Here is a 72,089-nt window from a genome sequence, read left to right on the forward strand (position 1 = left end):
AATGGAAATACTGGCTCCATTTGTTGTGCCTCAGCCAATTAATGTTAAAAAACGATGTACGAAACAAAAGACAATGTTCCATCCTTCTTCAAGTTAGGCTTCTGAACCATGAACAGTATGAATTATACAGAGTATTTAAACATTGTGAAGTATTATTCATAATTCCAAAGGACTTTTTCACACGTTTACATGAACAGATTGATAATTTAATAACTGCATTATATCTCTGTCTGTCTGTCCAACTCTCTTCTCAAGTAAGCATTCAGAGACTTGGTTCACATCTGCAAAAGCCACAGTAAACTAAAAACTACTCACCCCCCTCCAAAGTTATCTTTCAACTTTGGAGGTCTGGATCTGCAAGGCAGGAGTAGTTCTTCAACATAAAGATGCATGTCAAATTTGGTTGAAATGCAATAAAACTAGTAAAATTAAACAATGGAAATCAAAGTTAGGAGGATGGGGAGTCAGGGGTCACAACTCTGGTTGAAATCCAGAAATGTTTTAGTTATCTTATAGAAGTCATGATAACAAGTTATCTTGTAGAAACCAGATTCAAGATAACAAGTTATCTTGTAGAAACCAAAGTCATGATAACAAGTTATCTTGCTGAAACCAAAGTCAAGATAACAAGTTATCTTGTAGAAACCAAAGTCAAGATAACAAGTTATCTTGTGGAAACCAATGTTAAGATAGCAAGGAATAATGTGGAAACCATATCAAAATAACAAGTTATCTTGTAGAAACCAAATCAAGATAACAAGTTATCTTGCAGAAACTAAAGTCAAGATAACTGGATATCTTGTGAAAACCAAAGTCAATATAGAAGTTATCTTGCAGAAACCAAAGTCAACATAACAGGTAATGAGGAGGTCCATAACAATTATAAATGAGATAAAAAATGTAAAAATTCTTACCAGATAACACATGCTGAATTGCTCTTTAGCTGTTCCACTTACAAACAACATCCCACATGAAGATACAAAGTTAATTTTCAAGGGCCAAAATTCCATTTAAAATGTAGTCAGCAAGACAACCCCCCTAATGGGCACATCTAGGTCTACTGTCAGAGAATGCATGCAGCAAATTGTAGTTAAATATGCTGAAAAGTTCCTGAGCTTTGTTTTTTTGGCAATGACCTACTTAATGACAATTTAATATTGATGGAAAAGGGCATAAACTCCATCAAACTCAGACGTAAAAGATGAAATCTTTACAAGCAACATCCTGTGTGATGATATTAAGTTAATAGTAAAGGGCCATAACTCTATTCAGAATATTGACATAAAAAAACTGTAAAACACACAACTTTGAGACAATGTATGCAGCAAATTGCCACAGAAGGGCTTGTGCATCTTAATGAGTGTGTCTAATAAAGTTAGATAATAATAAAATGAGACAAACACTTCATCTAAGTCATATTTTTGTGATTCATATGACAGGCGAAACAAAACCAAGGAAACTGACTTTTATTTTTCTTTAATACAATAATGATGGAGGTTTTACACAGATTAATTGCACACATCCATCTTTGATTTCCTGCAAACAATCTAGATGCAGAGAAACATTTGAAGTCAGAATTTCGAATCATCTGAATGAACCATGTATGTGATTCTGCTGAAGACCGATTGGTATGAAGTAGCTCACATATAGATTTTACTTGGGGTTCTGATGCCTAAAATGTTTCTGTAGCATGTTTGCCTTGACTCCAAGCTGAGTGAAGTGTCTACTCTTCCATCTCTGCACAGTCGCTAGGTCCTTCACTCTTCTCTGAGCAATATCTCCTGGAAACAAAAAAACCATAAATATTTTAAAATCAATATTTTGGTTTAGTGGTAGGTCATAGCAATGAATTAAGATTAATAATACCAAGGCAATCAGAGTACAGTCCCTTGAGCTGGGACACCCCTCCCCAGTAGCATACCTGGGCTAATGTGATGGTAAGATTTGAACAAGCCTATTTTGGGACACATATCCAGCTCACTAACCACTTCTCCGTAATTTCAAAAAACAAAAACAAACTAAAGTAGCATTTGGTTTTAATGGCATCCTTAACACATTATTGGCTATATAAAGCTAAAGAACTAGAGAATTTGTGACAAGATTATCTACATTTTAATTGTGACAACCATATTGGACATCTGCAGACACCTTTTTTAAATTAGGACCAAGTACATATCATAAGAAGTCTTTTGTGAAAACTGATTTTTTTTGGGGGGGGTATCAACTACTCCAACAACTATGGAGGCGTAGTGGTTGGGCAATATGTACATCATCAAATGGTGTCCATAATATCAAGTACCAGGTATCACTAAAACCTATAAAATACAGCAAGATTAGTTGAATTCACAAAACTGTGCCATACATTTCATCATTGCAGTCGCACAACTGTGCCATTCATTTCATCATTGCAGTCACAAAACTGTGCCATAAATTTCATCATTGCAGTCACAAAACTGTGCCATACATTTCAGCACTGCAGTCACAAAACTGTGCCATACATTTCATCATTGCAGTCACAAAACTGTGCCATAAATTTCATCATTTGCAGTCACAAAATCTGTGCCATACATTTCATCATTGCAGTCACACAACTGAGCCATACATTTCATCATTGCAGACACACAACTGTGCCATACATTTCATCACTGCAGTCGAACAACTGTTCCATTCATTTTATCTTTGCAGTCACAAAAGTGTGCCATACATTTCATCATTGCAGTCACAAAACTGTGCCATATGTGTCATCACTTGCAGTCACAAAACTGAGTCATACATTTCATCACTGCAGTCAAACAACTGTGCCATACATTTCATCACTGCAGTCACAAAACTTGCCATACATTTCATCATTTGCAGTCAAACAATTGAGCCATACATTTCATCATTGCAGTCACAAAACTGTGCCATACATTTCATCATTGCAGTTACACAACTGTGCCATTCATTTCATCATTTAAAGTCACAAAACTGCCATACATTTCATCATTTGCAGTCACAAAAACTGTGTCATACATTTCATCATTGCAGTCACACATCTGTGTCATACATTTCATCATTGCAGACACACATCTGTGTCATACATTTAATCAACTGCATATTAAAAAAAGCCATAAACTCAAAGAAAAACCAGGGGAGAACAATGAACGACCAATATATGTGATTTTGGTTGATGACCATGTTATGTACCAGGTATGACAGAAATCCATCAAAATATGTCCATATTACAGCAATCCATCAAAATATGCCCATATTACAATAAAAGTATGCAATCCATCAAAATCTGTCTACATGTACCCAATATGACAGCAATCCATCAAAATCTACCCATATGTACCAAGTATGACAGTAATCCATCGAAATCTGCCCATATGTACCAAGTATGACAGTAATCCATGATAATCTGCCCATATGTACCAAGGATGACAATAAGCCATCAAAATCTGCTCATATGTACCAAGTATGACAGTAATCCATCAAAATCTGTCTATATGTAGCAAGTATGACAGTAATCCATCAAAATCTGTCTATATGTAGCAAGTATGACAGTAATCCATCAAAATCTGCCCATATGTACCAGGTATGACAGTAATCCATCAAAATCTGCCCATATGTACTAAGTATAACAGTAATCCATGATAATCTACCCATATGTACCAAGTATGGTAGCAATTCATCAAAAACTGCAACACTAGTTGTACTCACAATATGTCTGGCTTTGGTTTGGTATGACTTAACGCCATTTTTCAGCACATGATGGGCCATACCTGGTGGCCTATATTTGGTGAAGAAACAACCTGGGAAGGATCACTGATCCACGTGAAGCAACCAGCAAACTTTCTCACAATGCTTGAGCCAAGACTTGAAATCACATGGACAGAGAGGTTCGACGTGTTAGTGATCTGTAAAGGAAAGTGACTCAGACCATGCAGTCACCCAGGACAAGTTGCAAGATGGTGCAATATACTGCATACAACTGTAAGGGTATGGATTACCATGGTAAATGCTGAAAGGCAATTAATCAACATGACAATCATACTATGCATAGTTAATTTCATGGCAATCAATCCAAGAATGCTTTACTAATTGCAGTCACAAGATTGTAAACTATCCTGCACCCAACAGTTAGCTGAAAAAGGGGAAATAACTCTTAAACAATTGAAGAAATACAGAGATACCTTGCTTCCATAGTGGCAGAAAACACAACCAATCAGATGCAAGATAGATCTCTTAACATGTAAGGATCTTGTTGATATCTGAAGCTGCTCCAGAACTTAATAATCTGCAAGACAATTTCTGATTGGTTACAAGCTCAGCCAATCTGCTGCAAGATCAACTTGTGAACATGTGAAGTTTTCACTCCTAACTGAACCTGCCTAAGAGCCAGTATTCCGAGTCTGATCACAGAAACAGCTTATAATGTTGTAATAAGCTCAGCCAATCAGATGAAAGTTCCTCTAATTAATATGCATAGATCACACCCATATTCAAATTAGAGATAAATATGATAAAAAGATATATACCATCAAAATTAAATAATAAACACCTCCAGAGTAGTAAGAATGTTTTAAAATCATCCATCCAGAGCAGTTGGAAGTCTATGTTGATAGCAAGTCAATATAAAGGGCCATAACACACACTCACCAATCCATAAGCTAAAAATAGTTCACTATTTCTAATGCTTTTTGTTGAGATTCTATTGTTTTAACTTCAGAGCAAGGAGTTGAAGGGGCTGTGAAAAAAGTTGGAATCTGGGCTGTATAATTAATTTTTTTTCACTTGTTCTGAGTTTTAAAAAAATTAATAAAAAACCCCACAAAAATGAATTTTTCTATTCCGTATTAGATGGAAATTCACGGCCAAGTCAAACTATTTTAGCTACTAAACAAATGTTTCTCTTCCAGAGCAAACAGACATGGGATATTTTCAGCCTTGTGAATCCCAGCATCCAAGCCTTAAAATGATGTACCTGTTGCTCCTGTCCATCCAAGTGCTTTGTACTGAGCAAGCATTCTAGGAAGGATCGATCTCGTTTTTGGATACTCTCTCTGTGGAAGGTTTTGTCTGTAGTACCTCTGGAGAGATCTGTGTCCAATCACAGCCCCTGCAACAAACATGTTTTGGTTACAAGAAATGACCAAACTTTCAAAGTTTCGTAATGATTGTAAATCAGAATCTTGCTAACAGCTTGAGTACTGCAAATAGCTTGAATAATGCTAATAACTTGAATATTGCTAATAAACTGAGTGTTGATAATAGCTTGAATATTGCCAATAGACTGAGTATTGCTAATAGACTGAGTATTGCTAATAGACTGAGTATTGCAAATAGGTTGACTGTTGAAAATAGATTGACTGTTGATAATAACTTGAGTATAACTGCTTGAGTATTGCAAATAGCCTGAATATTGTTAATAGCTTGAATAATACTAGTAGCTTGAGTATTGAAAATAGACTGAGTATTTGTTAACAGCTTGAATAATGCTAACAGCTTGATTACTGCTAATAGATTGAATATTGCTAATAAACTGAGTGTTGATAATAGCTTTAATATTGCCAATAGACTGAGTATTGTTAATAGACTGACTGTTGATAACAGATTGACTGTTGATAATAACTTGAGTATAACTGCTTGAGTATTGCAAATAGCCTGAATATTGCTAATAGCTTGAATAATACTAGTAGCTTAAGTATTGCTAATAGGCTGAGTATTGATAAATTTAAATGGAAAATCATATACGATATCTGCTAGAATGATAAAGATGTAATTATCAAATTCAATAATGACTCTACTGCAGATGGACCAGACATCCTCTTGCTATTGACATGAATGAATATAATGTGTGGCAGTAATGTAAACAGTATACATTGTACATGGATGAATATACCGTGTGGCAGTAATGTAAACAGTATACATTCTACATGGATGAATATACTGTGTGGCAGTAATATAAACAGTATACATTCCACATGGATGAATATACTGTATGGCAGTAATGTAAACAGTATACATTCTACATGGATGAATATACCGTGTGGCAGTAATATAAACAGTATACATTCCACATGGATGAATATACTGTATGGCAGTAATGTAAACAGTATACATTCTACATGGATGAATATACCGTGTGGCAGTAATATAAACAGTATGCATTCCACATGGATGAATATACTGTATGGCAGTAATGTAAACAGTATACATTCCACATGGATGAATATACTGTGTGGCAGTAATATAAACAGTATACATTCTACATGGATGAATATACTGTGTGGCAGTAATATAAACAGTATACATTCTACATGGATGAATATACTGTGTGGCAGTAATATAAACAGTATACATTCCACATGGATGAATATACTGTGTGGCAGTAATATAAACAGTATACATTCCACATGGATGAATATACTGTGTGGTCAAAATGTAAACAGTATGCACTGGCAATGAATATAATATGCCATAGTAATGTAAACAGTATGAATTAGTAATGAGAGAGAATTGTGAGACAATTATAACTAATAGCTCTCACAGGATAAATATAAATACATAAAACAACTTAAAACAAAATTAAAACAAGAGTCCCCTGACAGGACTGATGGTCTACTGGCCAAGAGGTATGCCCATAATTCAAGATCAGATCATTTCCTCTTTTTAACTGCTGAGTACTGAAACCATCTCAGATAGTTTTGAGCAATAGGAAAGATTTTCAAGATGGATGCAAAATTGGCACCATTATCATTTAAGGACCAATCACACATCCTAAGAAGTCTTTATATGAAAATCTCATGTCAATATCGATCACGCATTCTAAAGGAATAGCAATTATAAGATGCTACTCAGTGGCCATACAAGATGTCAGATTTGTTTCACTTAGGAACATCCAGACATCATAAGTCAGTTGACAGCACAATAAGTCTTCTGGTGAATACCCAATGTTAATATGACTTTCCACTAAGGAGGAATAGCGATAACCAGAGTCTCAAGATGTCTGCCATGCCAGCCATACTGGCTGTCAAAATGGCACAGTTAGGGCCAAATCTATATCTTAAAAAGCCTTGTGTTGAAAATTCCATGTCCATTCAGAGGAGTAGCCATAACAAGATTTTCAAGATGGTCAACACGGTGGCTGTATTGGATATCTGATCATCACCATTTTGATTAAGGACCAACCAGACAATGTTTCCTTATTGTGAAAAGCCCAAGTCAGTAGGAGTAGCGATAACAAGAGTTACCTGATGGCTATACAGATTACCATTTTCATCTAACTAGACCATGTGATGAATGTGTGCAATGTTGGATGACAATCTCCATGAAAAAGTAGTGCTAATAAACTTGTCCTAATGGATGGACAGACAAAAAAAATACATACTGCTTCAATAATTCTAAAGAGCTAATAAATTAATTCCCATTTAAATAGTCTACCAACTTTATATCATGCAAATATTTTGGATATCATTAAAATAATTGATTTATGTCAAATACCTGAGGGAAGAACTAATTCATAGCCCTCAATGACCTCAGAGGTGACTTCTGAATCAACCTCCATATCCTCCTCCTGAGTGGCACCACCTGTAGCACCTTCACCTTGGTCCTCTGGATAACTACTCCTGAAAGGTCAAAGATAAAATGTTAGAGGGCATGACTTGTGTCAATTATTGCAACTATATGGCCTTAAAATAAGTAATAGAAAAGAATGAAAACCAACAAGCTCTTTAAAATTCAACAAATAATTTACTTCCCTAGAATACAAAGTGCAAATGTAAAAAAGAACTAACAGTATTGCAAATGAAATCCCAAGTAATCCTAGAATTTCTAACACAAGTCATAATGATTTAAGTTATGAAAAAACTTTAGTGGTATTCTGAAATAAATCAACACTGGAAATGTTGATGTACCTGTGGTGGCCTGTGTCATAGTGATGTGTCAACAGTCTTTTGTTAAATCACAATAATACAATCCAAGAATATATCTAATTTGAAATTTCACTACAAATCCAAGTCTCTGTTTCCAAGAATGTTATTTCTGAGCACTTTGTATTTTAATAAAAAAATTACTTGGATTAAATAATTTGAATAAATAAATTCCAGCAAAAATGAAATACTGGACACAACAATAATACAACTGATGATGTTCAGATCTTACAGCATGAATACATAATTTTCCAATAAATAAGATTTTATATTTATCTACCTGACCTATGTCAAAATTAACATTTTCTAAACAAAAATTTTACCTAAAGGAAAATTTCTTTCTAGAAGGTTCCACATTTTTATAGATAAAATCTTAGTTATAATTAAAAGGTCTGTTACTAAAATTATAATAAAGAACATAGTAAACACAATGTCCTTGACTAAGACCAGGATAAATATGTTTACTTCCATTAATAATGATCCTAATGTTTACATAATTTTAAAAAATCAACAATTTTGGTCAGGTACACAATGAACTTGATTTTGGACAAGGATGCTACAAAATACAACTTTACTAGACCCATAGCATATCAAGAAAATAAAATTTAAAAAAAAAATCTAACAAAAAATGCGAATTAAATATACATAACATTAATATACATAAAATAATGTATATGGGTATAAAATCCAGCAAAACTGCACACCGATGAGCACATCTCAATCTCCCAAAAATACTAATTATAAAACCACATCAAATTTAGCATGATACTTAAACATATGTATGACATTTTACCTAAGAATATCACTTGTTCAGTTTACATGTCTGAATCATATATTGAAAAGGTACATAGGAGTTGAAAGAGTTGAGAGAAAATGTCCATAATGTTTACATTATCAATATGCAAATTATCCAGATAGGTATATATATTTTATTAAAATATGACATATAAAATTATCATTCTTAATAACATTGCTAAATACATTTACTATGCATTCAAGAGATGCAAGATGTTGAATAATTAGCACCAGCTGTGTTGTTAATGGTGCTGTCAATGCATACACATTGTGAACTGTGTTGAATAATTAGTACCAGCTTTGTTGTTAACGGTGCTGTCAATGCATACACATTGTGAACTATGTTGGATAATTAGTACCAGCTTTGTTGTTAATGGTGCTGTCAATGCATACACATTGTGAACTGTGTTTGATAATTAGTACCAGCTTTGTTGTTAATGGTGCTGTCAATGCATACACATTGTGAACTATGTTGAATAATTAGTACCAGCTTTGTTGTTAATGGTGCTGTCAATGCATACACATTGTGAACTATGTTGAATAATTAGTACCAGCTGTGTTGTTAATGGTGCTGTCAATGCATACACATTGTGAACTGTGTTGAATAATTAGTACCAGCCATGTTGTTAATGGTGCTGTCAATGCATACACATTGTGAACTGTGTTGCAATATGGACTCGAGGCCTGAATTACAGAATAAAGTGTCAATCAATTGATCAATTGAAAAAAATCAGAGTAATGTATGGGGTATAATTCAGGGGAAGGAGGAATGGTAAAAGGATAAAGGGATTTACATGTAATTGACGATAAGCATGAAGTTAAAAATTGGATAAAGTGTTACTGAAATTTATGTAGTAAAAAAAAAACAAACACAAAATTAGACATTTCTTACTTAATGACTATATGACTCCCATCAAAGAATGTGACTAAAAAGTGGGTGTCATCCAAGGAATAGCTTAGTTTATGATTATGCAGACCAGGATGTATTTATCTAGGATAAAAATAATTTGTAGCAAGATCTGTGTGGTCACCTTGTATAAATGACAACCAAAGTCACTAGAATAGACTAATGCTATACATGAAATAGGCAAAAAAGTATTCAGGGAAATTCAAGATAAGACCATTTCTTCCTTTTAACTACTGAGTGCTGAACCCATTTCTGATATTCACCAGCAGTAACAAGATTTCCAAATTAGTTGGTGTGGTACACATATTGGATGTAAGTTTGGCACCATTTTCACTCAGGATAAAGTGGACATCATGGAAATCTTTTGGTGAAAAACTTGTCATAAAGATCATCCAATCAGGGGAGCAATGACAACACAATTTTTAAGACAATAGTCACTGCACCATTTTCAGTGAGGACCAACAAGGTATCATAAGAAGTCCACTGGTGTAAACTCCATGATGATATAGCCATTTATTTGGAAAGTAATTGTTGATGTTGTTGTGTTTAATGCCATTTTTCAGCACATGATAGGCTATACAAAGGCGGCCAGCATTAATAGTGGAGGAAGAACCCAGGAAATCCCCGGAAATAACCACCTACCCTAGAGAAGCTACTGGCAAGCTTTCTCACATACCTACATTGGCCGAATCTGAGAACTGAATCCACGCAGACAGAGGTGAGATGGCAGTGATCAGTAACAGAGAGTGCTTTAGTCCACTTGGCCACTCGGGGCCCCTGGAAAGTAGTAGGGATAATATTTTCAAGATATGACATTCCATTAAGATGGAATAGCATTCATAGGATTTTCAACATGGTTGCCATAAAGCTGTTATTAATACTTTAATATAGTAAACATCACCAATTTACTGATATATCCTTTAATCTTCATATAATAATATTCAGCTCATTTTTCCTTTGTTTGTAAAAGGCAACTCATGCTTGTTTCATTCCGACCTTTACCATCTTGACCTTCACCCACAATTCTCAGCTTTTTATCCTTGAGAGTCAACTGCCCCAGGTGCAAATGTCAGTTCATGACCTGCATTTATCTTTTCATGCAAGTATGTGCATGGTTACAGGGTTTGGCCTTGAGAGTTTCAAAGTCATGACCCATGGGTTAACTCCCTTGCGGTAGGAATGGTTTCCTGTATCAATGTAAGACGCTTGTGTAAATTTTTCTTTTCACAGCTACAGGAAAGGGTTGGAAACTTAATAGTTTTAAAGCTATGACCCTTGGGATAATTTACTATTCATAAATATATAAAAATATTTTAACCTACTTTCTGCAAAACTAAAGTGCCAAGCTGATAATTATAGGAATACAGGAATATGTTCTCCACAATATACCAAAAGTATACATAATGTAAACCAAATTATGTAAACTTTATAATAAAGACTGCATGTTCTTGCAACTTTTTATATCAGTTAATAATAAGAAAATGCATCAGCCATCAATATTCAATACAGCTTACATTACATTGTTCAATTTAAGAACTAAAAATACCACTACTCTGAATCATCAAAACCCTTCTTTACAGTAAAACCTGTCTTGAAAGACCACTGCTTTGAGATATCACTTGTCTCGAGACTAGATTCTCACAAATTTCAATTTACAGGTTTTAAATCAAGGTGATTGCTATGATCAGATCTTGCAAACTAGTTCAGATCTTTTAACTGCAAACTAGTTTAAATAATTATTTAAAAGTGATATTCCTCTCTTAAATTCAATTTCAGTTGTGTAAAAATTTAGAACTTCTAAAACTATTCAAGTTAAATTTCCATTAAACATTAAATTCGAATCTTTTTAAGTAATCTTCATGAAAAAAAATCCAAGACTACTGTATGCAGACATTACGTCAATTAATCCATTATAGAATGGATATTTCCTTGCTCTGAGTGAATAATATAATTTCATCGAGCGGGTGAAAATACTTAAGTTGTTCATGCACAAGATGAAATATGTCATTATTCACTCTCTTTTTTATTTATATTCAAATGTATTGGCTGGCAATATGTATAACAGACTGAAGTAGTTGTTGTTCTAGGGTTTAATGCCATTTTTCAGCACAAGATAGGCTATACATGGCGGCCAGTATAACTGGTGGAGGAAGAACCCTGGAAAACCCAGGGAAGAACCACCGACCCACGAGAAACTACTGGCAGGCTTTCCCATGTACCCATGCTAGCAGAGCCTTGGACTCGAACCCACGCAGAGGTGAGATGACAGTGATCCAGAACGGTGAGCACTTTAGACCACTTGGCCACCCAACTGAAGTAGTCAATTTCTTACTGTAATCCCGTACTATCATGTCAGTGCATTACCGTTTATAATCTGCTTATGTGTTTTGTGTACATTCACAGAAAATATGTGCAGTAACATAATTCTCCTTCCCAATCCAAGGTAAAATAGCATATACAAAGGTAGGAATTAATAAGTTTGAAGTAAACAACATTAACATAAAAATCTAAGACACGATAATAGTGCCAGGATACAAGTCAGTTTCCTATTTAAAACAGTCAAAAGTGAATTTCCAACTGGAAAACTAATCTTCTTGACTCAGATTTAAATAAACATGTTTACCTCCATTAATAATGATTTGAATATTAAATCTATAATCAAAGAGAAATATTAGCTATGTGTTATGCAGTTTACAAAAGAAATGTCACTAGTCAGGTAGACCATTAACCTGATATTGGATTAAGGTCAATTACAAAATACAGATACGCATAACATGTAATCATATACATAACATGTAATTATATACATAACATGTAATCATATACCAAAGTAAAAATACAGATATAAATAACATGTAATTATATACCAAAGTAAAAATACAGATATAAATAACATGTAATTATATACCAAAGAAAAATACAGATATGCATAACATGTAATCATATACCAAAGTAAAAATACAGATATAAATAACATGTAATTATATACCAAAGTAAAAATACAGATATACAAAACATGTAATCATATACCAAAGTAAAAATACAGATATATATAACATGTAATCATATACATAACATGTAATCATATACATAACATGTAATTATATACCAAAGTAAAAATACAGATACATATAACATGTAATCATATACATGAGATGTAATTATATACATAAGATGTAATTATATACCAAAGTAAAAATACAGATATACATAACATGTAATCATATGCAAAGCAAAACTCATCAACAATGATATCATGACTACTGTTTTATTTATGCCAACATACTGCATGCAATCACATACAAAGTAAAACTCATCAGCTATGATATTATGTTACTTTTTATTTATGCCATCATACTGAATGTAATCATATATAAAGTAAAACTCATCAACTATGATATCATGACTACTGTTTTATTTATATCATCATGCTGCATGTAAAACATATAACACCAAAATTGACATCATGATGTCAAAAAAAGTAAAGGCATAAATACTGAGGCATCCAAATATTTATCATTCATGTCACTACACTACTAAAAAAAAAAAAATGCACAACATTTGTCATGTGATAAATAGACTCTTTTATCTGTGTTAATTCCAAAAGAAATTTTTGGGAGTTGATGAATAATTTTAATCTTTTGCTGGACAAGTTATGCTAAATGATAAAAATTGACTTATTTCATAAATTAAGGTAGAAATAAACATCTAATAGGTACTTTATATTTTAAAATTAAAATTTGTATGTAATTCCTAAACAATATAAAAACATGGATCATATACTTTGTGCAGAATTTTTTGTTTCTTGCTTCACTGAATTAAAAAAAATAAACAGTCAAGCCTTAATACAAAAGTAAAACATTTCCAATTTGTACAATATCTAATGATAAGATTGCAAATTTTGTAATTTATATCTTCTTGAATGGTACTCGTGTATATGAAAAAGTACAAAGTGAATGTTTTTCAAGTGAATTTTCAAAATTTCAAGGAGAAAGCTTATGCAGCAATAGAAAACCAAAATATTCACATATGATAAAGACCAAACTACTGTATCATAATTCAGGTTAATAAACATTAATATGCCATTTTATATATCTGATATTACAGGACTGTAAAATAATAACCATTATATAACCATTTTAATGTAACATGTGACATCCAACACAAGGTAAAACATGACTGAAATGAACTTTTAAGTTTGAAAGAACAAATCATAAATGTAATTTGCAATGTGGTAAACATTGTTTGTGCTCAATATGTATAAAATGAATCTCACTAAAATATTTGGATTTTTCTGTACACAAAGATTTGCAAGAAGAGGTTACTGAGCTTTTTAATAAATATCTTATCAAATGATACAGGTAGTCTGAAATAACCCATACCCAATTTCTAAAGCTCACTTGTAATCATATCAATTAACCAACTCCCATTTCTAAAACACACCTGTAATTATTTCAATTAACCAACACCCAATTTCCAAAATTCATCTGTAATCATATCAATTAACCAACACCTAATTTCTAAAACCCACCTGTAATCATAGAAATCCGCATACTCTAAGACTGTGTCTCCCTCATGCAGCATCTTACAATGACCCTTGTCCAGCATGTGTTGCTGTGCAGATTTTGTACTGTGGAAGGCCTTCCCTCGTTCATTACACCATAAACACATGTTTCCCTCACCCACCTTTGCTCCTGAAATCGAAGAGACCATAAAAGTTTGAAATATTATTCTGGCTATTTGCAGATAACACATTTTTAATTAAATCGAAATGTGGGCAAAGCAAAGTGTACCATGTAAGATCCTGCTTTCCACTCTCACAAAAAAAAACTTTCTGCACAATTTTCATGTAAAGCAAAAAGAGTTAAACCTGGAAAAGTGTAATCAACTTCAACCAAATCAGTGTGGGCTATAAGCATCAACCATGCTTACAGTGTGGAAGGTAAATATCAACCATGCTTACAGTGTGGATGGTAAATATCATCCATGTTTACAGTGTGGATGGTAACTATCAACCATGCTTACAGTGTGGATGGTAACTATCAACTATACTTACAGTGTGGGTTATAAATATCAACCATGCTTACAGTGTGGATGGTAAATATCATCCATGTTTACAGTGTGGATGGTAACTATCAACCATGCTTACAGTGTGGATGGTAACTATCAACTATACTTACAGTGTGGGCTGTAAGTATCAACCATGCTTACAGTGTGGATGGTAAATATCAACCATTCTTACAGTGTGGGTTATAAATATCCACCATGCTTACAGTGTGGATGGTAAATATCAACCATTCTTACAGTGTGGGTTATAAATATCCACCATGCTTACAGTGTGGATGGTAAATATCATCCATGCTTACAGTGTGGATGGTAACTATCAACCATGCTTACAGTGTGGATGGTAACTATCAACTATACTTACAGTGTGGGCTGTAAGTATCAACCATGCTTACAGTGTGGATGGTAAATATCAACCATTCTTACAGTGTGGGTTATAAATATCCACCATGCTTACAGTGTGGATGGTAAATATCAACTGTGCTTACAGTGTGGATGGTAAATATCAACCATGCTTATAGTGTGGGCTACAAGTATCAACTATGCTTACAGTGTGGATGGTTGTTGTTGTTGTAGGGTTTAACGACATTTTTCAGCACACGATAGGCTATACATGGCAGCCAGTATTAAGGGTGGAGGAAGAACCAGGGAACACCCCGGAAAGAACAAACAACCCCCAAGAAGCTACTGGCAAGCTTTCTCACATACCCACATTGGCTGAATCCGAGACTCGAACCCATGCAGACAGAGGTGAGATGGCAGTGATCCATAACAGAGAGCACTTTAGACCACTCTGCCACTTGGGGCCCACAGTGTGGATGGTAAATATCAACCAAGCTTACAGTGTGGGCTATAAGTATCAACCGTGCTTACAGTGTGGATGGTAAATATCAACCATGTTTACAGTGTGGATGGTAAATATCATCCATGTTTACAGTGTGGATGGTAAATATCATCCATGTTTACAGTGTGGATGGTAAATATCAACCAAGCTTACAGTGTGGGCTATAAGTATCAACCATGCTTACAGTGTGGATGGTAAATATCAACCATGCTTACAGTGTGGATGGTAAATATCAACCAAGCTTACAGTGTGGGCTATAAGTATCAACTGTGCTTACAGTGTTGGATATTAAATAAAATGCTTGATGTTACAAGGTCAAATTTTTTCCATGCAAAGCATAATTCTACTTTAATTCTGAAAACATATTTACACATTAAGAATATTTAGTTAAAGCTATTAATGCATATTAATCTGCAAGACATTTAAACCATTGCTGCAATTACTTGCTTTTTAGGGAGTTACGTTTAAAACATTTGGTCTTTTCTATCAGCAAAGGTTTTCCAAAACTGGATATGGCAAGTACCTTCTTTGTTTATCAATGAAGCGAAAAAACTTAAATCAAAATTAGACATTACATTATTATCGTTAACTTAAAAAATATTCAGACCTTACAGACACTATCAAGAAAGACCATTAATTGGATCGATGCAAAAATAGTGATCTCTTGCTTAAAGGAACCTATTCTCATGAAAATTATATTTTACAATCAATTCCTCTGATGGTCCAAATAAAAGAAATACATCCATCCAATCAGTATCACTTTTCTGGTAGCAATGGCCTTTTTTTAAATAGGTGACTTAGTTCCCCAATTCACCTGATAGCATGACCCCTGGTTGACTTAGTTCCCCAATTCACCTGATAGCATGACCCCTGGTTGACTTAGTTCCCCAATTCACCTGATAGCATGACCCCTGGTTGATATGCATGGTAGTCATGCAGCATACACAGGTACCAATATTCACCTCCACTGAGTCTGGTAGGAGTACAAATAAAATGCTTTGTATCTGCCTGACCCAGATATGAGATACACCATTTCTGTATCTGACTGACCCAGATAAAATACTTTGTATCTCAATGACCCAAATTAAATCCATTGTATCTCACTTACCCAGATAGGACATAATAGTTTTTGTATCTTACTGACCCAGACAGGATATAAAATACTTTGTCTCACTGACTGACCTAGATAAAATACTTTGTCTCACTGACCCAGATTAAATACTTTGTATCTCACTGTACCAGATAAGAAATAAAATACATTGTATCTGACTGACCCAGATAAGAAATAAGTCCCTCAAGATCCACAATATACTCTGCATCGGGAAGAAAGAAGGAGTGTTTTGTTGTCATATGTTTGACATTGTCCTCTAGTGTCTTGCTGACATAGGAACAGAAGAGACATTCCTCTATCCCAAGAGCCTCCCCTTCCCAGCTTTCTGCAGAATCTGAACTACTCTCCCCTGCCACCTCAGCATCCTTGGCTTCAGTAACCCCTGTTGCTGGAATATACAAAAGAAGAACAGTAAAGCCTGTCCAGGAAAGATGTTTAAAGGAAACAACAAATGTGTTCTTTAGAAACAGGTGTTCCTTATACAGAAGAGTTTTCTAAATTAGCACCTGCATATAGTGACATCAAATGAAAATTCATCCAAACAAATGGAATCCATGACCATATCCATGTTATATGGCCATGTTACATGAAGGACCATATTCAAACATAATTAGGGCATCACCATATTCAGAAATAACTAGGTCATCAACATATGTACACATAATTAAATCACCATATTCAGATATAATTAGGTCATCAACATATTAAGGCCAATTAGGTTATCAACATATTCAGTTATAATTAGATCATCACCATATTCAGGTATAATTAGATCATCACCATATTCAGACATAATTAGGTCATCACCATATGCACACATAGTTAGACCATCACCATATTCAGACATAATTAGGTCATCAACATATTCAGGCACAATTAAGTTATCAGCATATGCATACATAATTAGGTCATCACCATATTCAGGCATAATCAGGTCATCAACATATTCAGGTATAATTAGATCATCACCATATTCGGACATAATTAGGTCATCATTATATACATACATAATTAGATCACCACCATATTTAGACATAATTGGGTAATTGACATATTCAGGCATAATTAGGTCGTCAACATGTTCAGGTAGAATTAGATCATCACCATATTCAGACATAATTAGGCCATCACCATATTCAGACATAACTGGGTCATCAACATATTCGATCATAATTAGGTTATCAACATTCAAGCAAAATTAGGTCATTGACAGATTCAGGCATAATTAGGTCATCAACATATTCAGGCACAATTAGGTCACTGACAGATTCAGGCATAATTAGGTCATCCATAGATTCATGCATAATTTAGGTCCTTGTCATATTCTTGCACAATTAGGTCATTGACATATTCATGCATAATTAGGTCATCAACATATATCAGGAATAATTAGTTCATCGACAAATTCAGACAAAATTAGGACATATTCAGACATAATTAGGTCATTTATATATTCAGGCATAACAAAATTTATTTTGTCTGCATCATGTGATTTTACTCAGTCCTGCCATCAAGGGTTTTATAAACAAGTCCCAAAATTTAAACACGGCGTAAAAATTTAACGATTTCCATAATGGCATGAATATATAATCTATATACACAGGCAAATATTCTGGACAAATTATATTTGTCTGGCTTAACTGGTGTTTGATTAATTGTGCTGACAATGTTCCAAAACAAACTTTTTTAGAAACATTTAAAAATGGGTAAAATGGCATAAATGTCATCAACATATTGTTACAAACATGCCTACTAAATTTAATTTGTCTACTACCTGTATATTTTCATATCAAGGTTGTTTTTTTAAGAAAAACATAATGTTCAAAAAAAAGTTCAAAAATGAGAAAATACAAAATAGGTCATCCACATATGAAAACAAATATGCCTTCCAATTTTCATTTGTCTATCTGAAATGGATTTGCTTACTCATGTCAAGATGGATTTTATCAAATGACTTCAAGTCCAAAAACATCATATATATGTTTTTAAAAGAAACCTGAAAACTAATCATGTGATCTACTTATAACCATCAAGCATGTAAAACTTTTAGGATTTTTTATATATGACCTTATATTGATTTTGACATACATACATACATACATACATACATACATATATATATACATACATACATACATACATACACATACATACATACATACATACATACATACATACATATATACATACATACATACATACATATATACATACATACATACATACATACATCCATGCATACATACATACATACATACATACATATATACATACATACATACATACATACATGCATGCATACATACATGCATACATGCATACATACATACATACATACATACATGCATACATACATAGATACATACATACATACATACGTACATAGATACATACATACATACATACATGTATACATACATACATACATACATACATATATACATACATACATAAAGCAGCTAAAAAAATATAATTGCTTTGTTCTACTACTACAGTTGGTGCATAACAAATCCATGTTTACAATGTTTTTTGGCTTGTACTCTGGATTGCTGCTGACCTGAGCCTTCTGCTTCAGCTGCTTTATCTGCTTCCTGCAACTGAGTCTTCAAGGAGGAATTGGCTACATCAATTACAGCCTTTTCTGTGTTCTTCTGATTCATTTCCTTCACTTCCTGTTGTGATTTTTCCAACTGTTTGCTCTCAGCATCTCGGTGTTTTTTGGAATTGATGTGGTTTTGGTAGGCATTCCGAGTGCTAAAGTGTTTTCCGCAGAGTGTGCATGATGTACTCTGATCTTCCTCTGCTTCAAGCTGTAAATAATAATAATAATGATGATAATAATGATGATGATAATAATAATAATGAAAAGAAGAAAAAGAAGAAGAAGAAGAAGATGAAGATGAAGATGAAGAAGATGATGATGATGATGATGATGATGATGATGATGATGATGATGATGCTATCAACAACCACTAGGCAAAAAAATCTTAAAGCAGACTCGGCCCATCCAAATCTGAAATGCTGTGCATCTTCCATGCACACTAATCATTTTATTACATCAGGAAAATACCCACTGCAAAACACATTAAATGTGAAAGAGCAGTTACAAATAAACTGATGTAATTAAAGTAAAATGATATCAATAAGGTGGCGCTATACAGTTTCGCATTTTGCATAGGGTTAGGATTTTAAAGAAAAAGAATTTCCCCGGCTTTCCTCACTGGTTATACTGGCTATTTAAAAAAGACCTTGTATATCTTAGGTATAATGCAAAGAACCTTTAATTCCCTTTATTTTGGTGTATGATTGATGGGTGTAATATGGGTTATAGAGTATACAGCTTGGCCTTACTTCAGATGTGCACCTTTCAAAAAAGTGCTAGCTCTACTTGGTCATTTTCACTTCCTGAACTTCAGAGGTAAATTGTATAAAAAAGAGCTGATAACTTTTTTTACATTTTATATATTTGGTAATTCATTCACTGCACTTTCAGAAGCTGGTATTGTCTAGTCTGGCAAAATTCATTTTCCCTATTTTAATAGCTGCTATGTATAGTGTACTTTAGACTAAGTCAGGCTGATTTTTTAACACAAGGGAGCAGTCATTTTAGTTAGCAGTGTGCTTAAATCATGTAAAATTTCCAAAAGTACAATATCCAAAAGAAATATCATCCACATTACATTAATGTAGCATAGAGGTATGCCAACATTCTCTCCACTGTGCATGTTTTAAATACGAACTACTTCACCTTACATACGTCACTCTCTCAAAAGTACATATGATCTGGTAAGCGCCCCCTAAGTCAGGGAAATTTTCAAGTTCCGTTAATGTGTGTACTCAGTACCCCATTTTACGTCTCTTTCATAAAGCCTCCACCACAATGCCCTTTGTTGAGGGCTAGAGGAATCAAATGATCAATTAGACATGAAGTATGCCGCCTCATATAGGTATGAAATGAGTCGCACTTGTATATATGTTTATGCTGATCTAGTATTAAATTCAACTTGCAACTGCAAAAAATCAAATGGGGTGCATAATGGCGGGGTGCATAATGGCGGTGTACAGATATAAAGAATTTTGCATCATTTGAAACTCAAATTTTTATGACATGAGACATTTGGACATTTGAGATCCCTTAATAGTTAAATTACAAAATGACAAGAAAATGTGACAAATATTTACAAATAGTTAGGGCCAAGCTTGAAAAAGATGGATAGCCCTTTAAATGATAAAAAACAACGATGAGGATCATTATCCCACAGGGGTGAGCAAAAACATTTTTTAACCACTAGTCACTAGTCCCACCTTTCTCTTCACTAGTCGCACCTTACTCGTCACTAGTCCCACCTTATTTTTCACTGGTCCCAAAATGGTAATCACTTGCCGAGATTTGATGAGACGTATGTGCGTAATCCACAGAAAAAACAAACAAAACGATATACAACATAATTATTTCTTAAAAGAATTTAATTTTTCAAAAACATTGGTTGTTATACATTTGGCTTCTTCAGGTTCATGTATATATGTTTTAGTTGATGGATTTGAAAATATGTCCATGTATATGTCTGCCACCTGCACCAGCACTAAGCCAGCAGTTGATAGCTGTGTCTGGGTTAAAGTCCATTTGCAGAAATGTTCATTAGCATTTGTAAACTCTTTTGGTTTACGGAATTCCTTAAAGAAGTCTTGATTAAGTTCATTGAACTAAATCCTCGTTCACACTCAGAAATAGCTACCGCACACTCAGTATCCATCTTACGTTGTATCCCTCCATTTTCAAACAAATTTACCTTTGCCGAATCGCTGTTATTGCCTTACTAGCGAAAATAATTTAGCAAACTCATTTTATCCGCAGAGTAACTATCAGCTTGCTTGACAACTACTTCTAAAGTGATCATAACATCAATTTTCTCTAATACGAACTGAAACAGCTCATTAATTAGCGTAACTGTTTCGCTTCAAACACAATATCGCACGTGGAAGTTAATCATCTGTATAATCAATTATAAATTAAAAAATCATTACTGTCATTTAATAAGTTCATAAAGGAAACCAACACTGATGTTGGTAATGTAGCTTTCATTAATTTAAATACACTGACTCGCTGGGTTAAAATCATAGTGAGCCGCTCGTTATGATCTAGATTGAGTAAACTCATTGCAACAAAACCGCTTACAACACTGCTAATTGATCATAATGGCTTTCCTTTGTTTGACGTGTTTTGATATGCCGATAATTTGGTCACTTAGCCCAATATGCAGTCAAGCGGTAAGAGGATGTAAATGTATACACGAAGAGGGTAGAATCAAGTATTCAGTACGCAAAGGGCATGATTGGCCAAATAAAGGCAGATATAGTGATTAAAGCACGAAAATAAGGACTAACCCGATTTTTTAAAAAAGCACTTGTCACAGACTAGCCACTTGGAAAATTTTACTTGTCTGACTTCAAAAATGACTAGTCCGGGACGTCAGGCTATGGGATTTGCTCAGCCCTATCCCATTTATCATCATCAAAAGAAGAAATGCCAAGTGCTGGAAGAGCTATATACTTTCAGGATTATTTTGCAGTGGTCCATGGATTTTGTTTTTTTAAAAGCCAAATCCCCTCCCCAAGCTCCAAAAAGCAATATCTCTTCAGCTCAAAAGCAAGGCGGTAAACATCACAATGCTGTGCACATGGAAACTTATTCAAATCATTTCCACATGTTAATGTCAAGAAACTTATTCAAATCATTTCTATATGTCAATGTATAGAAACTTATTCAAATCATTTCTACATGTTAATATCTATTTCTAAAGGAGGCTATATCCAAACAAACACAATGGAATTCAAGAATGAGGATGTGATGAAATTTTTTATTTGGTAATACCTGCTCTCTCTGCACTGTAAGAACCCTCTCCTTAAATGTCTCTGCTGTCACAGGAGGAAGCTCAGCAACTTTACGCTTCAAGTTGTATCTGTGCCAGTCTGTCTTGTAGTGATTTCTCTGAGTCTCGGCATCCAAAAATGCCACTCGGCACGAGATGCAGGTGAAGACTGACATTCCAATGGGAAATCAAATCAAACCTGCAGCATAAAAGTGTGAAATAAAATCAATATGTGCATGTAATACATTTCTAGTTTTCAAGCTTTCTGGTGACCAAATCTGGTCACAACTTCAATACAGTGGTGTTATGTATATTTAATTTGCATTGTTTAGTTTTGTTTAATTCATTATATGCAATGGATAATTGTATTTTGGACTTGACCTTGTCCAAAATCAAGTTCATGTTGTACATGACTAGAGACACTGACAGTTTTCATTTTGGCAAACAAACAATACACAGGTAATATTTGTATGGTATTACGGGTTAAATATTAGGATCCTTATCAGCACAAGTAAACATTTATTTGGATCTGGGTCTAGGATATCGGTATTCTCCATAAAAATACCTAGCATACCTGCTGTATACCACATCCTTATAATAATTCTGTTCACAGATTTTATCTTGAAATCAACACAGATTCATAGTATTTCCTAGGTCCAACAGAGGGGTTTATAATTTTGTTTATCTAGAAATACTCTTTCTTTTTTAAACATCTAGTAGGAGAATCAATCTTATTGTTTTGTTTAGTATATTATTTGTTTATTCAAATTATGTATTCACTGGAGTTTCCAAGTGCTCAATGATATTTTTGGACTTAAACTTTAGTTTGGAATTACAATAAATTCAGACAAGGCCATCATGGATTATATTATTGTGATTAGTTGGAAGACAGTACATCATCACACTTCAGGGCACTGGTACATTAGTACACTGAAGACTACAGGCACATCAACACTTTAAGCACTGGATCTTAATTCAAAACCACTTGAATTTAATTAGAACTTTATTCATTAGGACTGATGATAGAACTTTTTGGAATATTTAGGATTTAATTCACAATGCTGTAAGTTCTTTTTCAATTTTCACTTTGTATTCTACAGAAATAAATTATTTGTTGAATTTTACAAAACTTGTTGGTCTTTGTTCTTTGCCATTACTTAGTTTAAGACTATCAAGTCATAATAGTGAATAAATGGGGTAGACCCTTCCTGGTAAGTTCACTAAGCTACCTGCACTCTGGACAAGATGCGGCAAAATCAGCCATTAAATTACTTACAGTAAGCATGGCTCAAGTGACACCTAGGGCCTCTCGTGAAGTGAGTTCTTGTGATGCTGAACATCAGAGCCCTAACAAATTATGCAGTAATGAGACAAAATATGATAGCCAGTTTTGCACATAGGATTCTATGGGCAAAGGACACTGTATCGTCCTCCCTCCAAACCTGTGGGACACACACCATTTAAGTGGGACAAATAAAAATAATAGTACATAATGTACTAGTAGTGCTATAAGAATGAGATAATCTTGGTTGCTCCAACAATTTTGCCAACTTAAATTTGTAGTCTCTGTGTACTATCATACTTTCCTTGATCACTTACATTATTGCAATCATGTGCTCAAGTAACTCTGGTTAAACTGAAATGCAATTTATTTTACAGAGCTTCAGACCTGTCCACACCAATATATGTAGATAAGCCAGAATGGCACAGTATAAACTATGTAGATAAGCCAGTATGGTAGTTTTTGGTACAGTATAAAATATGTAGATAAGCCAGTATGGTACAGTATAAACTATGTAGATAAGCCAGTATGGTAGTTTATGGTACAGTATGAACTATGTCGATAAGCCAGTATGGTACGGTATAAACTATGTAGATAAGCCAAGATGGTACAGTATAAAATATATAGATAAGCCAGTATGGTACAGTATAAAATATGTAGATAAGCCAGTATGGTACAGTATAAACTATGTAGATAAGCCAGTATGGTACAGTATAAAATATATAGATAAGCCAGTATGGTACAGTATAAAATATGTAGATAAGCCAGTATGGTACGGTATAAACTATGTAGATAAGCCAGTATGGTACAGTATAAAATATATAGATAAGCCAGTATGGTACAGTATAAAATATGTAGATAAGCCAGTATGGTACGGTATAAATATGTAGATAAGCCAGTATGGTAGTTTTTGGGACAGTATAAACTATGTAGATAAGCCAGTATGGTACAGTATAAACTATGTAGATAAGCCAGGATGGTACAGTATAAACTATGTAGATAAGCCAGTATTATACAGTATAAACTATGTAGATAAGCCAGGATGGTACATTATAAACTATGTAGATAAGCCAAGATGGTACAGTATAAAATATGTAGATAAGCCAGTATGGTACAGTATAAAATATGTAGATAAGCCAGTATGGTACAGTATAAAAATGTTTCTACCTAGAAAAAAAGAAAACAAGAGTCCCCTGAAGAGACTGATACTCTAGAGCTCTCCAGGAATTGAAGATAGGAACATTTCTTCCTTTTTAACTGCTCAAATCATGTTATGTTGAATAATTCTTCTTTAAGAAAATGAATTAAAAAAATTAATATTAAAGAAAGTGTTTAGACAGCTTCGTTTCATTCAAAATTCTTATCATCCTTTAAACTGATTTCAGTATTCCCAGCTTCCATTGCATTCCAGCCAAATGAAATGTAGGCCAACCTAACTTGAAAACATGTTCATTTACTTGTGTGGGAATCAGAATTATTAGAAAAAAGATATCGGAGTAAGTAAAGTCTGACATTAACATTATAACTTTAATTTTTAGAAAAGTGCCAATATGGGCAGCCAGGTGTCTGAGATATTCCTGAAAATTTGACTTATCATTTTATGTTAGCCAATATCAGAACAAGTTACAGTGGCCCCGAGTGGCCAAGTGGTCTAAAGCGCTGTCCATTATGGATCACTGACATCTCACCTCTGAGTGGGTTCGAGTCTTGGATTCAGCCAATGTGGGCATGTGAGAAAGCTTGCCAGTAGCTTCTCGTGGGTTGGTGGTTCTTTCTGGGGTTTTCCCGGGTTCTTCCTCCACCGTTAATACTGGCTATGTATAGCCTATCGTGTGCTGAAAAATGGTGTTAAACCCTACAACAAGTTACACAGTGCCATTATTTGGGAAGTAAGACCTCAATGCCCAAAACATAGATTTCAGAGTCAAGGTTTTACACTGTAGGACTAGGTCAGCCACCATATGTTGTTTTATTTACATTTAAGCGCTTCGATTGAGAAAGATTTTTTTTTATGGGAAACGAAAGAGGAAAAGTCATAGATAGTTAACAAATTATAAGTAAGCAGCAATAATAAAATGCTTTTAATATGTACCAATAAGAACATTAAGCACCACGATAATATGGCGGTCCAGGCTATGAATAAGTACAATGTTATTGGGCATTTTTGTGCATGTAAGGGTTCCGTCTCTAATGCTGAAGCAAAAAAACTCACTGAATTTGACCAACTGACAAAAATAAAATACTGCAATGCTATGCTTACTATACGTCAGGGAATTTCTTGAGAATCCCGTTCTAGCAGCTAGTTGGCATGTTGGGTAGCAGACGATATTGTTTGTGTGGGACAACTTCTTACACATTTGTAAACTTCGATTAAGATGCAGAATTTTTTAAAGGTATACATTTCCATCTTTTATGTAATGTATTTATTTGTATGATTCTAAAAGATACATAGCAAATAGGATTTTCTGGGTTACAGGTTTAAGAAGGTCACGCAGTGGGTCTTCATGTTGACATTTAGAAATCACATTCTCATGTACACTTTATGAACATCACTTTTCTTAATTAAATTAAGATCATTCTTTCTTGATACAAAATGGATTTTTGCCCCTAATAACATGCAATCAGTGTTTACAGAAATGATATATTGTTGCACAGAATTACCCGACATGCAGAATTGGCAGACATGGTGGTACATTGTAAACAACAATACAAGCCCCTGTGAATACATCTTTAAATGAAACGTCATGAAGGAAAAAGTCAATCAAACTTAGGTTGATACACCATTTCAGCTTGTGAGGACAAAACCTCATCCAGGGATGTTGTCTCCTGGCTCACCGGCGGACAACTTTCTAGTATTGTTGCATACACTTTACCTATCATACATGTACTATATAATAACCATAAGGGAGGACACTTCTCTCCTTTCTTGTGCGAGCTATTTAAGAATAAACGCTGATATTTCAAACTACATTTCGCATAGCATAATAAAGTTGGTACCGATGTTTAGCTCAGGCATTAGACTTTGTATGCATATCCACAGTATGGCTTGCTATTATACCTTTATGGAACGCCAGACAATTTTCCCACACTACTGCTTGATATGGCCATGATCGCACCCGCTTAATATGGAAGAACATTGTGCTGAATGGAATTCTGCTTTCTCACTGGCCAACTAAAACTAAGTTGTAAATAAATGCAGGACGTCATTTTCTTTTAACCAATGAGGACAGTATTCCATTCTGCAGGACTCCAATTGCATATTAAGCGAGCATGATCATGGCCATGTTAAGCAGCAGTGTTGGAAAATGGTTTGGATTTCCTTAACACATTAACCCCAAGCGACGACTTTATGGGGCATGAGGTAGTAGCCTACTGCCGAGCTCAGTAGCGTCATGGTCATGCAAGATACACTAAAATGGGTGGTATTATAGAAAGGTAGACAGATGTAGCTCTACAATGATATCAAATAATCTGGAATATCTAGTTGCACTACAGAAAAACCTCATTTTTTGGACCCAACTTTTTGTAACGCAAAATTTGCCCATGGTCGGAATTCCATCTTGTGTCCGGATTTTAGACTTTTTGGTCTTAGATCTAAGGCAAACCGGTATGAACTGCAAACAGACAGATGAGCCTTTGCAAAAAGTAGGATAAGATGGGCATTTGGAATAAAGAGTGGTCTCCATACAAAAATAATGGCTCCATTTAGCAAAAAAAAATAATAAAAAAATTAAATAAAAAAATCCAACTTTTACCCTTCTGCTCATGCGCGAGTCAAATGGCCAATAAAAATGATGTTTCTAACACAGCTAGGCAGTATATTAGTGAAAGATGACCGGGGATTTGGTGTTTTCGAGTCTATTAAGAAGTAGCTTTCAAAATGTGTTTCCTACTCAATTTTCAGACAAAAAGCTCCAGGGTTAATGTGTTAAACAGTCCATTTTGATGATGCCACAAAATTTGCATATTCCTTGCGTATTTAATCACTTGTGCATTGACAATGCAAATAAATTACAAATTTAGCATTTCCCAGACGAATTGTAAAAAAAATAAAAAATTCTTGTGGGATGGTATGATGACAAGCCAAATGTGAATACGCAAAGTCGAATACCTGAGTAAAACATCGATACCAAAATGTAAGCAAAACGTAGCTTGAAATATCAGTGTTTGTTCTTAAATAGGTCGCACAAGAAAGGAGAGAAGCAGCAGAGGGGCTGTACAGACCGAAACTTTTTGCACAATAAACCCCTCCAGGAAACTATTCCTCGATAGAGGGCTTATTTCGACGAAATAAACCCTTCTATTCAGAATACAGGACAAAAAAAAATGTCCCCCGAAAACTCGAAGAGTTTCCAGGGACAAACTCGTTGAGTTTGCACTGACAACTTGGGTTACTTCAATAAATCTGAAACAGTTTCCGTGGCGGGGTCGTTATTGAAAAATCCATGGGTCGGGTCCATCCCCTCTGCTGCTCTGGGAAATGAGTTTCCAAGGAAAAACATTTTTATGTTAGCGGAATTAAATCATTGACAAATAAATAATGGCAAATATTGGAGAAGCACATACGACTAGATTAGCTCGAGAACGTCTCGAAGCAATTCAGAAATTTCTTCCTGTCCGTGATAGTGTCAGACAAAAATTACAACTAAGACAGCAAGCACGGGAAGGCTTTGCAGAGACTACGGAGGAATTATTTAAACCCGTGACCAAAGCTACTGAAAAATCCGCAGCTGTTACCAAAGAGGCTTTAATAGAGCAAAGGAAAATTTTACAGGATATTTCAGCTGGACTTAAACCCCCGCCTCCACCCGATGAAGTTGTTGTGTCAGTACCTGCTGGTAAGCGAGTAACAGGGAGAATTACTGACCCCGCCAAAAGATTTACGCCGGATTATATTGAACTTCTTAAAAATGTACCAGAAGAGAAATTACCTGAGACAATACTGTTAGGATTGATTAGAAGAGATGTGTCTTTAAACCCAGAACACGGTTCTATGACAGATGATAATTTTATCAAATATTCGTATCGTATACGTGAAAATAAAAAACAAATCAGCAGGGACGATACAAAATACGATAGACTTGTAGATGCTATACGTAAACTTGAAATTCCACCATCGCAACCTCAAGAAGAAAAATCACCGTTGCAACACACAGAACGACAACAATATCCTTCACGGCGAAGAGCAATAGATCCTGACCTAACTCCGTTAAGTGAATACGAGGCTGCATCTGAAGGAAGTCCGCGGGGCCAAAAATTCAAACAAACTAGGTCGCCGATAATTAGCTTAACAACATCTTCTGAAAGTTTGCCTCAAGACATTTTATCCCCAAGAATTGTACCATCAACAGGGGAGGGTTTAGGATCCGGTTTTATTGCCTGCCCTAATAATATCATCGATGATGTATCACGGTTGGAAGTTCTCATCGGAGGAAGACGTGCCGGAAACAATTCTCCGGAAATTATAAATGAAGCCGCAGATATCTGTCAGAGACTATTTCAGCGTGGCATCATGGATATCAGCATCTACCGGGGGCTCATTGATGAACTCGCAGACGGTTACCACAGCGACTAATAATTAAATTTGCTAGCAAATTCAGTTAGATAAACAATAATTAAATAAAATGATACTACACGATTCTTTTCGCAGACCAAGAAGTGTCAGAGTAGTAAACTCACGATTACCAGTATACGAGGTTGTTTACGGAGATGGAGTCGGTGATGTTGTTAGGGATTTAGTCACAAGAATCGCTCCGAAAGCTGGACCGTTAGCAAAACAATTCGCGATGAAAGCCGCTGATGTTGTCAAGGATAAAGCCATTGGCACTGTTGGTAGTCTTGCCGGGAAAGCATTTCAATCAATCAAGGATCGACTAGCACAGCTGATACGAAAAAAAAACCCAGTCGAGAGGTTGGTGCCAGTAAAACTACCATCCACTGAAGCTATGCCGGCAAATGTTAGTAGCGTAGTAAATAAGGCCGTAAATCAGAAATTAGCTGAGATCGCAACAGCAGGAATTACCTCCAAAGCGTTGCAAGATAGTGTAACTGCTAATTTGATAGCTGGTAGTGGTTTCCGGTGACGATAACATTTTAATTAGATCATCACAAATAATAATAATGTTTGCACGAAAATCCAATGACGCGTTTGATATGTCCAAACCAGTACTTAAAGATGATTCTGTACGTGATTTTCAATATTATTCTTATGAAGCACGTGATCCTAACCAACGCGGAAGAATTGAACTACAGGTCCAGGATACAAGTAGATACTTCTTGCCCGCTGAGGCCTTCATCGAAGTTGAAGGTAGGCTTTTAAAGAATGATAACACTAACTACGGAATCGGCGACCGAGTTGGATTTGTTAACAACGGCATCATGGCGTTATTTAAATCCGCTATTTACATGATAGATGGAAAAGAAATTGAAACAATTCATGATAACGTCGACGTTGCCACAACAATTCTCGGGTTGGCGAGATACTCGGATGATTACACCAGATCAGCCGGACCATCAATGATGTTTGCAAAGGATATAACCGACAGCCCCGAGAACAGGAATGTAACAATGAATAATGCCGGTGACGCAGTTGCATCGATGAACGAAAATTTTAATTTGGGTTTTGCAACACGTAGATCGATGTTAAGTGGAGATGAAGAGTTCTCAGGTGTGATTCCATTGTCTCACATCTTTGGATTCTGCAGAGATGTCCACAAGGTCATATTCGGTGCCAAACACACAGTTGTACTTGTGCGAAAACCTGATGATAATGACGCTATCTGGCGAGATGCTGCTGTTGCCCCTGGTCAGGTAATACTAACTAAACTGTGGTTGTGGATGCCAGTGTTGTCTCCGTCAATCACCGAAGAACAACGACTGCTATCCTGGAAAACAACAACCACAGACGTTATTCAGGGTGATAATGGTGGGTTGTTTACATGGCATATATCATCGCAACAAGGAGTATCAGCACCACGACATATTTTCATTGCATTTCAATACCGTGCTAGAACAGATAGCCAGGAAAGAAATCTAATGGTATTTGATACACTTGGAGTTTCTGAAGTTTCGTTGAGAATAAATGGGCATCAGGAGCCATCTGAGGATATATTAATAGATTTCGAACATCATCGTGTCGCACGCGCGTATCATCGTCTGATGTCATTTATGGGGCGCGACCTTAATGTAGACACTGGCCTGCAAATATCACAGCGAGACTTTATGAGTTTATATCCGATTTATTACTTTTCGCTGGAACATCTTGATCTGGTTAAACAATCTGTTGTCGACCTACATTTCCGAGCTCGTGTAGGTGTTCCTGCTGGTGGTTACAGAGCGATTGCTGTCATACTCTCCGATAAAGCAATGCTGCTTGAAGGTGTTGGCGGACGAATGAGGGTCATCGACGCTCCAATCGAGAATATGTAACGCAATTAAAATCAAACTTAGGATATAATGTCATACAGTCATGTTAATGTCACCTTGACTTCCGGTCAAACGAAGAAATTGCAATCAAAGAACGCAAGCACGTGCGGGACATCAATAACACTAAAACGAGATCAGATTACTGGTGGTCCAAACAAATTGTCGTTGACTAATACTCAGCTTAAACATTTTAATAAGGCACTAACAGCAAAAACCGGTGTCCGACTTGATTTCTCTGCTGCAGCTATCAAGGACATGACTAAAACCGGTGGAATATTTCCTCTTCTCGCAGCAATACCGGCGTTGATTGCCGCGGCAGCACCAGCCGTAGCAAAAGCCGCAGCACTCGGTGCAGTTGGAACTGCAGCTGGAATGGCACTAAAAAAGGCAACGGGAAAAGGATACAAGAAAAAAAAGGGACGCGGTCTAAGACTACCAGGAACTCCACCATCATGGTATCCAAAAAAATTCTAACGCCGTTGAGCAATTTTGATTTACTCGATGCTGTTAAAAAATTGCGTGTAAAACATTTCAGAGGCGTATTTATGCGAGACCAATTACCGCAACGACCGAATAATCCAGAAACTGGCATTATCAATCTCGACAACAAAGATGGTCCGGGAACTCACTGGGTTGCTTACGCGATCGATCCACGTGGAATTATCTATTTTGATTCGTACGGTTTAGCACCGCCAGTTGAGTTTCTCAAGTATGTCAGCAGATTTTCTAATGTTCCAGTGTGGCAGTCGACGTTACCAACACAAACATTAATTGATCCGCCCATTTGTGGGAGGGAGGTTTTAAATGTTCTTGATGCAATCTCAAGAAATCCAGCAACTCCTCCTCATAAAGTAGTGTATGAATATACCGCATCGAGAAATGCTAGCATTTGAAAAACAGCAATAAGAATAATGGTGGATATTTACGGAAGACCTTTCACACGAGGAGGTAAACCAAGCACAGATGCTGATCTCTCAAAATATGCGACCAAAGATGAAGTCGATAATCTTTTGAATATAGCTGGAGTTGACCCAGATGAAGTTGCTATTTTCCAAGACAGGCAAGGAAAACTAAGAACGAGCAACATTAAGTGGAATGATATAATTCGCAGAGTTCTTGGAGCTACCAAGGATAACTTCGTTGCATTTAGTGATGGCAGCCGGATCAAGGACTCGAATATATCAATCGCAAGCATCAAAGACAGTATTGATAAAGGTGTTGATAAATGTGTGAAAAAAGCCGGTGAAACGATGACAGGCGAACTCAGCATGAGCGGCAACAAAATAACCGCGTTAGCGAATCCCGAATCCGACCAGGATGCGTCAAACAAACAATACGTGGACATCGTCAACGGTAAACTAAATACGCTGCGTGCAGAGCATGATGTTCACGTGGGCGCGTTTACAAGATTTCGAAGAAACTTCGTAAAAACTGATGAGGTCGTGGATAAGTTCTTTGGGACTCCTCCAGTCGTCGATGTAAAACTCGCTGATGTAAAGACCGACATTAACACGATCAAACAAACACAGCAGGATATCGTATCGGGTATTCCTGATATCGTTAACAAAACCAGTTTGATTAAAGTTCCCACTGGAGTTACTCCGGGGCATATCACCAACATCGTATTCACGGTATCATCGGGATTCGCAACATGGTCACGACAAAATAACACTATCAAATATACAGCAACAGCCACCGGTGTTTACAGGTTGTCTGTGTTTTCAGCCGCTAAATTTGAAATCTTCACAACATATCCTTGGAGACATTCCACCGATAAGTATTCCGGGGTTTGCACTGTAATACTAAACAGCGGAACCGAGGAAACATTTATGCTTGAAGCCGAGGACGATAGTTTAACAGCAACATCTTACTGGTTTTGTTTGGAATTCGTCGCTGCAACGCCTCAATTGGTTACCGCGTAATTGAATAATGTCAACGACGCCAGATGCTCAACAATATCGATACAATCAAGTCCGTGAGTGGCAATCTGAGTTAAAAACTGTCATCGAAGTAACTAGTCAAAAAGTAAAAAAATACAAGCGCCGCATAACAGTGCTGGATATTATGGTTTATTCAGTATCTGCCGTTGTTGCATCTGCCGGAGCAATACTATCAGCGGTCACTCCGGTAACTGCAGCAGTCGCCGCCACGATCTGTGTTTCCGCGGCCACAACAACAGCTGGAGTTTTCGGCATCATAGCAAAAAAAATATCATCATGTGCTAACACAAAATTACACGATTACACGACAAAATTAAATACAGCCACAACCGCATATCAGAAATTATCATCACTGATATCATCATCGTTAGACGTGCAAAGTAGCGACGCTACGATATCAGATTCTGAATTCAAACTAATGTCAGATGCGTACAATGACTATTTGAAAACTAAACAAATAAATAATGTCAATAGAACTGCTTCAACAAATAGTCACAAACACAACACCGGTAAGGACCACAATGATCTCAGTGTCCTCGACGACACCAGAATTCGGTATTAATTTTCGAACTCCAATTCCAGTGAGTGAAATCGCGTTAGCAAAGCTCAGTGTGTATCACAGCTGGCCCAATGTTAGGTCGGCATCATTTGGTGGTCTGCAGCCAAATAATTCATTCGTGTTCGGGAAAAGCAAAGCCGACTCCGGCGAACAGGGTGAACTTGACTGGAATACAATTACACTTCCCACTGGGAGTTATCAGATCGAAGAAATCAATAATGAGATACAACGCCAAATAAAACGAATCACCGGCAAGGAAGCCAAAATATCTATAACAGCTCATGAACCAACGCTGTCTGCGGTCATTGAAATCTCAACGCCAGGATACGCCGTGGATATTTATAACAGCTCAATCCGAACATTATTAGGATGGCCAAAGGCCCCCGAGGTTAAACCTCGTCCACCAAAACCTGAAAAATCGGATTTTATGACCTATAAAGAAGCACTACACGACCTCGAGTACAATTATTATTTACTCCTTGCAGATCAATTACTAGCAAGAAAAAGTACTTTAATGCCCGATACTTGGAGTATAGAAGCTCCACGTGTTAAGGGGGGGCAGGAGCTCCGTGTTTACCGTCTAGATGATATAGAATCTGAATTATTTATTCCGATCAATCTAGTACATAAACAACAGCTACAACTCCTGCGAGTATATTTCCAAGATTATATTTCTGATTTAACAAGTCCGCGTGATAATATTATCACAACCATAGAAAAACTAAACAAACTCGCATCGGCCATGGAAACTATAAATCTAAGAATAATTCAGGCTTTACTGGATCTTAAAGACTATATCGATGATAATTATAGACAGATAGCCAGAGCAGATTTTGCAATTAAATATGGTATTCAAGTGAATGATATTTCAGATTTTAAATTTCCTGGATATAACGTGCCCGAGCTGAGAAAATCAGTCTCTGATCTCATCGATCAATCTTTCGAAGATATTCTTGCCGCGTACGAACGAATAAAACCACAACCTGTTATTCTCAAGCACGACAACAGTACAGCATCCGATGGCAGACACATCTCACCCGGGATCGTAAATATCACAGATGTTATTGCGGTCAATCTTGTATGTGACGTCATCGATGGCAGTTACAGCGCATCAGATACTACGACGGCACAACAGGGGTTTATCCTGTATACGTTCACACCAAGAGACCCCCCTGGTTTTCTGATTGTGCAAGAACCAATCAATCCGGTCTATCTACGGTGTCATAACCCGTGGTTGTCAACGATAAATTTCAAACTCACCGACCAGAGGGGGAATTTGTTGGACCTGCGTGACGAGACTGTTAGTATAAACTTACTGGTGAAGTCCTAAGTCAAGGGATCCATAATATTTATAATAGTTTTTTTTTCTGCACTGATCCATTTTCGTCATTTTATCGTGCAAATACCCTATCAAAACCAGCATAAGTTATCGTTGAAAGTGCTAGCACGCATTTAAAAAAAAACGGTTGTGTATAATGTATCAACCCGAGTACATTCATGCACGAGTTCATATTCATGATAAGCAAATTCTTTACGAGGCAATAAAAACCGCATTTCAAATACAGACATTCCCAGAACAGTATTTCCCCGTTAAAATAGTTATTGACGTGTATGGTGACGAAGACTTCTTGTTAACTCCGTCACAATTAACAGAGCTACAGCAAAATCATATGATCATAGTTTGGTGTCAACGAGAACAGATTATGAACTATTCTCATTCCTGTATTGATGTTGAAACGCTTAAGCAAATCCTGAAAATCTGAAAGCGCCCTTCACTTGAGAAACTCTTTGAGTTTCCAAGGGCAAAAAAAATAATACACTTTTTTTTTTACCCGTGGAAATGTGCTTTACACTCCAAGCGGGGGGGGGGGCGCTAGCGTTCTCAGGTTCTACTTTCACTTTGTGCTGTGAGTCACACGCTATGCGGTTTATACTTCCTTGTCGGCCTCGTAGTCAGAAACACTAGTATTTTTGTCAGAAATGCAAGGCATTTCCGTGTCTAGATTCTTTATATAACCTTTTAACCGTCTCACCCTGGTGCTAATTAATTTTCGAGTCTCATACTCTTGTGACAATCCAAGACGAATCTTCTCAACTGCACGGCACAGTGGAATAAATTCAGATACCTGATTTTCAGTTATCCCGGCAAGTGATCTGTAAACACGATCTTGCAAACCCTTAATGAACCTATAACGAGCAGGGAGATTGTTCTTCCCCAAGCGTGATAGCTCATTCAAGGATTCAAAATCTGACATAATTGTTTCAGTGTCTAGTAAAATATTAAAACCTCGCTGTTGTAATTCTTTAATTTCAACAAGTATGGTATTTATATTTTCGTGATTCATATTATTATATATTTTTATATTTTTAATAGAAACACTTTGCATGAGAAACGCTAGCTTTCCAAAACAAAACGAGACAGTCGGAAACATTTATCCCCTGCAAGGGCCTAGATCGTCAAATAACGTTCTAGAACCCCACGAGGACTGCTTCCGACATGACAATACAACATGTAACACGAAACACTTTATCCCCTGCAAGAGCCTCTAGATCGTCAAATAACGTTCTATAGGCTCAAGAGGACGTGTTTAGTGAATTGACAAGGACAAACATATAACACGTAACTTATCCTAAGGACGGACCCCTCTGACTGCCAAGTGACTCAGAGGCACATTTATTTACAAGACGAGACAGCCCTGGCTTCTAGGATCGAGTTCTCTAGCAGGCCCGGCAAACATTTATTTGACAACACAAACAACCTTTACCTCTGATTCGAGTATCACAGCAAGCAAAGGTACAATGAACATGTAATCTTATCCTAAGAGACGGTACAGAACAGACAACCTTTACCTCTGATTCGAGTATCACAGCAAGCAAAGGTACAATGAACATGTAATCTTATCCTAAGAGACGGTACAGAACAGACAACCTTTAACCTCTGATTCGAGTATGACAGCAAGTAAAGGCACAATGAACATGTAATCTTATCCTAACTTATCCTAAGACCTTATCCTATGACGACACAAACATACACAGGTGGGTCATTTTCTACGGTCAGCAGCAGAGCAAAACCATCCATTGAATCGACCATTGGATGGTGCACAAAAGACACCCGCCATTGGCGGATTAAATTTATGGTTTTGCTTGCGCGTGCTGACTTTCGATCGACCCAAAGGTCTTAGGGAGCGATTTCGTATATAACCCAACTGTTACTTGCGAGTTGGAAATTCGCTCTAGCAGTGGGCGGGACTTGTTTAAAATATTTTAATTGTATGTTTTCTTAAGCGTGGTCATATAACAAGCACAGAAGAGCAAAACAGTCGGATATATTCAGTAAAACGAGGATATTGTTTGTAAAAAAATATATATTCTACGGTAAATAAATGATTACATGTTATGAACTCGATAAAATATTTTATCAAGGTGGCTTTCTTAGGGGGAGCAAATCCTCTGACCAGCAACGACAACTCTGCAAAGCGTTACACACTCTCGGAGGAGTTATCGTCGTTTGTGTCAACGATAAGAGTTATATAACAGAATGAAATCTTCTGTTTGAGCTTCTTTGAAAATGCTGTTTTGTAGATCCCATCTGCGACATGCTGTACAGAAGGTGGACAAATACCGAAATACCTACCGGCTGCGCTCATTGATTGAAATATTATTTCTTCACGAGTCTCAACATTCACAGATTTCACTGCTCTTCTTATAGCTGTTTTACATTTAACTCTTCCTCGTATGGTATTCTTGCTCTGAGTGATCGCTTGAAGGTTTTCAATACTGTTATCAAGTCTGTTCCCGTTAATATGATCAATGACAAGGCCTTTAGGGATCTCTCCGTTAAAAACCTCATAGACGAAACGATGACATAAATACCTCCCTTTCCTAACAGTAAATCTTAAATAACCAGCATTATCAACTGTACCAACTTGTTTCCTCAGCCTGTAGTTTCTCACTATGCCATCTCGGTTTGCCTCATAATTTGGAATAGTTGGATGTCGGACGAATTCTTGATTCATTATACTATAAGCAAATCATTGTCTAATTCATAATTTGTCTGAAAACTTATTTATGTAATCACGCTCGCATTTGAGAGCGTTATCACAGTCTGGATTTTTTTTATCATAATACCGTTTTAGTTCTCGATAGCGTTTTCCACCACACGCTGAACATAATTGCGTTTTTCCTCGTACTCCAATGCCGCATCTGATACACGGTATCGGTCCTAGACTCCCACCGCGGACCTGTTGAGCATGTTGTCCACAGTATTCGCCTCTGCAGGGTTTGCTACACGGCGCTGATGAATTTAGTTTGATCCACTTGCATTGGTTCATCATATAATATATTTGTCTATTTAAATATTTGTCTTAATTATAATAATGGGTTTTGAAAGACTATCCAGAATAAAACCCATATCAGGTTCTAGATTCGATCTTGACCGGTTAACCGCTGATCCACGACGAAGAGAGTTAGCAGAGGTAATTGGTGTTATCAAGAATGCCAAAGAAGAGTTTCGTCGTGATGGTGCCGCACACACGTGGTCTTCGTATAAAATTATCCTCGGAAACGCGAGCGTTTCTCGGGAAATGCAAAGCATTTCTCGTGACCGTATCATTGATGCTACCATGAACGATACAATCGCGCGTAACATAATTGGGTATCTCGACGATAGAAGATATTTCGTACAGATAAAATTTATTGTTGGAGTCGGCGAGGGAACGTGGATTATCAGAGACAAACTAGACCCTGTTCTTGATGCCAGAGGCGTTCGTGGAAAAACCGTTCTGTTAAGTAAAGACTCAAAACCGGGAGTACTTGTTGGGATTGATATACCATATTATGCCAGAGCGTATCCTGTGACCGCAGTTGTTTATGGAATTTATCCGATGAAGAAACCACGCGTTGATAAACTCAAACCGATGAAGGTGTCGGTGTTGAATTGTGTAGCTGAGCGAGTAATGGAACATTTTAAAAATGCAATGCGAGGAAACGGCCTAACACCGCTAAGACAAACTAAAATAACAGCGTGGGCGACACGAGTAGCGGATAAAGGAGCGTCAATAAATGATGTTGCTGAGCTAGAGCGATTACTAAAATTTCCTATAACGGTTTCATCGTTAACCGGTGAGGTATTGTATGAGTGTAAATACAATTCCCGTGGAACACCAATAACTATTATCGATCATAACAGTCACGCCTGGACTGACTCGGTTAGGATATTTCCGCAAGACCGTGTTGTGAAGTATTATCCGGAATTGCAAAGCAATTCTGGGAGCATGTTTGATTTTATTTATCAGATAAGTAAAACCGATCCAGTGTCTGTGTGGTTATTCAGAAGTAGCGAAGATGGAGAATATGATCAGTTTGTGAGACCCAACGGGGAAATATACAGAACAATGGCGTTACAGCAGGAAATGAAAAAACTCGCAGAAAAATATCATGCTGGCAACACTGATACGTTACTGACACACTGTTTTACTGTCCCGGGTGTTGTCGCGCATGTAGCCCGGGAACGAAATTCATGGAGACCAACTCCGAAAAGTTTTCTTGCTGATATCCAGCAGAGCTGTGTCGAATACGGACACGGCGGTTTGTGGAATACTCAGTATGATCACCGCGGTATGATATCCGTGGACATGACGGCGTGTTATCCAGGAAGTTTCCTTGGGCGTGGAGAATGCAGCGAATATTTTAAACGGTTTGGCCACGCTGGCAATACCATGACAAGAGTAGCTGTCAACGGTGTTTTACCCGATTTTGACTTGACCGGATTTGCTTGTGTGTCGTCGTTTAAATTCGCTAAGGATTTACATCCTGTGTGTTATGTTTGGTTTGGCAGACATTTCGTTGAGAAGCGATGGGCACCGATAGTGTTATTGCGATACATGCTTGACAGTCGAATACTGTTGTCGCTGACGGTCAGCGAAGCGATTATATGTTATTGTCGTCAAACCGAAGTTTGGTTGCCAACTCCAACGCCGGTTACGTTAGAAGAAGTCATCGAAGATTGGTCACGAGAATATCCAGAAACTTCTATCGACGCTATCATCAAGAAAGCTCCTGAAGTACTTAAAACTCAGAAATGATGAAAGCACAGCAAAAGATCTAGGACGAAGAATAATAGGGAAATTCACTCAAGGTGGAGCGTATGATCATAAACAACATCACAGTCGATTAATCATGGACAAGACTGAATTGGATCTTATTGTCGCTGATGCAGCCACGAACAACATGTTCTGTAACCGCAAAGATGTGTTTCTGTCAAACGGGGAAAAACTAGGGACTGTTTTTAGTTATATTGACGGAGAATCATCTCAGTACATACATTTGAGATCTTCGATGCTGGCTTATGTATCCATAAATTTGTTGTCGATGATCAATAGATTCCCTGTTGCCGCAGTGAGAGTTGCAACGGATTCATTTTATATTGATAAAAAACACTCAGCGCTGTTGGATAATGTTATATCGGATGATCCATCGTGGGGCTCGTGGAGAATAAAGAATGAAATGTTACACGGATATTGTAAATCGGCTGATGTTGAAATCGAGGATGAGTATCGCAGCGCAGAAATATCTTCGATGGTTTCGTCGGGGGCAACTTCGTTGTTGCCGCCGGTGCACGATCCTGTTACAAGACACAAAACAGTTTATCTGAACGGTCCTGGTGGTTCTGGTAAAACAACTCGAGCGATTGAATTATTTAGAAACTCTGACATGATTGTGCTAACACCCACACACAGACTTGCCAGGGAGATGAGACAACGGGATGTTAACGCGTGCACGTATCACAGTTTTTTCAAATACAGCGGCGGCACGTGGACACCTGAACGAATGGGAACGAAATATATTCCCGAGAAAATCATCTGGGATGAGATAGACACTGTGCCGTTGGATACATTAAAACAGTTTCTGGATTGGCTGCTAAAGAAAAATACCGCAGTGGTGATGTGCGGCGATCATGGTCAACCACCCCCATTTACAGGTGAATCTCCACACGAGTGGCTGAAAACTTTTGTAGATTATTATGAGGAAATAACTAACGATGTTAGAGCACTCGATGAAACGCTGAAAGAGTTTAAGGCACTGATCAGGCTACAAACCAATAAAGTCCAGTGTGAGATAATGCGTGAAATAATTCCAGAGACTTCGCTAAGCGACTTTTGGGAAACGTGGAAACCAGGTGATTTAATTGTGGCAAGTAGAAAGATAGTCAGGGACACACTTCAGCAGCGGTTATTTCAGTTACATCAGAAGAAATTTCCCATGTTGCCAGTGCCGTTGTGTTATAGACCAGCTGATACGCGATTGCAGAATATTGATGTTGATATTCCAGGGCGCCTGACTGCGTCGGGTCCGGAGAAACAGAATTTAGTATTAAATGATATTGTCACAGTTGATGTTGATGCTGTTGAACAGGCACTGAAAATGAGCAAATCCCCGTGGACGCTAGGATACGCTATGACCATCCACAGTTCGCAGGGACTAACTATTTCAGATACAACAGTTTGGATTGTTGATGATCGCATCGAGTGGTCAAATTTAGTTTATTTAGCCGTGTCAAGAGTAAGAAGGATAGGTCAGTTACGAAGAATTGTATTAGATGATGTTGTCAACGACAGCTCAATCGCTGATGACACAATAAGAAAGAAATTAGCCGGTTACAAACAGAGCGACAAAAAAAATGGTAGAGAGTTTGATCCCAAACAAAGTTTGGATGTTGAATTTGTAATACAATTACAACAACAGCAGAATAATCACTGTGCGAGTTGTAATTGTTTATTGCTGTGGCAGTATTCGAAAAACGACCCAAGGCAATTCACCGTAGATAGAATAGATAGCAGTCGCGGTCATACACGTGAAAATGTGATGTTGACCTGTCTTGAGTGTAACCGACGCAGAGGTGTTGCTGCAGTTATTTAAATGATTGAATCACTTCAGTGCGGATCACTTTAGTGATCGGGGTGGTAATTGTGTATCCTCGGGAATCACCTGAAGTTGCTCGCGTTTAAATCCGCGTTGAGGAGCAGTCGAATCTAATCTGTAGATTGCGTTTCTCCCAGTTGATCTGGTTATGCTGGATATCTTATGTGTAGTAACACTCCATGTGGGATCGGTTGCTCTTTTTTTTCCTCCTTCTAGTTCGCCTGGTTCGTATAAATACCTAACGGTGACATTACCCAGCAGTGGGGACGCTAGCGTCCCTGGCTGCGTTGAAACATTTTGTTGCTGTTGTCCGCGTTCACTGACGCGGGGTATATATTTTTTTGTGATTGCATTTACAGGTCTCATGTTTGTTGTTCTGGTAATTTCATTATTCAGTGCGGCTATCACGTTTGGCAGTCTTGCAACCCATTCACGAGATCTCGTATCGTAAATGAATTCCCTCGCGTACTGGTATCCGAATAATCTCTCAGCGAGTGTTCTATTAAATCGCTCAACAATTGCCTGATCCCGATGAATTTCAGTATGTCCTCGTCGTATGGTAACGTTATGCTGCTTTGTCAGTGATGACACCGCGCCCTGAAATTCCTTGCCAGGATCAACTTGTAATAATCGTGGCCAGTTTAGAGGTCCTCGTTGATAAATTCGTTTAAACGCAGAGGCGACTTCGGACGCTGTTTTAGTCGCTAACGGTTCTGCTTCTTTGTATCTACTGGCAACATCAACTACTGTTAGCGCGTATTTGTATATTTTTCTACGGACAGTATCATGAGGCAGGAATAGTATGTCAGCCTGATGAACTTCATTGGGCACACTAACATCAAAATGTGCAAAGTTGATTTGTCGAGGTGGTGGTAAGTAGATTTGCCATATTGCTTGTTTTGATAGCCAATTTTTGGCAACCTCGCGTGTTACTGATGCCGCGTTGGCGAGTTTATTAATTGCTGAGTTACCTCTCCAGTATCCGATTGGGGAATAATAAATCGCTTGCATTTTTATTTAATTATCCAGCGCCTAATACTAATTTAGATTTCATCGCTGATCTTACTAACCAATTAGCGAGTGACTCCTTAAATGATTTATTTTTTATGGCGCTTAGTGCATGAATTAATTTCACATCCGCGATATGCCTGTCTTGTAGATCTTTACTTCGATAAGCAACATCATGTATGTGACACGCTGCATCGATAGCGTTTATCGGATACTCTCCCGGTTTTGGTTTAGATTGTTCATCAAGTCTGATATCTAGTCGGGTCCCTGGACCGCAGTAATTGTATCCTGGGAGATGTTTTTCTCCGGGATACTTTGCCCAGGGAGTTCCGGGGAGCTTTCCAAGTTTGGCTGCAATGTCACCTCCGCTAAATTCTCGCTTTTTTTTTGAAATCTAAATTTTTTTGTGCCACATCGCGTACACTTACCAGAAAGTGCTTGTCTGTTATTTTTTGTTGTAATGGTTGTTAGATCATTCGTAGGGGTTCGTGCCTTACACTTCACACAATATAGATCCATAATTATTATTCTTTATATACAAATGGAAATTACAGATTTTTCTGCGACAAAAAAGAAAGAGCCAGTTAAGCATAATTCAGTGCTACCAAACTCTATCCGCGCGATTATAATTGGGCCATCCGGTTCAGGTAAAACACAGCTGTTGCTGAACTTGATAATGAAGTGGATGAAATGGGATAAACTGTATTTGATAGCTCCATCTGTAGATGATCAACGATGCTATAACGTTATAAAAGATTTTAATGAGAGTGCAAGCGCGCTGAGTAAAGACGGTGAGGATGTTGTTGAATTTATCACTGATATCGAAGAAGCCCCCAGCGTCGAGGATCTTGATGAATCAATTAACAACCTAGTAGTGTATGATGATGTTATGTTGGACAAGCAAAAAAATCCCGCAAGAATATTTTCCCGGGGACGTCACAAAAACACTGATGTGATTTATGTTACTCAGCGTTATACACAAATTCCTAAAGTAATCAGGGATAATTGTAATCTTCTTGCGATATTCAATGGAGTTGATACACATACACTGAGAAATATTCATCAAACCTGGTGTGGTGGCGATATGGATTTAAATAAATTTAAAAATTTCTTCAGTCATGCTCAAAGAAAACCTCACGGATTTGTGACAATAAATTTACACGATCCCAGAACAAGATACCGTATTGGACTTGATACACTATTTGCAACATAAAAATGTTTTTCCTTGGAAACTCATTTCCCAGAGCAGCAGAGGGGATGGACCCGACCCATGGATTTTTCAATAACGACCCCGCCACGGAAACTGTTTCAGATTTATTGAAGTAACCCAAGTTGTCAGTGCAAACTCAACGAGTTTGTCCCTGGAAACTCTTCGAGTTTTCGGGGGACATTTTTTTTTGTCCTGTATTCTGAATAGAAGGGTTTATTTCGTCGAAATAAGCCCTCTATCGAGGAATAGTTTCCTGGAGGGGTTTATTGTGCAAAAAGTTTCGGTCTGTACAGCCCCTCTGCTGCTAGAGAAGTATCCTCCCTTTGCAGTTATTATAAAGTATATGTATAACAATTAAATTGTAAGCAACAATACGAGCCCCTTTGCACCGGAGGGGTATTGCACACCCCATCCCCCTCACAGGCACTTGATTCTGGGGAAACTAATGTGTACACTCACCATATAACACAAAGTAACTAACTCTCACTGGTCACAATCTGACCCCTCAATGACTCCGATCTAATTTTCCGATACTATCTACGCATTCAGTCACTCATAATATACACTGCTGTAAAGAAGACACTCCACACCTTTCATCCATTACCATTTAAGCAACCTTAATGATTCTGAAGGGCCAATTTTTCAAAAAGTTTATCCATTGCTTTGTGTCTTCCAAACACAGGCGACCATTCCAAAGATCTACTTCCAGTCTACTTTGGAGTGAATGTGACTATTGGGCATTATGTCTACAAACAATGAATATCGAAAATAAGAAACATCCATATTAAAATTAAAATGTAATTAACATGTCAAGAAATGTTGTTAAATATTTACCCGGAAAATGTCACATAGTCTTCAGCACATGTAATGATCGGCACAGCGAAACGACTTAACAGAAAATGCCATAAATATTACGATTGCATATTTGCCGGGTTAGGCCAAGATGTAGCGATTGAAAGCGATGTTTGAAAAGACCCATTTAATGAAAGAATAAATCACTCAAGCAATCACAATTAAATCACATTCACTCTGAAGTAGAGCGGAAGTATACCTTTAGAACGGTCGCCCATGTGTTGAAGTCCTGAAGCAACGGATAAACTTTTTGCAAAATTGTCCCTTCAGAATCAGTAAGGTTGCTTAAATAGTAATGGATGAAAGGTGTAGAGTGTCCACTTTACAGTGGTGTACGTTACGAGTGACTGAATGCGTATATAGTATCCGAAAATTAGATCGGAGTCATCATCAGACTGTGACCGGCGAGAGTTAGTTACCTTGTGTTATATGGTGAGTGTACACATCAGTTTCCCCAGAATCAAGCGCCTGTGGTCCCCCTCCCCACTTTTAGAACTTCTTTCTCATTTTTTTAAAACTGAAATTCTGTTGACAGGTGGGAAAATAAATTCCCTGTAAGATTTTGAGATACCTGGATACAAATAAGCCACGTCAAGGCTTGCTAAATGTCTTAAATTTGCATGAAAGTTTAAGAACTCGATAGAGTAATTTCTAAAATATTGACAATCACGTTGTGTAATCTTCCAACGGGTGCTTTTGCGTTATCATCAGGCCGCTTGTAATACATTTGTATAATTTTAAGCATCTTAACTACGTAGAACAGGAAGTAATACCCTGCTGCCTTTCCGGTTTTCTCTCTAAAAATATAGAACAGAAATGGTACGTGATAGAATATTTCGTTTCCATAATCAGTGAACATCAGCGAAATAACCTAGACTTCTACATAGATAAAAAGATTTAATTAAAAATAAAAGCAGTTTCTATATAAAAATGCACATTTTACGCAGTATTTATGGATGATTTGTGCTTTTATATATACGATAGTTTAGACCTGCGGAAGATCATGTGTATTCTGACCATATATACTTGCACACATTCTTGGAGATTTTTAGTAACTGAGTACTTGCAGATAAAAATAGTGTGAGAAAGTAAGGGCAATTTATTCTGAGCTGAGAATAAATTTAAGAAGTTACACGCTTAAAATAAAACTTTACATATATTAATCGTTTAACGCAGTGTACAGTTTCAGCAATCGATTTGAAAGAAATTCGACCGTATTGTTCAAATTACATTTTTTATGTTCAGGTAACTCATCAGTTGTGATTGCATTCTGTTGGGACGGTTTTGGATCATAAACTGAATTTGTAACTTTAAGTTCGTGTATAGTGTATCTTGTAAATGCCTTGTAAGTACATTCATGTTGATCACTCATTTGTGAAATTGTAACTCTAAATTTGAACCTATTTTAGGGTCATGATGTTGGAGGCTGGCAACTTGTAGCCTAAACTGCTTCAGGTTAGCAACCAGGTTTGTAGAGACCAACAATGTAAGACTTAAAGCCTTGTATTATTTATACAGGGTAGTCCTACATGTAAAACCTTGATGCTGTTATTTATGTTTTGGGCGTCGGGGTCTTACCGCCTAACTAACAGCGCTGTGTAGTGTGTTTTGATGTTGACTAACATCGTAACGAAAGTCAAATTTTAAGGAATATCTCACAACTGGCAGCTAAAAGAACTGCTTTTCTACAAAGTAAAGTTGTAATGATTTAGTCAGACTTTACTTATTTGGATGTCTTTTCTCTAATAAACTCAAATTCTCACAAAAGAAATGGACCTGTTTTCAAGTTTGTTGGCCTAAATTTCATTTGACTGGAAAGCAATGAAAAGCAGGGAATGCCGAAATTGGGTTAAATTGAAATATTACTCTTTCAACAAAATGAAAAAAAATATGCCTATTGGAACTGTAAAGCAACGTTTTGTTTTGTTCAAGAAACATATCCGCCCCATGAACCAACTTAAACATACTTTGGCATACCTTGACTACCGTCACATTGCAACAAATTCAAATGTATGTCAATGGAACATGAAAATGCGTCCATTTGCTAGTGTCATATTTTCATTCCACCAGGATAAAGATAGCACAGTAAGTATATTAATTACACATAAATTAGTGGAAGAGTGTCGATATATGCTGCCAAATGTGTGAGATATTCCTGAAACATTGACATCAGAACACGCTATACAAGGCCTTTATTTGGATAATAAGGCAGCACTAAAACAAAACCAACTTTAAATTGTTTTGTTTAAAAGATTTAACAACTGAAAAATTGTGAAATAGTACAGTGGAACCATGTTATAACTTGATAATTGGGGTCCACATAATTAGTTTCGCGTTGATATCGGGGTCGCGTTAATGCTGTGTTTTACATTATTTTACTTTTTTCAGAGAACAACTCATTGGCACATATACATGTGTATGATGAATAGGGTATCAACACCGTTTACTATCGTGCCGTTGTGGCATGCAGCTCATCTATAATGCATGTAATTACATTGAAAAATTGCACACATATTTACAAAATTTAATAATTTTTTTCCCAGATCATTGTCTGAATTCAACATCTAATATACAACACCGTTTACTTGCTGTCTGATATCGTACCATCGGGGCTTGCAATTAATCCATAATATATGTCATTCCATTGCCAAAATTGCATACATATTTAAACTATTCAGTAATTTTATCTCACATCATTATGTGTCTGAATTCAATGGGGAAAAATTAACAGCAAAATTAGGTTAAGAAATACGAAGCACCTATATAGGTTCATTATGTTCCAGGGTCTATGAATGGTGTTTGTGCAAATTTCCAACAATTAACGCCTATATGCATATTCATTTGAACAACTACAGCAAGAATAATTAACAATCAACACATGCTTTCAGCATGCATATAAATTTTACTTCAGATTTTGTGAATATCGAAAAAAAAGTGGAAACTACTATACTAATCACTGCGCAAAGTGCAGAGAATGACTTGCGTTTGTGAACTTGCTTTTCCATAACGGTAAAATATTTTTATAAAAAAATAGGAACTTAATAACGAGTTCATAAACAAACACCATACCATTTTAAAACCTGAGAACTAAATGTAGTAGGCATGCAATGGTCACGAGTCATGTTTATAATTTTTTTAAAAGCTGAATGCATGTACAATTTCATACCCTTTCAATTTCCAGCTAATAAAGACGACATTATTTACTGGTCAACTGATTGCGTCTAATAACACCGCCAAGCCCAGCAAGCATCTTAGCAGATTTTGTGTTTTTTAAAAAATAATATATTAAATTGTGAGAATCTTTTATCAACCACTGCATTGTCTGCTGCTTGGTTGTGTATGCAGTTAAAGAAGAAATACATGTCGGCTATTGTTTGAGCAATTATTGTATACAGAATTAATTGAAGACAATCACACAGATGACTTTCTGGCTTTACTCATGGATCAGTAATAAGTAACATTTTCGATAATGTTTATTTTGGTGTAACACTTCAAGAACTTGGTGATATTGTTAAATTTTAGAAGCTACACCACGATCGTATTATATTAAAATTCATACGCGAACTTCTTCCCAAAATGATAATAAACATTTTACACATAATTTCTCATACTTAATAAAAATGTTCTTTCCTGGTACGAGAAATATACACAGACATATATTTAAAATTTTAGGAACCACGCCACAATCATATTCGAATTCATACTCGATCTCGTCCCCATAATGATAATAAATTTTTATACACTTTTTCATTTAATTTGAACAAAAAATATTTTTTCATTTGCGAATGAATATACAAAATTTTGGGAGCCATGCCATGACCACGTTATATCCGAGTTCGCATTTGTTGATTTTGGCCTGTAACTTTACTGGCTTTTTTGCTTGGGCATGTCTTTCAAAAATTTATGTTTTAGAAGCTTTGTTTGATAATGTATAGCTGCATTCATGTTGGCCTGGTCTGTGCATTTGATGTTATATTGACTACAATCAATCATGTTATACTGACCATATTAACAGTTAGTCTGGTCTGGTCTGTGAATTTCATGTTATATTGACTACAGTCAATCAGTCAGTCCTGTTATACTGACCATATTGATGGTTAGCCTCGTCTGGTCTGTGCATTTCATGTTATATTGACCACAGTCAGTCAATCAATCATGTTATACTGACCATATTGATGGTTAGCCTGGTCTGGTCTGTGCACGTTATATTGACCACAATCAATCAGTCAATCAACCATGTTATACTGACCATATTGACGGTCTGGTCTGTGCATTTAATGTTATATTGACTGTCTGAAATTTCAGTCATTTGGCCTCCTACATACTAACAATACTGAAAGAAAATTATTCCTAATTATTATTTTCCAGGCCAAGCGCACCAAGAAGGTTGGAATTTGTGGAAAGTATGGTACCAGATATGGTGCCTCCCTCAGGAAAACTGTGAAGAGAATGGAGGTGTCACAGCACTCAAAGTACACATGCCCCTTCTGTGGAAAAGTAAGAAGTTAAAATACCATATAATATTTTCAGAGAAAGTTAGAAATGTAAACCCATTAATTGCACATGTATTATTTGGGACTAAAAACTTTTTGATTCAGCATACATTATGAATGTGGTGTCCAGTATGCAGTTTTATTGGGTTTGTTGTGTATTCTGCAGTTCTCTTCAGCAATAAGTTCAGTGGTTTAGCCAGGCATTGCCTTGTGAGATTTGCAAAAGAGATACCAAATTGTACATGCAAAGAAATAATAAAGATTGAATTTACCAAAGGTGCCAAATAATGATCATGGAACATTTTATTTACCCCTTATTCTGATACAACAGTACACCAGTTGTTCATTAAATGTCAAAATTACTCAATGATTGTTGGTTTATTTTTTGTGTTGAAAATGAACAAAATCCATGAATTATCTCTTCCAATTTCACTGGTTGCCTGCTTGGATTATCCATTTCCCCCACTTTCTCCTGATCTCATATATGCAAAACTTTGTAATTGTCTGTCAATAATTATGTACCCTGTATGTGAATAGTTCATGATTGAGAAGTTGAGAATAAGCATAACTCACTTTATTAAAATGTTTGAAAGAAATTCAAGCATCATATTGAGGTAACTTCCACTCCAGTATTTTTTAACACTTAAACAAAATATTTGTAGTCTTGGAAGTTTTCTCGCGCATGCGTTTCCAGGCACATGTGTAATGCCATTTATCACTTATTTAGGCAGCAAAGTATCGATAGGTGCGGATAGGTGGATGTAGATCAGTGGATAACTTAAAGAAAGCAACAAAATGACAGCAGATATGGTGACTCTAGTTAACAAACTGGTAAAATCAACTTAAGCTGAGATGAAATTGAAACTTTGATTGAAGAATTGTATTCCAAAATGGTGGAGTGCCACACATTCATCCCAAGGTCTGTCTGCATGGGTACTCGAATTTGTGGGTTTGCCCGACACATTTGGCGTATGTATAGGTGCTTCAAGTTCATGGATTAACATTAACAGCTCTTCCAAAAAACGCTGTTCTGATGACCATGGCATTAACACTGTTCCTTAAGAGGGGTGAAAATGAACTTTTGAATTGGTTTGGATAACTATGCTTGACCATCAGCCCCTTTCTTATTGTACTTAACAAGGAGTGTTGGCAATTGGGGTCTTCAGAGCCCATCAAAGTGCATAGATGCTAACTAAATTGAGAAACGATGGCATCAAGCCTCATGTACAGACTTCAACCACTAGACTTTATTTAAAACCTGTTAAATGAAGCAGATTTTTAATGCGTGAAAGATAGGAACTGATTATCATTAGCTTTGAGAACTGATTATTATTAGCTTTGAGAATGCTTGGCTGGTTTAATTCAACAATTTCAGGATTATTTACTTCACAAACATTTACGTGTGCCAGCTGATTTGATCAGCAAGGATTTAAATATTTCTAATTTTCATTTATATAATCATTCATTTTCAGTAATAACAATGTTTGAATACATCATGCTTTTCTCCTTTGTTTATCCTCATCTCACAACATTAAGGCAGAGTGGGAATTACCTTATAGATAGATAAGATGCTTTATAATCCTTTTTATAATAAAAAAAGTAGACGCGTGAAAGCCAATATTTTTAGTCTGATAATGTTGATTTATCATATAGTTTTGTTGATCTCCAGGAATTAAATGCAGTTTTAAAAAAAAAAAGGAAAAATGGGGTGGTGGGCTTCGTTTTTAGCTAATTTTTCATTGGGTCGTTCAGTTCATGGTTCAAGGCAAGTATGAAATTGTTGATACTAGACAAGATATTTGATGACACTTGCATGCAAGTTCATTCTTGAGTAAGAAAAACACCGCCCCCGACTGAATAGGTAAAAACATTAAAAAGTGCATGACTTGTGCACAAGCCAACTCTGGGTCTGAATGACCTCACAAGGTGCACGCTGTAAGTTCTAAATGCATTAATTTAGGCAAACTTATTAGCAACAGTTATGCATACACCACTTGCATCGTATGCACATTAATAATTTTATTTTATGTTACCTGCCTCACCTGTCTCTCTGCACACACATCACCATCATCATCAATGGTAAATCAGTGGTATAAAGTGCCAGCTTTTCTCCTTTCCTACTGTTTTTTTTCTCTCTATCATTATCATCGTCATAACAAATAGTATATCTCTCATACAAGTATCATATTTTCTTCTTCACTATTATTTTCTGTTATGCAAAAACCACAGTACAAACAACACATGATATTACCAGGTGGCAACTTCTAGAAAGTCAATCAAACACATTTTTAAATCTACCAGGTCCAGCATCCTTCTAGGCTTTAATATTTGAAGTGTGTTGGATGTCATCAACCATTATTTCTACTATCCGAACTTTAACTACATATTCCTGTTCTGGAAATTTATATAAAACTATCATATGATACAATCTGAAATAAAAAATAAGTTAAACATTTTATCTTGTGAGATTACTTTCATGATGTTGTTCAGTCCATGGTAGAATGGACTATTTCCACCTGATGGAGTCCTATAGAAAGGGTTTGTGGCTGTAATGGTGAAAATAAAGGTTAATTCACCAGATTGGATTCATGCGATGGTCGTCCAAGAGTTGTGTGTTGGAACATTGCTATCTTTTGAATGGGTATGTGTAGTTTTTCAGTCTTTTTGCGATTCTGATGCATTAAAAGACGTGAGAAAAGTCTAATCGAGCAGAGGGTTGGGGGCACGCTTGTACTCCTTTTGTTAATTTATAGTACCCATAAGGTGATTTTGTGTTGTCAGAGATTTCATCATACTTTATTGATAAAACGTCGGACTCTTGTGCTCTTGTAATGGAGCTTAATACAGCCAAAACAAGAAGCCATCTGCATGAAATCATTTTTGACAAAAGGAGTGTCTGTGAACACAGATTCTTCAAGTTTTAAAATAGAAACTATATGGTCTTAATTATGAAATTAGTTCAATCCGTTTTTTTTTTTTGGGATTGAGTAGAAATAGGACAGATGATAATTGCAATGAACACGATAAATCAAAAAATATAGAATACAAGAATACAGCTAAGTTGAGAAATATTAATATATCTAATATGAAATAGTTTAAAATATCCATATGCTGTTTTTAAATAAGCAGTAATGTAAAAAAAATATCTTCACTTTTTTTTTGTTTATGGGGATAAGTAAAGAAGAAAGGAAGGTACTGAAAAAGACGTTGAGACAATGACAGCTGTTACTGACGACTATGCATTGAAAGCAAAGATCCATAGGAACATTTCCTTTATCATGACATCAAAATAATTTGAGGAAAAGTTAAAAGGACAAATTGCTAAACTGGGAGCTCGTGAAATACAGTTTGATGATACGCTACAAAAACTGAAAAATTCACTCTAAAAATATTTTGGACATTGTAAATAGTGTAGTGTAGACGGAGTAAAATGAACTTTGTTCAGTGACTACATCATTCTAATGCCCAGATGTAGGATGTTTAGTATTAATGAGAAAGATATCAATGATCATACTGTTGACTTCATATTATATTTTGTTTTTTAAAAAAAAATTTTTTGCAAGAAATGTTCTTTATATGGAGTAATAGTAAGTATTGTGTTTACATAGTTTCATTTATGTGTCCTCTAAAATTAATTTAATAATGCATCTTGAAAAGCTATTTTGAACCTTGAAAAGAAAACCTTGAAAATTTTGAATGAAATATGCTACTAACCCTAATACAAACTTTTTATAGCCTTGTTCAAGCAGTGATCTTTTATTTTGCTTGTGAGATGCATCTTTGTTGAGTTTGGTATAATGATAATACTTAGGGGACATGTAGATTACAATAACTAGTTTTACATCTATAGCAGTACGCTTCCCATCCCATTATAAAATGTTACTCTCTATGAAGACGGCTTAGTTTTTTTATCATGTTTTGGCTTTTTACAAATGACCCTCTGCATTTGTATGTGGAGCCCTTACTCACAGGTGCTTCTTAATACAATTTGAGCTTTCTCATTAAACGTAAATCATAAAAGAAATAGGATACGAGCTCTCGTTTCAATTAAATTGTGTGTCCAGAATAAGCCTTAAACAAGTGTCTACTTTAATTTTGTCCCCTGTCAGGAAATACTGTGGAAGGAATCTTATGAGGAAACTTAACCATGAATAACAAGTGGTGAAAAGTTGAATCCTTTTATGCTGTGAGTGAATTGTTTGTGGTGTTCACTTTGTGGCTTACATTATATAATCATGGACGAGAGTCTGGTTGTTAAAGTTTTCTCAACTTCCTGGTACACCCAGTATAAGTCTGTCATGGAGTGAACCATTTTCAGACAGACACCTTAGATACTTTATGAGAAAATTCACAAACTAAACTTTCTCAAAAAATACATGCTGTCCTTACATTTCAGGAAACAATGAAGAGAAAGGCTGTGGGAATTTGGGCCTGTGGCAGATGCAAGAAAAAGGTTGCAGGTGGCGCTTGGGTCTACAGGTAGAGTGGAACGTTTTGTTTTTTCCCTTATCAGGAGTTGTTTAGCACCCAGCCTACTTTATTTACTGTTGTTTTGTAATTATTTTTAGTAGGCATGGTTGGGTTCCCACGCTGTAGGAAAAAAGTTGAGAGAAATGATAATTTTTCCCAACAGTGAAAAAAGTTCCTGAATTTCGCAAATATTGATGAAAGTCTGGGAAAGCCTGAATTTTCCACCACCACTTGACACCCGAAATAATCTTATAATTGATCTGGAGTTAAATTTATTGAGTTCTAACCAGAATATGCGGATGGTGCTGTATGGATCATGTGGTTGCTTGCAATAAACATATATGCTGAGTCATTCAAAACATCCAGTGGATTGGATTCGTCTAGTAGACTTTTATTTTCAAAGTCAGCTCGATATTCGTATCTTTTCTTATATGGAAGGTATGAAAACCAGTCTAGCATCACAAGAGGGCAACATGGTGGTGGGAAAGCTTAGCCACTTACCACATGGCGTAGCAAACTTGAAACGTTAGACCGAGTGATACATGCATGAAATCGATATGAAAATTACTTGTTTTCTCAGACATTGTATTAAAATCATTAGGTCTTTAATCTGCTGAAATACAAGATATTGTTGATGAAATGTGACCTGGTACTGGTGATTAGAATTGCTAGTCGCACGAGTACACATCTAACAACCCACATTTTTAAATGTTGTAGAGAAAAAAATTAAAAACAAACATTAAATGAAAGTTGTAAGCTGGTTGTAATAAAAATACAAAAATGAAAGAACGCAAAATTCTCCACATTTATATTTTCCGAGAAGAACTTCTTTAGTTTTGTATCATGTGACTACCACACTGACTTGGTTCTTCTTGACAAATCTGACTGGCCAGATTGCCAATCTTTACAAAAAGTATCTGACTTTCGTTTAATATAATTGAATTTCTGAGGTGAAAATATTTGAGGAAATGGACTGCTATTCATTTTAAGCCAAATTTATCCAAATTGTTGGATCTTGGAGCTGAAATGAGAAATTGTCGTTCCTTGTATTATATATTAAAAACGATACGAGCCCCTCTATCAATACAGGTTTGGGGAATGGTTTAACAAATTAATTTTACAGAAAATTAAGTCCATGTTTATACCAAAGTACAGTGTATAATTTTGACGGTCGTTTTGTCAAAATTTAAATCATCCCTTTTGAAGATGTTTTTTAAATGATGGATTTTTAACCAGGTCGTCTTAAGGAGATTAGGTTGTTTGAAAAATCTTGTTTTGGATTTTATTGGCACAGATAAATTGAGGGTTAGACTCTTTTTATTACAAGACAAGATTCTAATTATTTTGCGTTTATTGTTTTTTTTTTTACTGTAAAAGGAAATATTACTTGTGTCGTGTGATACATTTTGTGGTTTTGTATATGATCATCTTTTCTGACTTCAATGTTTTTGGAGAGTCTTGAAAGAGAAACATCTTTAGATTTAGAAAATGCATGTTTTGTAATCTTAAATTTCTTTATTTCCATTTAGTAATTATCATATGTGAACCTTGAAAAAGTAATTTCATCCTGGAAATGACCTAGAAACTTATCTTTAGAAAAGCATGGGAACCATGAGTAGGACAGTCATTCAGAGATATTTGTGTGTAGATTATCCTGTTATGTTCTATGTTCAATCTGGTGAGGTTGATTGTTTATGAACTTGTCATGGTCCAAAAATACAAACCTTGATGTGCGATGTTAATAAATTCAGCAATCAAAAAAATATGCCATGCAGTACAAATGTATATATACACCACTCCCTTGATAACTCGCGAACCCGCTTACAATGCGGTGTCATGCGTGGATCCCATTTTTTAAAACCGAAAATACTTGAAGAAAATTGCGATCAACATTGGTAATGGAAACTTTGATGTATCGCTCGTTTTATCGTTGAAAACGGTCGATAGGACCTGAAAATTTTAATCATCACTATGAAATATCACATTTAAAAATAGCTCATACAATTTTTATGTTTTCTTTCCAAACGACATTCCTAGTACACCGCAATTAACTATATGCAAGGAAATTTCGATCACTGAAAATGTCACTTACGCTGAGTGGAGGCAGTACTTTAATAAATAAAGACAAATCATTTTTTTATTAATTGAATTTTTTTAGTTGAAATCTTTTAGTTCCTTTTAATTGTAAGCGTCATAAATGTAATGCGTCCTCTTGTAATTAAATGTAAAATGCGTCAATCTACCGTAACAACTATGTCTGCGAGTGTTTCTCTGAGAACCTAATTAAGTGCCGACCTTTTTTTGATAACTGACTTGCGGAAGTATTTGTTGTATTGTTGCACTGAATTAAAAGCTGGCCCCCTTTGTATTATCACGTTAATTATGTCTTTTGAATAATAAAAAGAGGTGGACTAAAAAAAATGTTAAAGGGCACAAAAATCGGACTAATAAACATTATTGTGTATGTAACAGAAACTACCTTAAATTAACTGACTCTTTCATAACTGATAACAAGTGAAATGAATACTTCGTAAAATAGAACTTGATTTCAGATACGGACAATTTGTGAGCAAGCGAGTTTCAGAGAATTCTTGAACTGGCATTTAGAGATATCCTCAGGGATGATTATTACTTCCAATGAAATCACGATATTAACATTGTACTAATTGAAGAATACAAAATTGAGTTTCGATGTAGACATGTCACGAAATAAATGTCACATGTTTTTCAATAGTTAGTCTTGTTTCCAAATTATGGACTACCGATTTGGCAAGATACTATTAAACTTCACTACGGGAACCAGACTCGTCAAGAAAACAAAAAGCAGTGACGTAATACAGATTTTTTGCGTACACGTGATGGTTGTTCAAACCAGTTGGAATGATCTTTCATGTTGGATATTTTGAAGAAAAAAAATGTTATTTAAACAGAATAACGTAAACAACTTCATTAGAAAAAGCGCATTATTAATTTTTTTATCGTCATGATTGTAAAATGAGGATTCAGTCATTAAACAGCCCAGTTCCCTAACGCCACTCCCCCCACATATGGTTTTCTCGATGTCAAAGCGATTGTTTTTTTTTCAATTTTTGGAGGTCCCTCAGTAACTCACGCTTCGCTTATAGTGCGGTCTATGTTTGTGGACCCTGTTGTGCGTGAGTTTTCGAGGGAGAGGTGTATATATAAAAAAAACTCAAGCAATTGTATCATTACACTTTTGTGAAGATCCATCAGTTGTGTTGAATAGTTATGGTAAACAAATTTGAGTCCTTTATGGTTGGGGGAAAAAAAACTCAACTAAATTTAGAACTGTCTATTTGAGCATACAGAATCTATTATTTGTTCTGTTTTCCACTACTTCTGTTTGTAGCAGTGTTTTTGATTCTATGACATGCTACGTTTTACATTGGGTTAGGCAGTCAACAGAAAATTTTTATTCAGGTTTTGGTTACACGTTTTTAGTCATTGATCTGTCCATTACACAAGTTTGTTATCACAAAAATCACAAAACTCCTCTTTTTTCACTTGGGGAAAAGTTTTAGGTTTGGAAGGTCTGGAAAAAGGTCTGGATTTTTTTAAAATTTGTGGCAGGAACCATGTTAAAAGTATAGGAATTTCAGTGATCGTTTAAACGCCGTTAGATGTTATTTTTCAGAACCGTTCTTTCAATACAAGGATCTGTTTTTGAATCTGATATTTATGTTCAGTTTTGTTTTAAAATTTCAGCACAACAGCAGCAGCCACAGTCAGAAGTCAGGTGCGCCGTCTCCGAGACATGAAGGAGTCCTAAATTACTGTTAAACTGTCAAAACTGGTGCACATAATAAAAAAAAACAAAAAATAGAATCTTTGTTGTTTTAAATCTAGGTGCACATGTCTTTTATTGTGCTAGTAGAAGAAACAATAAATAGAGAAAAAATCATGCATTTTCATTAATCCATGAAATGATTGTGTCTGGATAAATTTTGGAAAGTTCCAGCTTTTTTAAATTCTGTTTAGGAAACTTTAGGCTGCATGTTTATTTGATTTTATGTCTGGAAAATAATATGCCTTTTAGCTAACCTTCATTTAAGCATCTTTTCTATCATTTTGCAAATAAAGAACATAACAGTGGAATGAAAGTCTAACTATACCAGGGGTGTGTGCAAAACCTGGCTCGTGACGGTTTTTATCGGTGAATACATCATAGGTTGTGACTTTATGAATCACTCATCTGTCCCGTGCCCTGAAGGAAGTTGCCCATGCCTGTACAAGACATGAAATATATTTTGGGTGTGTGTGATTTGGAACTTTAACGTAGCTTTAACGATTTTTCAAATATATTTTGGAGTTTTCATAATTCACTTAATAGAATAATACGTTTTTTCACAACATATTTGGAAAAAAATGATCCTCAAAACAATGGACTTCAAATGCCCTCCAAAATTAGTGCAAACCGTGGCCATTTTTTTATAAATCAGTTATGAACAATCCCATAATGAACCTCATACAATCATTTGCATACAAATCTTTGTTGTTGACTGTTAACCTTTTTATTTCTGGATTGTAAATACATGTAAACAAGTTACTAAAATATATTAAATTAAAAATCTTATGCAGTAATTAGCTTTATCATAAAGATGTGTGTGCAGATGACTGGGGGGATTTATATGGGAACAATTAAAATGTCTAAATGTTATCTGTGACACATAAAAAAGGAGTTTTGGCTCCACTGGTCAACTACCAGAAATGGCTGTGGAATGGTCTGTTGATGCCATCTGTTCATCTCCTGGCACAAGTTTATTATCACTACTCTTAAACTACTTTGAAGATTGTCATGAAACTTTACACCTACGCGTACATTCATTCATAGTCAAGTTGATCTGAAATGAAAATCATACTTAATGCCGCGGTGGCTGTCTGGAAAATCGTGTTGCTGCTGATGAATGGATGGGAATATCAAGATGGGGTTTTCACTGAGAACAATTCTATTTGATCTTAGATGAAAATATGCCAATCTGACATTAATACACTGACCATGTTGAAAATCTTTTTATTGCTAATCCTACATGGATGGTCACATCAACAAGGGGCTTTTACTAAAAGACTTCTTATGATGTCTATTTGGTCCCTAAATGATCTGACATCCAGATTGGCTGCCATGGTATTTTGAAAGTGTTGCTACAGGCGGGATTGGCCAGTGAATGCAGAAACCGGATCATGCCTATCAGCCATGGTTTTTCACTAAAAAATGTCTAGCTTATGCTAAATAAAGCTCTGACACCCAGTATGGCCACCATGGTACCCATTTTAAAATCTTTTCACAGCTCCAACTGAACAGAAAGTCCTTAAAATGTAGAGTCAAAAGACATATGAGATGTCAAGTAGACAAAAATGTTGCTGATCTATCATCATCATAGCAGCCATCTTGAAAATCTTATTCTACCAGATCTTGAAAACATTATCTTGACTCCTATTCAGATGAATGGTGGGGCCCCGAGTGGCCGAGTGGTCTAAAGCGCTCACCGTTCACCGGATCACTGCCATCTCACCTCTGTCTGCGTGGGTTCGAGTCCAAGGCTCGGCTAGTGTGGGTACGTGGGAAAGCCTGCCAGTAGCTTCTCGTGGGTCGGTGGTTCTTCCCTGGGTTTTCCAGGGTTCTTCCTCCATCAGTTATACTGGCCGCCATGTATAGCCTATCTTGTGCTGAAAAATGGCGTTAAACCCTAGAACAACAACAACAGATGAATGGCTATATCAACTCTCAACTCCTCGCCAAATGAATGGCTATATCAACTCTCAACTCCAAAATGGCTGTCAACTCTCAACTCCTCGCCAAATGAATGGCTATATCAACAAAAGGTTTTCACCAGTAGACTTGCGATACCTAGTTGGTCCTAAATGAAAACTGACTGTTGTGCATCCAATATGGACGACACAAATGTCTTAAGAATATTCCTGTCACTACTCTACCTGAATGGGTGATCCTTATGACTTCGCATTTTCTAGAAATGACTTTTAATGAGATCTGTTTTGTAATGAATGGTGCCAGTAAGTGTATCGCACCAGCTGCTTTGAAAATCTGCATCTGTCGGAAGCAGACCAGAGATGGTTTCATTACTTGATAGTTCAAAGAAAGAATTGTTTTATCTTGAATTCTTGGAAATTCTTTTTGTCCAGTAGAGTGTCAGACCCTGTTTAGCTATTGGTAATAGACCAGAAGAACTTGTGGGATGGCCTGTTGTCCTTCATCCGTCTTTTGTCCATCCATGGTTTGTTATAGTTACTCTTCTGAAACTGCTTGCCACAAAAATTTACACACACTTTCATCCTGAAGCCTGGTTGATACTAATTGGGATAAAAAGCTGGTTGGACATGTTGTATGGCCACCACAGTGCCATTTTGAAAATTTTGTTATTCCTACTCCTGAACTAGTAGTCATATCAACATGAGCCGTTCACTTTACAACATTTTGTGCTGTCTATATTTTGTAGGAAAATGATCTGACATCAAATATGGCCACTACAGCAACCAGCTTGAAAATTTTAACACCATTCCTAAACAGAATTTAACAATCCAATAAACATTCCTTCTGTTTAACAATTTAAGAAACATTCCATTAAAAAACAGAAAAACAATCCATTAATTTAACAATCCAAGAAACAATGAGACATTCCAGTTCTGGTATTCGTGGATGAAAATAAATCTAGGGTTTCTTTAGAAGCTATTTTTTTAAACGTATTAACTTGCATAACAGAATATACACTTGAGCAATTGTAAGCAATATGCTTACTCTCATCCCACTCCTACCCTCATGATTGTTACGAGTCTGTGTTGTCAAAAATCAGCATCTTCTGAAAAAGTGAGAAAAGTCTGCTGTCTTTCAACACTCCATAAAATTAAGTTTTCTACTTAGTTGTCTAGAAAATTATAACCAAACTGGACTTCAAACTTATTCTTTGACATAATCCTTTAATATTTTGTATTGTTAAAATGTGTTCATCAATGGTTAAGTAATAAACTCGGGATTAAATTTTGCAACATAGGTGCTACTCAGGACAAGAATGGAGTGTGACTGGCTGCCACCCGATGTTATTATATCGTATTGTGTGTAGTGCTCGCAACTAGTGATCATGAAAAGTCATTCAGGAGGAAAAGTGTAACAAGCTTTTCAAGATTGTCACATTAGATTTCATAGTGTAATTATTTTCAATTAGGACAAACTAGACATAATAAGAACTCTCTTAGTGGAAAACCTCATGCTCCATTCATGGGAAGTGATGGAATAATTAAGATTGCTGCTGTGGTGGCCATATTGGATATTAGAGTAGCATCATTTTTATTAAGGAACAATTGGCTGTCAAAGCGATATTACTTAATTTAGGGCTAACTAGACTGGGATGAATGTGCGTGTATTCAGTTTCTTGGCAGTCATCCAGGTAGTTTAGGAGTAGTGACAACAGACTTGGACAAATAGATGGACAGACTTCAGACTACAGACAAAAACTTGTCCAATCAGCATTTCTTGTGTATAACCAGTCAAACTAAAAATTGCTTTTGCAGCCCGATTATAGATAATCTGGTTTTCTACAAATGCATAGAAATATACCAGTCAATTTGTTTTCTCCTGATGTTTAGTCTTTGTGTAGCCTTGTTAAAGAGATTATTAGGATGGGTGGACAACACCAAATTAAGGCAAATTTTTTTCTTCCTGCAGTAATTGTAAGTTATGGATTTCATTCTAGGAGGGTTAACTAACCTGGGTCCTCTTCTGGTCAGATATTCCTATCAGTATCTTATCCACTGCTTAAAATCCGATTAGTGAACCAAAGAGGGTTTAACAGTAATCACACGAGGTGGTGAGTATTAACACCGAGAAGCTGACATTTATTGTTCCATCGTTGAATTTTACAACGCAAAATATAAATTTCTCAATAAACAAGATTTAACTCCAATATCCATATTACAAAAGCTTTACAAAACAAGCTGTGTGTTCATGAAATGTGACCGAACTAGAGTGGTCTAATCACACAACTTGACGGTTGGACTAACGTACAGACAGATATACAAGTGTATAGATGGATGGACATGAGTAACACTATATGCCCCCTACCATATTCATTGGGCATAAAACTGACAGTCGTGTTGTAGCTTTGAAACGTGAACTTGAGCCTTGTGTGAGCAAATGTGGATCATCCTAAAAGAACTTTGCTATTGACTTTTGACAACTAGAAATATGTGGATAGAACACTGATTTCCAAAAAGTCACATAAATGCAAAACATTTGTATGCCCATTCAATGTTCGTGGCATGGCATTAACAAAGTTGTCAATGGAGAATGAGTGTACAGCATGTTTTACGAAGTTTTAAAGGCTATGGATCAGACAGTCCAGATTTAGTTTTGCTGTACTTGGGTTTCATCGAGTACTGGGAGATCAAGCAACACAAGACCACTGTCCATCAAGGAGACTCTTATTTATTCATAGTTGCCCTAATTGTACATCATACGCTGGTTAAGAAAAATTTAATCATTCCCATGATTTAGTACCTAAATTTTGTTTTAAAAATTCTAGTCAAGTGTGGCATTTTTTGAATTGCTTGTTTTAAATTTCTTAAGGCAGGATTCTCTCTCTCTCTCTCTCTCTCTCTCTCTCATGGAGAAGAAAGCATATTTTTCAAAATAATTTTATTTGCTAAAAAATCATTTCACACTTCATTTATACAGACAGTCAGCAAAATCCGCTTTCCTGTTGAGAATACTCAACTTTTTTTTTTTTACATACATGCTTAACTATTACATACACTCCGTTGACTTTGCTCGAGGAACATTGCAGTAAGTCATAAATGTATAATACATTGCATGTCTTTATTTCTTCATCAATCGAGAACATAATTAATACTAATAGTTATTTTTAATAAATTTAGATAAAATATTCTGAGAAGCTCAAATGAATGCGATATTGCTCATTTGGCTCAGCTCGTCAGCCAGACAAGACTGCTATTGATTAAGTAGTTATGGAGAAGACTTTAAAGTTTTCATGCATTCATTCGGTAAATTCGTGGCTTCATAGTTAAAATAAAGAAATACAAACAAAGTTAAAACAAGAGTCCCTTAATGGGTCTGACAGTTTGGAAAGAATTTCCTGGAATTCAAGATGAGAACTCCCCCCCCCCCTTTAACTGCTTAGAGTTGAAACAATTCTTCAGCAGTACAACAACTTTGACAGTAAGAGCCCTGTAAGAATCGGCTTTCTTATGTACCAAGCTGGTCAAGCCGAAAGTCAAATCCATGCGGACTGAGGTGAGGTGAGTGATCTGTAAAAGTGAGTGCCTTTGCTCTGCTACCCAGAGTTCTTTATGTTTTTTGGGTGACTGCTCAGCTACCCAGGGCCCTTTATGTTTTTTGGGTGACTGCTCAGCTACCCAGGGTCCTTTGTTTTTTGGGTGACTGCTGAGCTACCCAGGGTCCTTTATGTTTTTGGGTGACTGCTCAGCTACCCAGGGTCCTTTGTGTTTTTTGGGTGACTGCTCAGCTACCCAGGGTCCTTTGTTTTTTTGGTTACTGCTCAGCTACCCAGGGCCCTTTATGTTTTTTGGAACCAACTAAACATCATAACTAGTCCTCTCGTGAAAACCCCATGGCAGTATTTTTGTCTAGGAGAAATAATGAAAAGTTTTTAAAAAAAAACCCAGTTGTGGCAGCCATATTTGACATCAGATCAGCACCATTTTTCATTTAGGACTAACAAGACATTATAAAATAATTTCTTGAGTGTGTCAGATTTAGATTTTTAACATGGCTTTAACAATTTTAGTCATCTCAATATGATGTCTGCAGTGTGGCAGTTTATAGTGATGACTGCCACAGGGGCTTCATGTCACAGACATATATCATCATGTTCCACCCAGTCACATTATCCTGACACCAGGTCAACCAATCCTAACACTAACAAGGCAGCTTCTTGTGAAAACCCCAATGTCAATATGGCTTTCTGTTCAATGATAGGGTTTTTAACCAGTGCGGGGCTGTGGTGGCAAATTCAGAGTGGCAGGATTTTCATTTAGGACCAGCTAGACGGCAGGTTGATATGACCATTCATTCAGAGACAGTAGCGATAGCAAGATTTTCAAACCAACCACTGTGATGGTCCTTTTCGATAAGCAAGCAGCATCATTTTCATTAGAACCAATGGGATGAATGTGTGTGTAAAACTTCTGGCAATCATTTAAGTAGTTCAGGAGGAGTAGTGACAAAAATCTCGTGCTAGGATCGATGAACAGCAGACAACCATCTTGGCTCATAAATGACCATCACATTTTTTACTTTTAATGAGTGCGAGGTCATGGGCAACCAAGAACTTCTGCATCGGGATTTAGTTTTGTGGCGTATTCAAGCGACTGATGTTTGTGATATTATCTCTGACCAAATTATTACTTCATGAATCTGTTCACTTCATATTCCTATGCATGGTGAAGTGAAGTGAAACTTGAAATTAAGCAACATTAGCAAACACTGCAAGCCTGAAACAAAATCAGTTGTGAAAAATAAAATGCTGGATAATGATGACTAAGCCAATTAAATAGCTGATCACTTTATTTACAATAAAAATATTTCAGTTAAAACTGAATCACTTCAAAATCTTGTCACACAAGGCTTACTATTCAATTTTTGGTGAAAAAAGATGGTCAGAAATATAGCTTTACGTTTTGTTAAAAGAAAACACTAAACCAATCAAATTGCATAACTGGTGCACTGACTTGATTGAACTAATTTTTCAACATATTAGTTACAATAAAAGGTGTTAATTTGTAAACATTAATATTGTCACCAACACAAGCACATCTACAGTAGTCAACAATACAGACTGGTGTGAAGGACTGATACTGAAGGCAATGAGATTTGCAAAGAGGTGCTATGACAGGTGATTCAGGCATGCCAGGGTAGGATTGGAATCCATGATCCACTCATTGTGAGTCTAAACTAATGACTGAGCCACCACGTGAATGAAGGAGAGACTACTACAATATACTGCTAATCAAGCTGCATCCACACACCAAGTTTCATCAGTGTAAAGCCAAAATAATGTTTGATTAGTCCACATGGACCTAGAATGCAAAAAACAAATGGCTGAAAACAGAATGTCATTTAGGTATGAAAATTATGGTGGAGTTACTCTTCCTGAGATGCATCCAGATACCAAGTTTCATTAGTGCTGAGGCAAAAATAATGCAGGCTAACAAAGAAATTGACAAAACGAACATAGCAAAGAATGTATCTATGAATGGGCACAATGCTGTATTTGTATAAACAAAGAAAGTGCCAAAATTCATCAAAGTATGTTGTAAAATAAAGCCTTTTTGGATGGTAATATTCTAAGCTTGATCACTTCATAAATTTCCATAAGTCTTATTTATTATGAAGCTCTAATGTAGTCTTAATACATGTAACACAAGTAGTTTATTACATGTAATACAAGTATTCTTAATACACATAAGTAGTCTTAATGCATGTAACACAAGTAGTCTTATTACATGTAACACAAGTAATCTTATTACATATAATACAAGTAGTCTTATTACATGTAACACAAGTAGTCTTATTACATGTAACGGTTTTATTATATGTAACACTAGTCTTATTACATGTAACAAAATTAGTCTTATTACATGTAACACAAGTAGTCTTATTACATGTAACACTAGTCTTATTACATGTAACACAAGTAGTCTTATTACATATAACACAAGTAGTCTTATTACATGTAGCAGTTTTATTACATGTAACACTAGTCTTATTACATGTAACATAAGTAGTTTTATTACATGTAACACAAGTAATCTTATTACATGTAACATAATTAGTTGTATTGCATGTGAGTCTTATTACACATATCATTAACATGTAACATTATTAGTCTTATTACGAAACTGTTTAATAGTCAATATACCAAACAACAACCCCCATCTTATGATAGCCTCAGAAAAACCTGACAGAGGTTAATTATGTCAGAAATATAAATAATCCCTAACATAATACATGTGATCCCATTAATATCTGACCTGCAGCTGAAATCTTACGTAACTGGATTGATAAGCCTGCTCACTTCATTTACTCAGCAGTGCCTTAAACAGATATCAAACAGAATTGGTATGCATGGGCTAGAACTTCTCTAAATGACAGTGTGAAATGCTGTAAATCTAAACTCATTCAAAGTCTTATAAAAAAGCTTCATTCCTAATCTGGCTGAAATCCAATTGATAAGAAAGTAATTTTGCAGTAATCTAGACAATAGACAGCGTTGGTTGAAAACATAATACTTAATACAAACACATATTCCCCACTCAATATGGACATGATCTGCACTTACACACAAGTAACAATATTTGTATTGAATCTTTACCATGGTGTCATGAACCACTGTCCACTCACTTAAAAATTATAAGAATTTAAAACTTTGATCACCCTTGCCATCAGGTAACATGAAACAGTTTTTGACTTGACCTTAACCTTTGATCACCCTGGCCATGAAGTAACATTTTTTGGCTTGACCTTAACCTTTGATCACCCTGGCCATGAGGTAACATTTTTTGGCTTGACCTTAACCTTTGATCACTCTTGCCATCAGGTAACATTAAACAGTTTTTGGCTTGACCTTAACCTTTGATCACCCTTGCCATCAGGTAACATTAAACAGTTTTTGGCTTGACCTTAACCTTTGATCACCCTTGCCATCAGGTAACATTAAACAGTTTTTGGCTTGATTTTAACCTTTGATCACCCTTGCCATCAGGTAACATTAAACAGTTTTTGGCTTGACCTTAACCTTTGATCACCCTTGCCATCAGGTAACATTAAACAGTTTTTGGCTACAGCCAGGGTTAAACATCTACCCTCTCTTTCAAGCCACCTTAAATCAAAACAGCTCCATAACTCAGCATGTTTACATTTTCAAACTCAGCAGAAAATGGAGAAAACAAAAATCAGTACACAGTTGATCCACACTCATGGATGGGTTTGTGGGCAAAATCTAATGATGATCACCTGTTGAAGACAGGAAATATTAAATCTGGTCTTGATCACCTGTTGAAGACAGGAAATATTAAATCTGATGATGATCACCTGTTGAAGACGGGAAGTATTAAACCTGATGATGATCACCTGTAGAAGACAGGAAATATTAAATTTGATGATGATCACCTGTTGAAGACGAAATATTAAATCTGATGATGATCACTTGTTGAAGACAGGAAATATTAAATCTGATGATCACCTGTTGAAGATGAAACATTAAATCTGATGATCACATTTTGAAGACAGGAAATATTAAATCTGATGATCACCTGTTGAAGACAGGAAATATTAAATTTGATGATGATAACCTGTTGAAGACAGGAAATATTAAATCTGATGATCACCTGTTGAAGACAGGAAATATTAACTCTGATGATCACCTGTTGAAGACAGGAAATATTAAATCTGATGATGATCACATGTTGAAGACAGGAAATATTAAATCTGATGATGATCACCTGTTGAAGTCAGGAAATATTAAATCTGATGATGATCACCTGTTGAAGACAGGAAATATTAAATCTGATGATCACCTGTTGAAGACAGGAAATATTAAATCTGATGATGATCACCTGTTGAAGACAGGAAATATTAAATCTGATGATGATCACCTGTTGAAGACAGGAAATATTAAATTTGATGATCACCTGTTGAAGACAGGAAATATTAAATCTGATGATCACATGTTGAAGACAGGAAATATTAAATCTGATGATCACATGTTGAAGACAGGAAATATTAAATCTGATGATGATCACATGTTGAAGACAGGAAATATTAAATCTGATGATGATCACCTGTTGAAGACAGGAAATATTAAATCTGATGATCACCTGTTGAAGACAGGAAATATTAAATCTGATGATCACCTGTTTAAGACAGGAAATATTAAATCTGATGATCACCTGTTGAAGACAGGAAATATTAAATTTGATGATGATCACATGTTGAAGACAGGAAATATTAAATCTGATGATGATCACCTGTTGAAGACAGGAAATATTAAATCTGATGATGATCACATGTTGAAGACGGGAAATATTAAATCTGATGATGATCACCTGTTGAAGACAGGAAATATTAAATCTGATGATGATCACCTGTTGAAGACAGGAAATATTAAATCTGATGATGATCACCTGTTTTAGACAGGAAATATTAAATCTGATGATGATCACATGTTAAAGACGGGAAATATTAAATCTGATGATCACATGTTGAAGACCGGAAATATTAAATCTGATGATGATCACATGTTGAAGACAGGAAATATTAAATTTGATGATGATAACCTGTTGAAGACAGGAAATATTAAATCTGATGATGATCACCTGTTGAATACAGGAAATATTAAATCTGATGATGACCACCTGTTGAAGACAGGAAATATTTGGCCTTAAAAGAAATCAAAGACTTTAACTAAATCTTGGTGGTTGACAACAGGAGAGATGGACATTTTGACTTCTATGTATCAACTTTTGTGATAAACGACAAAACAAAAATGCACATCCAGCCACAAACTGCAGATCCACAAGACCATTGCATAATATACCAAAACAGATCAGGGTCCCTGCTGTCTATTTATACTTAGTATTTTCTGTCAAAGCTCAGCCAGCACATTATGCAGCAGACAGTCTAGGTGTTTATCTTTTAAACTTGGGTGTACATATAATGGCAGCAAATGTAATAACTATATGCTCTGACCAAAATGTTGATTTGTACAGATCTAAGAGATGCTGGTACCTGTAGGTATCTATTATGAAAATGAAAGAGAATGTGGACTTTATTACCATTCCATCTTGATTATTACAAATATGAACATTTTAAGATGAGGCTGCTGCTAAAGGAACCAACTTTTTACAGCTAGGCTGTGACAATACAATGATTGCATGTTTTCATTGACTGATATCAGCAAAAAAAAAGTGTTCATTCATTGTTCTTTAACTTGTCATAATTTACAACACCTGGTCATAAATTCTTTCACCCGATATTAAGTACAGTACACACAAAATGGTATGATGATATCAAGTACAGTACACACAAAATGGTATAACGATATCAAGTACAGTACACACAAAATGGTATGACAATATTAAGTACAGTACACACAAAATGGTATGACGATATTACAGTACACACAAAATGGTATGACGATATCAAGTACAGTACACACAAAATGGTATGACAACATTAAGTACAGTACACACAAAATGGTATGATGATATTAATTACAGTACACACAAAATGGTATGATGATATCAAGTACAGTACACACAAAATGGTATGACGATATTAAAGTACACACAAAATGGTATGATGATATCAAGTACAGTACACACAAAATGGTATGAAAATATTAAGTACAGTACACACAGAATGGTATGATATTAATTACAGTACACACAAAATGGTATGACGATATCAAGTACAGTAAACACAAAATGGTATGATAATATCAAGTACAGTACACACAAAATGATATGACAATATTAAAACTGTCACTGAAACAGTATAGGAGCAGTTAAAATAGGTGACATAAATTGCTGTTATATTCCTACTCTGGCTGTTCTATTCTCACCAAGAAGAAGTTACCTTCACTCCACAGGCATCAGTGGAGTACACCTGACCAATTTACAGTGGAGTCTACCTGGCCAATTTACAGATTACCTTCACTTGCATTTTCAACAGGATCCATGATGGAGTAACAGCAGGTGTTAACTCCATAGGTCATAAATCAAACGCTTCACACAACACAGTGTATCTCTGAGCCATCTCCAATTGTAACACCTGGATATTACAGTGCAGTCAGGTGTAAATAAGTGGCATCACTGCAGCCTGCATATTTCAAAAAGATTCTTGATGGACTCATAGCAGGTGGTTAACTCCATGGATCATAAATCAATCAGTGTAACTCTAAGCTGTCACCACTTGGTAAACAAGTGTAAACTACAGAATTATACAATATTAAATTGTCCATGTCTTTTGGAGTTTCAGACTATTCAAGGCAAGAGTTTTTTTCAAAATAGTTAACTACATACTGGAGGAGGGTTGCTGTATTTGAAGTTTCCGCTTAAGCACTATTACAACTGCTTTTAAACAGTATTTTGTATTTCAGATAAAAATCCTATGGGTCCATTTCTTTCATCAGCTCCGGCCAAAGAACCCAAATGACACCTTTCTATGTTTGAGCTCTAGCAAAAGAGATACTATTTTGCACCAACAACTTGGATGATCCATATATGGTGATGATTGCTATGATCAGTTCTGACCATCTCAAACAAAATTTTCACTAAACATCCTCCTCATCCCAAATCTCATCTATGCAAATAAAATATCGTAGAAATTTTCCTTCTGATCATCCTTTGTTGGTGAGATTTCATCCTGAATTTCATATTCTTGATCACCTGGCATTGTGTCTCCTTTGCACTCTCCTTTTCAGGACTCTTGTCATTTGCTTCTGCATCGTAATCCCAAATTTCATCGATGCAAATGAACTCTGACATATCTACACACAAAGAATCCTCTTGTAATTTGTTATCAGATCTTCATCTTCAGCAACAATTTTAGGAATGTCACTTGAACCAGATGGCGTCAGTTTTAACCTCATCTTTAGTAGACTCAACTCTGCCTTTAACTGAGCGCTTTTCTTTCTCTATCATATCTTCTACATCCTTTGGAGAAACAAGTGGCCTGGCTTCCATTTGAACTTTCCCTATCATATCTTCTACATCCTTTGGAGAAACAAGTGGCTTGGCTTCCATTTGAACTTTCTCTATCATATCTTCTACATACTTTGGAGAAACAAGTAGCCTGGCTTCCATTTGAACTTTCTCTATCATATCTTCTACATACTTTGGAGAAACAAGTGGCTTGGCTTCCATTTGAACTGTCACTGTCAAGGTTGGTTGTTCTGCACTGCTGTCAGGCAGGACCTCTCCAAAAACATGTTTCTGAAAACAAGAATTTCAGTTTTTACAGATGGTATGTAAAATTATGATTACAAATAGAGTTCTGTTTATGGGGGAGTTTAAGGCATGGATATCATGAAGAACTTATTTGGAGCATATCTACAAGAGAATGAAAATGCAGTTCAGCGACAATGTTTATGCAAAAATTTGTATCAAAGCCTTCCCAACAATAGAACTAAACATTTTAATCAAACACAAGCTGCGATGAAAAAACACAGTAGAAAACTATCATCACACATGGTAGAAAACTATCATCAAGCTTAGTAGAAAACTATCATCAAACATGGTAGACAACTACTATCATCAAACATGGTAGAAAATTGCTATCATCAAACATCATGGTAGAAAACTACTATCATCAAACATCACAGTAGAAAACTACTATCATCAAACATCATGGTAGAAAACTACTATCATCAAACATAGTAGAAAACTATCATCAAGCATAGTAGAAAACTATCATCAAACATGGTAGAAAACTACTATCATCAAACATCATAACAGAAAACCACTATCATCAAACATCATGGTAGAAAAATACTATCATCAAACATGGTAGAAAACTACTATCATCAAACATAGTAGAAAAAAAATACCATCAAACATTATGGTAGAAAACTACTATCATCAAACATCATGGTAGAAAATTACTATCATCAAACATAGTAGACAACTACTATCATCAAACATCATGGTAGAAAACTATCATCAAACATCATGGTAGAAAACTACTATCATCAAACATGGTAGAAAACTGCTATCATGAAACATGGTAGAAAACTATCATCAAACATAGTAGAAAACTATTATCATCAAACATGGTAGAAAACTATCATCAAGCATCATAGAAAACTACTATCATCAAACATGGTAGAAAACTATCATCAAGCATAGCAGAAAACTATCATCAAACATTGTAGAAAACTATCATCAAGCATCATAGAAAACTATCATCAAACATGGTAGAAAACTATCATCAAGCATAGTAGAAAACTCAGGATGAGTCAGAACAGATCATCAGGCCAAATAATAAAATGTGTGATTCTTGTCACGATGAAAACAAAAATAGGATATTACTCAATCTTCAAACTGACTAACCCTGTCAACCTAACAGGGTGCACAACTGAAGCAGCATCGTTTGGGCAATGAAATCAGGTGAATGAAACGTTCTGAATTTGTGATGTGATGGGCGGAACAATGATGCATCAACCATTTAGAAGAACATTCTATATGTCAGAAGGACTGACTACCAACTGAAAATAAGAAATATTAAACGAATAAAAATGAAAAGAAAAATAAAAAAGTTATAAAAAAGTACTGAATCCAGAATGCTTTAATTAAGAACAGTGTTCAAACAAGACTGTGCCTATTCACTGTGGAAGAAATTTAATAAATATCAAAATTCAA

General features: G+C 36.0%; 3 protein-coding genes across 5 annotated transcripts in view; 1 reads left to right on the forward strand and 2 right to left on the reverse strand.

Moving 5' to 3' along the window:
- Positions 1-1,460: 1,460 nt before the first annotated feature.
- On the reverse strand, positions 1,461-45,422 carry LOC149781012 (cytoplasmic 60S subunit biogenesis factor ZNF622-like). Of its 3 annotated transcripts, none has more exons than XM_089938130.1 (8): positions 45,371-45,422; positions 22,507-22,703; positions 19,156-19,444; positions 16,798-17,022; positions 14,147-14,309; positions 7,486-7,610; positions 4,967-5,101; positions 1,461-1,781 (listed from the first exon to the last, which is right to left on the reverse strand). In XM_089938130.1, the coding sequence occupies exons 2-8, from the start codon at positions 22,678-22,680 to the stop codon at positions 1,654-1,656; spliced, it is 1,239 nt and encodes a 412-aa protein (XP_089794256.1). In that variant the 5' UTR covers positions 22,681-22,703; positions 45,371-45,422; the 3' UTR covers positions 1,461-1,653. The 3 variants fall into 3 exon arrangements, with proteins under 3 accessions (XP_089794256.1, XP_089794257.1, XP_089794255.1); XM_089938131.1 differs by having other exon boundaries at positions 19,192-19,444; positions 45,272-45,415; XM_089938129.1 differs by having other exon boundaries at positions 45,272-45,415.
- On the forward strand, positions 45,407-57,509 carry LOC149781013 (large ribosomal subunit protein eL43-like). The gene is made up of 4 exons (XM_089938132.1): positions 45,407-45,519; positions 49,069-49,197; positions 53,590-53,672; positions 57,390-57,509. The coding sequence occupies exons 1-4, from the start codon at positions 45,517-45,519 to the stop codon at positions 57,451-57,453; spliced, it is 279 nt and encodes a 92-aa protein (XP_089794258.1). The 5' UTR covers positions 45,407-45,516; the 3' UTR covers positions 57,454-57,509.
- A 10,397-nt stretch (positions 57,510-67,906) lies between these two features.
- Positions 67,907-72,089, reverse strand: part of LOC149781014 (uncharacterized) — an 11,458-nt gene continuing 7,275 nt past the window's right edge. Inside the window, exon 3 of the mRNA XM_089938134.1 lies at positions 67,907-70,664. Coding sequence (XP_089794260.1) covers positions 70,287-70,664 — 378 coding nt within the window. The 3' untranslated portion in view covers positions 67,907-70,286. The remainder of the gene's footprint in view (positions 70,665-72,089) is intronic.

This window comes from Sinohyriopsis cumingii, chromosome 16 (genome assembly GCF_028554795.1).
Source record: "Sinohyriopsis cumingii isolate HCF-2022 chromosome 16, ASM2855479v2, whole genome shotgun sequence".
NCBI classification, from domain to species: Eukaryota; Metazoa; Mollusca; class Bivalvia; order Unionida; family Unionidae; genus Sinohyriopsis; species Sinohyriopsis cumingii.

Excerpts from the sequence above, each read along its gene's own strand:
- LOC149781012 (XM_089938130.1), bottom strand. The coding sequence starts at position 22,680 with ATGTCAGTCTTCACCTGCATCTCGTGCCGAGTGGCATTTTTGGATGCC. Across the intron at positions 19,445-22,506 it reads TTACAGTGCAGAGAGAGCAG|CTTGAAGCAGAGGAAGATCA; the intron begins GTATTACCAAAT and ends TATTATTTACAG. Across the intron at positions 5,102-7,485 it reads TGAATTAGTTCTTCCCTCAG|GGGCTGTGATTGGACACAGA; the intron begins GTATTTGACATA and ends TGTTTGTTGCAG.
- LOC149781013 (XM_089938132.1), top strand. Across the intron at positions 49,198-53,589 it reads CATGCCCCTTCTGTGGAAAA|GAAACAATGAAGAGAAAGGC; the intron begins GTAAGAAGTTAA and ends CTTACATTTCAG. Across the intron at positions 53,673-57,389 it reads GGTGGCGCTTGGGTCTACAG|CACAACAGCAGCAGCCACAG; the intron begins GTAGAGTGGAAC and ends TTAAAATTTCAG.